This window comes from Leuciscus leuciscus (assembly GCF_965113295.1).
Source record: "Leuciscus leuciscus genome assembly, chromosome: 4".
NCBI classification, from domain to species: Eukaryota; Metazoa; Chordata; class Actinopteri; order Cypriniformes; family Leuciscidae; genus Leuciscus; species Leuciscus leuciscus.
This window is the reverse complement of record NC_138728.1, coordinates 20736496-20808584: the sequence shown is the minus strand read 5'-3', so window position 1 is coordinate 20808584 and position 72089 is coordinate 20736496. Positions and strand designations below refer to the sequence as shown.

The 72089-nt window shown below is 42.1% G+C and overlaps 2 protein-coding genes across 5 annotated transcripts; one reads left to right on the top strand and one right to left on the bottom strand.

The window, feature by feature from the left end:
• Positions 1–23703: 23703 nt before the first annotated feature.
• On the top strand, positions 23704–53091 carry b4galnt3a (beta-1,4-N-acetyl-galactosaminyl transferase 3a). 3 transcript variants are annotated; one of them, XM_082167389.1, is made up of 21 exons: positions 23704–23888; positions 36216–36301; positions 36461–36496; positions 37625–37714; positions 37797–37887; positions 37984–38084; positions 38845–38912; positions 39013–39088; positions 39180–39246; positions 40139–40282; positions 40368–40474; positions 41306–41406; positions 41527–41588; positions 42065–42242; positions 43662–43811; positions 50136–50356; positions 51073–51226; positions 51328–51400; positions 51505–51658; positions 51837–51963; positions 52689–53091. In XM_082167389.1, exons 1-21 carry the CDS (start codon positions 23714–23716, stop codon positions 52789–52791), a joined length of 2364 nt encoding a protein of 787 aa, XP_082023515.1. In that variant the 5' UTR covers positions 23704–23713; the 3' UTR covers positions 52792–53091. The 3 variants fall into 3 exon arrangements, with proteins under 3 accessions (XP_082023515.1, XP_082023516.1, XP_082023517.1); XM_082167390.1 differs by lacking the exon at positions 36461–36496; XM_082167391.1 differs by lacking the exon at positions 43662–43811.
• Positions 53092–57149: 4058 nt separating this feature from the next.
• Positions 57150–63527, bottom strand: tnni1d (troponin I, skeletal, slow d). 2 transcript variants are annotated; one of them, XM_082167458.1, is made up of 8 exons: positions 63443–63527; positions 63298–63329; positions 62682–62720; positions 62547–62588; positions 62337–62468; positions 62142–62231; positions 58164–58346; positions 57150–57887 (listed from the first exon to the last, which is right to left on the bottom strand). In XM_082167458.1, exons 3-8 carry the CDS (start codon positions 62691–62693, stop codon positions 57801–57803), a joined length of 546 nt encoding a protein of 181 aa, XP_082023584.1. In that variant the 5' UTR covers positions 62694–62720; positions 63298–63329; positions 63443–63527; the 3' UTR covers positions 57150–57800. The 2 variants fall into 2 exon arrangements, with proteins under 2 accessions (XP_082023584.1, XP_082023585.1); XM_082167459.1 differs by having other exon boundaries at positions 62682–62717; positions 63443–63500.
• Between the last annotated feature and the right edge of the window lie 8562 nt (positions 63528–72089).

The following is a 72089-nucleotide window of genomic DNA, read 5'->3' as shown; positions in this document are numbered from 1 at the left end:
TGAATACAATCAAACCTCATTATCATTGTAATGGGACCAGACCTTTTGTTTGTAAAGACGTTTGAAAAGGTGAATGTTTTGACATTGCTTAAATTCAAGCCCCAAATTATTCCACAAAGTAACCCCACATACAGACATAGAAAAACTCCTCCTGGTGGAACCCGCCATTGGGACCACAAAGTTCCCAAATCCTCTCAAATTGTACGACTGCTCTTTGGGAGAAAACATGTTTTGAACGTTCACAGGTAATAAATAGTGATATGCTTTAAACATGAACTGTGCATTATATAATTTTACGAGATCCTGCATTTTTAATAACTTTGATTTAAGAAAGAGAGGATTTGTGTGTTCAAAATAGGCAGACTTGTGTATAATTCGTACAGCCCTTTTCTGTAGCAAAAAAAGTGATTGTATTACATTTTTGTAATTATTGCCCCATACCTCTACACAGTAGATTAGATATGGCTGTATTAAAGAACAATACAAGGTATGGAGTGCGTTTTGATCAAGGATATGTTTAACTCTACTAATTATAGCAAGGCTTTTGGAGACTTTAGTAGTTATATGTCTGATGTGGGCATTCCAACTTAACTTATGGTCTATCGTTACACCTAAAATTTTTATTTCCTGAACATTTTCAATTGGAACTCCATCTATCTCAACCAGTTTCTGTGAAACGGCTTGATACTTTCCAAAAAACATCACTTTAGATTTATCTAGGTTTAAGGATAATTTGTTACTTTCCATCCATTTTTTAAATTTACTTAGTTCTTTGTTTATAACGCTAATAAGTCGCTCCAAACTGACGTTACTATAGAAAATGTTTGTATCGTCAGCAAACAATACACATTTAACCAACTGAGAAACCTTAAAAATATCATTAATATACAAATTAAACAATTTGGGGCCCAGTACTGACCCCTGGGGGACACCACAAGCAATGTCAAGACATCCAGAAGAAAGCTCACACATTTGGACATACTGTACTCTGTCGCTCAAATAAATTTTCAACCATTTCCCAGCCACCCCCCGTATTCCATATCGTTCTAATTTCTTAAGTAGTATATCATGGTTGATGGTGTCAAACGCTTTTTTGAGATCAATAAAAATTCCTATTGCATGTTTTTTATTTGTTAATGCCTTCGATATTTCTTCTGTAGCATCAATTATGGCCATTGAAGTGGATCTATTGGGTCTGAACCCATATTGTCCTTCATTAATTAGCTTTTGCTTATGTATGAAATTTTCTAACCGTTTGTCAAAAACCTTTTCAAGGATTTTTGAAAATTGGGGAAGGAGTGAAATGGGTCTGTAATTAGTAAAGTGATTCCTATTTCCATTTTTGAACAATGGTATGATCTTAGCAATTTTCATTTTTCTTGGCACACAGCCGTTTTTAAGCGACAGGTTACAGATATGTGTTAGAGGCTTTATAATGCTTTTAATTATCTTTTTTATTAGTACCATATTGATTGAGTGACAGTCTGTGGATAACTTGTTTTTTGATTTTTGCACAATATTCATTATTTCACACTCACTGACAGAAGAGAGGAAAATAGTATGGTCGTTTCTTTCAAAGTTCAGCTCCAATTCTTGATTTGGAATTTTGGCTGCTAAATCAGGGCCAACATTTACAAAAAAATTATTGAAATCATTTACTAATTTATTCATGTCATAATTTTCTCCATTAGAATCAACAAAATATTCCGGGTAATCCGTTTTATTAAATCCTTGCTTAATGATACTATTTAATACTGCCCAGGTTCTTTTTATGTTAGATTTATTAGCTAGTAATAGTTTTTCATAATATTGTTTTTTCGCCATTCTCATTATAGCTGTCAATTTATTTTTGTACAGTTTATATCTATCCTCAGCTTCTTTGGTTTTTGATTTAACAAACAATTTATAAAGGTTATTTTTCTTCTTACATGCATTCAGCAGGCCTTTGGAAATCCAAGGGCATTTTAGATTTCTTTTCGGTTTACTAAATACTCTGATGGGACAGTGCTTATTGTACAAGGAAGTAAATATTTCTATAAAATTATTGTATGCCACATCAGTCTGCATCTCTCCATAAATAGTGTTCCAATCTTGTGACCTTAATTCTTCATTAAACCCATTAATAGCTTCATCAGTTTGTACTCGTCTATAATTCACATTGCAGGTTATATTACGTTTACTAACATTGCAGTCATATATAGTAAAGACTGGTAAATGGTCGGTGATATCACAGATCAATAGACCATTAACAGTATTGTTTAAAAAGTTGTTAGTAAAGATGTTATCAATTAAAGTTGCACTGCGAGAGGTGATCCTACTGGGCTTTGTGATTGATGGAAATAAGGACATACTGTACATCCTATCAACAAATTCACAGGTAGGTTTGTGTTTGTTTGAGTTCAAAAGGTCAATATTGAAATCCCCACATAAAAATAAGGGCTTGTTTGTAACTTCAGAAAACAGTTTCACCATGCAATTATTGAATAAGTCTATACTTGATCCAGGTGACCTATAGACACAACTTATGATAATATTCTTTTGCTTTTCATTTTTTAGTTCAATAGTTACACATTCCATCACATTATCAAGTGCTATTGACAAACTATTTACTACTGAAAACTGCATTGTTTTGTGGACGTACAATGCTACACCACCACCTGTTTTGTTTTGTCTATTGATGTAGTTGAGGTCATAATCATTTATTTCGAAGTTGATTCCTTTGTCATCATTAAACCAAGTTTCGGATATTGCTATGACACTAAAAGGATGAACAAATGACTCTAGATAATCGCGTATTTCACTGAAATTGGAGTACATACTTCGACTATTAAAATGGATAATAGACAGTTTACCCTTTGTAATCAAGTTAGTATTATACTGTGCATTAGTATAATACTTGCAATTAATATTAGCAAAAGAAAGAAAATTATTGTCCGGGTCAATGTCTGTCTCTGTGTCATGATTATTGTATTCTGTATATCTAAACATATTCAGGTCCAGCAGTTGGAGTTCATGGATTCTCTGCAATAGTTCAGTATTATTGTCCTTTGGATTGGACATACTGTAGTTATCATAGTTCAACTAAGTCAGAGGTTACCTTGATGTATTCACGTCGGAATATGCGTTGACTCTTTACGTTCATTGATACGTATGAAAAAGTTATTGAATTCTTCTGCAACTTGAGCAGTGATGATGTTTCACCCATTCTAAGTTCATATTTATTTTGGGTGGCGGTACCCTTTGGATTTAGTAGGCTGTTTAGATGCTACTAAATAATTTTGCCATTCCCTTTGGCCTCTGATAGAGCTTGAATGTAATAATTTGATTTGGACATTCTGAGTTCTCTAACGACTTGGTTACGTAGACCTTTAAATAGTTTCAAATCAATGTCCCTTCGAGTCTTGATAAAAAATTTCAGGGCATGGTCCCTCTTTTTCATAAATTTTCTAATATTAGCATTCATCAATGGTCGCTTTTTAATGAATTTATCCATAATACACCCAATAGTGGACATAAGCACAGCAGTCGTTTACTTGGTCATATTTTTGGAGCTCATCCCAGTTAACACCCTTTAGCTCGGTCTCAAATTCAGTCCGTTTTTTTCGAGTTGAAATGAATTCCAGTTTTGATTTATAAACTTAGTCCGTCTTTTCTTTGTCAAATTTCTTGCAATTAAAGTCATATTATGGTCAGATAGATCAGTGACTAAATTAAATGTTTTTATGATTCTGTCAGGTTTGTTTGTGAAAATGAAATCTATCAGTGTTTGAGTATTCCTGGTGGTACGTGTAGGGGCTTCAATCATTTGACTGAAGTCATGTTTGGATATGAGATTTGTAAAAAAAAATCTCAGAAGAGAAGCACCTCGCTGTTGTGCTTAAAGTTTTTAAACAGGGCATCCATTTTTTCGAATAATGTTGCAGTGCACGACGAGGGAGGTTTATATCACTAAAATATAAAATTGCATTTTTTGCGACAATATTACATTAATACATAAACATTCAGTACATATATCAGCAGTTGGATAAATTTCCTTTGCATTAAATGAGTCCTTAATATATATCAGTACACCCCCACCCCTGCCCACAGTTCTGTCCTTTCTAAAACATGGATATCCCAGAACATCAATTATGCTGGTTGGAATTTTATCATGTAGCCATGTTTCACTAATACAGAGAAAATCGATATTGGACTCAGACAACACTATCCTGATTTCATCTCTCTTGGGAAATAAGCTTCGGATGTTTAAATGACCTCCCAAAATTCCTTTAGGTTTTACCGTAGGATTCCAAACATGATAAACAGTTTGAAAGAATAGAGTCTATCTCTGTTTGGTCAGTGCTTGTATTTGGAGTGGTCTTACTTTGGCGAGGACAGCAGTTCTTCGCCAGCCAGCACCGTGAGCTGAAAGGCCCAGGGCCCTAACCCAGTTTGTTTTCCATCGCCGTCCCGGCCTCCGTCAACCCCTCAACCACGCAGGCTGGTATCACTGCCTGCTCTGTTGTTCTCACAACGTCGTGGAGCTGTGTGTTCAGATCCCCGTGCCAGGCCCCGTCCTCGTTTCATTTTTTTTGATTAACTGTGAAATGATTACATTATAAAATATATAAACTAATATAAACCTATACAAATTTAAGTGTTTTTAATTGCGATTAATCACAAAAAAAAAAAAAAATTTGATTAATCAAGTAAAAAAAATGTTATCGATTGACAGCAAATATATATGTGCTGTCAATCGATTAATTTTTTACTCGGGGCGTATGAGCAATTTTGAACCTGGGGGGGGAACAGTAAATGCTAGGGGGGGTTCAGGGGAAATTCCCCTGAATTATTATTATTTAATTTTTTTTAATATATATATATATATATATATATATATATATATATATATATATATATATATATATATATATATATATATATATATATATATATATATAAGCACTTAAATGCTCATTTCTAATGACTTTTGGGAACAGACTGTACTACTTAGTTTGGTTGTAAGAGGGTATATGCAGTGACAGACTGGGTAGATTATAAAAACAGAGAGAAGCAATCTAATATAACTACAACCAAGTGACTACATACCATGACCTGTACAAAACCATACTTTATTTAATAAAGAACAAATAAATGAAAACACAACATTTAGAAGATGATCGGGCTGGGACAGAGCCTTGTGATAAAGAGGTTGGGGCAGAGCCTGGTGATAAAGAGGTTGGGGGAGAGCCTGGCAATGGAGAGAGGCTGAGGCAGACTGATGGAGAGAGGCTGAGGCAGAGCCTGGTGATGGATGGAGACTGAGGCAGTGATGGAGAGAGACTGAGGCAGAGCCTGTTGATGGAGAGAGGCTGAGACAGAGCCTGGGGATGCATTGAGGTTGAGGCAGTGATGGAGAGAGACTGAGGCAGAGCCAGGTGATGGACAGAAAGAGCATGTTGACTTAATTGAAGGTCCCAAAAACATGCCGCCTTTGATCGTTTGCAGAGATGAACTGCTCGCAAATTCTTGCTCTATCTAGACGATCCAACTTGTTCTGATGGATGTGACAGATTGCAGTGCTGTTTAGACGGGTCTGTGACATTGTGCTCCTTAGCCAGGTCTTCAGTCTTCTTAGGGAACTGAAACTTCTTTCTGCTTCTGCAGAGGAAGAAGGAACAACCAAAAGCAGCCTCACCAATGTCTCTACCTGGCTGAAGAGACTGCGGACCTCTGGCAGCAGATTTTTTTTGTATGTTGGTAGCCTCAAGAGTGGTACTATAGTCGAACTGAAGCTTGAACATTGGCAGCTGTACCTCCAGTGAATGCCAATCTATCCCTGGATATTGGCTGACAACATCTTGCATCTTTCCAGTCAGGAGCACTCTCTCTAATTCATCCAGGACTTGCAGGCTACTCTGTTCAAAGCGCTTGGTTAGTTGCATGTCCACAGTATCCAGCATTTTGAAGAAGTCAATGCGGTAATGCTCTTCAGTGGTTGCTGGGACAAATGCTGTTGCATTTCCTGTGAAGCGCTTGGGTGGCTTTCTGACATGCGGCATCTGGATAGGTTCAATACCTGTGCTGGTGACTAGCTCAGTGGCCCTTGTGTGTATGTGGTGAAACATTTCATCTGACCTCTTTGCCTTCAGAGTTGACTTCACGCAGTCCACAGCTGCCGTCATGCCCATGACAGTTCCTGTTGACGTCTGTAGGGAGTAATTCAGAAACTCTAATTCTCAAATCACTTCACAAGCTAGAAGAAGCCCAAGCACCGTGGTCCCCTTTTGGAATCGCTCCAAAAGCCCCCTAGCTGTGATTGTTGTTTCAGAGTAACCAGATGAAGCCATCTCCTCCAGACTGAGCAGCACTGCCTCATACTGCCCAAGAACAGCTCGAATAGGTCATCCTGACAACCCACCTGGTAAGGCATAAGGGCTTCAGTGTTTTGATGTTCCCATGTTCTGATTTGGCAATCTCTTTAAAGACCGTTTTAAACTTGCCTGACTGGTTGAAGAGGGTTCCAAGCTTGTGGACCAATGACAGTGCATCCATAACCACACAGGATGAACTGCAGGCAGCCTGTGTTACAAGATTGACGCAATGTGGGCCACAATGGGCATAGAGGGCAAGAGGCTGAATCTCCTTGATTTCGGCCTGCACTCCACCAGTCTTGCCAGACATGTTTGCAGCTCCATCGTACGTTTGCCCACGGAGACCAGATAGCGGCAAATTCATTCTCTGGAGGGCATCAATGGAAACCCTAGCCAGATTTTCCCCTGTGGTCGAAGACACTTCATAAAGACCGACAAACTCTTCATGAGGTATTAGATTATGGTCCACATACCGGATGCAGATTGACTCCTGCTCTACCCCTGCAACATCTTGGGTGCCATCCATGATGATGGAGTATTGGAGTGTCGGCAAGTTCCGCACAGCAGATGCTATCTCCCGCACAATGTTTAAAGACAGGATATGCAAAATCTCATTTTGAATTTGAGGGCTGAGAAAATTCGACCTCCTCTCTATCCAACTGGAGCTGCCTGAAATTTCCCTCACTGTTTTCATGACCGCGAATAGCAGTACCTTGTCTAGCAAGAAACTGCAATGAGCAAACAATTGTTAGCAGATGAGACCTTGCCTGCTGTTGCTGAAGAGCCTTTGCTGATGATAACTGTGTGTCTATTGATTTTGCATGATGTGTGTGTGTTGTTATGGCCACTTTGTGTGCTTGAGACATTTCATGTGATTAAAATTTTTCTATTGCTTTTTTCCAGTTTTGGAATCCTGTTGATACAAATGACTGATCTACACTTTTAGCAAGGGGACTTGTCTGATTTTTAAATGCTTTCATGCAATAGAAACAGAGTATACCTCTTACATCAGGACAGTAGTGTAGCCATGTGTGGTTCTTGTACCATCTATCCTGGAAACTAAGTGTCTTGTTTGCAAGCTGCTGCTGAATGATACATCCTGCCTCAGGTTATATGGCCTTTGATGCTCTGTCTGGCTGACCTGCTCTGAAACCCTGGCCTCTCTCCAATTCTGGCTGCTCTATAGAATGTACACAAAATAAAACAAATCAAACTCTATAAATTGTTATCATAAAAAGCCACTTTACTTAGAAAGGTAATCTTTGCATGTAGGGCCCTTTGATTTCCGAAATGCAGTAAACGCAATGCAGTAAGGCGGAAATAATAAAAATGGAATCAGCTGTTAAATGTGGAATATCGCAGAATCTGCCAAAATTGGAATTTGAAAAAAATAAATGGATTTCAAAGGGCCCTATGTAGCTTATCATTATAAAGCTTCAGAGATAACCTCATTTTACATTCAAATGTATATAATCATAAGAACAACTAGTTAAATTAGCTGGACACAGTACCAATGTATTCTGTTATCCTACACAAATGAGCATTCTGTCATATTCCCATTACCTGTGTCTCACTTGGCCCTAACTTTCCCTGTTCTGTGGTCTCTTCATCTCCTATCTAGAAAAGTAACATGTTTGAGGACACAGAACTCATTTTACATTCAAATATATATAATCATAAGAACAACTAGTTAAATTAGCTGGACACAGTACCAATGTATTCTGTTATCCTACACAAATGAGCATTCTGTATTCCCATTACCTGTTTTTCACTTGGGTCTAACTCTCCCTTGTTCTGTGGTCTCTTCATCTCCTGTCTAGGAAATTTCAATGCAAACTCTGATGACATGCCGTTGGCCTAATTTTACTGATCTAAAGTGCTTTTACTATGTGAATTTTAGAATATACTGTATGTAGCTATCCATACAACTTACAAGCTCGTTCTCCTCTGTCCTCTTCCTCTTAAAGTACTGTAGGATGCTCATCTCTGTGTGAACATTTTGACTAATGTTACTTCTACATAGTTTATGGACATGTATCAATGGCACATTCACACATTCTTGACTGTTCATCAGCTTTGATAGCATATAGCTAGTTAGCTAATTTGCCTGTTTTACACAACATAAAATTAGATAGTTTGCTTCTAAGTAGGCTATATTTGACAGTTTCAAAATACAACAAAACTGATGATCAAACTGAAAACCAGCAATCTGCCATTTCATCGGCTGAATTAGCCTACTCCTACCTCAAATACAAAGTGAGTCTCTGAATGCTGTCGTTGTTCTGTTGTAACGTCAACCGTCCACCAGTGTTGCCAGATCCAGCCGATGAATTCCAGCCCAAAAACTGTTCAAAAACCGCCCAAAATATGGTATCAGTATTTATTTCAGTATTTTAACTTCCACGTTTCCTTTCCTACGTTACGTTACATTTACATACAAGAAATAAACACCGGCTGCCGAAGCATACATACATAAACCGTTTTAGGTGCATTAGCGCCACCTCCTGGACTGGAGTGTTGCTGCCCTCCTTATAAATAAATGACGCAATCAAAACTGTATTTTTGCTAGTCGATTTTATTTCATCCAGTGACATGATGGGTTCTCTTACGAGAGGTACTCTCGTACTGCGTAAGTCTTACGCTAGGGGAAAATCTCTTTTCCGCGAGATACTGAAGCCAAAAAATTATCCTTAATTTTGAAATAATGTAAAACGCGTTGCGGCAGCATGCAGACATAGGCGAGACGGCTTGCGCGCCTATTGGCTGCCCTGCGGCAACAGCAGCAGCCTATCGATAAGGCCCTATCGTGACGTCAGTACCAATGGGGGCGCTTCGCGCCCAATACGTCACGTCCCGCCGAAACGGGCGTGGCCTGGGGCTATAAATATAGCATCGAAAGGCTAGCTTACCGATTTTTCATCTCTTCAGCGGAGCTCACGCATCGCTGGATCCAGAGAGAAGAAGCCGCGCCGTGGAAAAAGCCTTTCAGCGGGACGAGCACGGTACCTGGAGTCGCTGGCCGCGCCGCCTTCAACCGCCGTTCATGCTACGCTATCCGGCGTCATATCCTTTTCACTGCTAGTGTGTGTTCGCCGCCGCGACTCACACTCCTTCACAAAAAGAGCAGAGCGTCTTTTTTAAGATGTCTCGTCCATCCTGTGGCTCGTGCCGAGCCCCACTCAGCGACGGGGACCGCCATGTTATCTGCGTTTCCTGCCTGGGTGAAGGACATGCAGCTCTAGCGCTCGCCGACGGCGGATGCCCTCACTGCGAGCTTATGCCTATGGCGACTCTGAGGACTCGCATGGCAACCTTCCACGAGCCTGCACTTCCCGCTGTGACGCCGCGCCGTAAGAAGCGCCGTGCTCAGCGGATCCCTGAGCCTCCTCCCACCGAGAGAAGCTCGCCGGTTCGCCTGCCAGCTTCGCCGTCTGCTTCACTCGAGTCTCTCACTCCCGGACAGTGGCCGCCGTTGGCCGCCGCTTCCGCCGGAGATGACAAAGAAGAAGCGGCAGTTTTCGAGGAGGACAACTGCTCTATCCTGGCGTCAGACAGCGAGGATTGGGCGAGCTCTGTGGACCTCGCCCCTTCTTCTGCCCGCGAGTCGTCAGGAAAACGGGCCAGTATTGAAGCTGAGCTGATGCGTCTGCTCACACAGGCCACAGAGAGCCTCGGCCTCGAGTGGTCCGCGCCCGCCGAGCCTACACGCAACCGTCTGGACGGTTGTTTCCTGCAAGGGGACCGCGTTTCTACGCCCTCAAGACCCGCCCCGTTTCTTCCTGAGCTTCATGAAGAACTGGCAAAGTCTTGGAGCGCCCCTTTCTCAGCCAGGCTGCGCTCCTCTGCTTCAGCGGCATTCTCCGTGGTGGACGGTGCTAAAGACAGAGGATACCTCGCTCTTCCTCTGGTGGAGGAGGCAGTAGCAGCCCATCTTTGCCCGCCCTCTGCTGGACGGCGGACTAAGACGGCGCTACCATCAAAAGCCTGCCGCGCTACATCTACCCTGCACAGTCGCGCTTACACCGCCGCTGGGCAGGCTGCATCAGCGCTACACACTATGGCCACTCTCCAGATCTTCCAAGCTAACCTTCTCCGAAAGCTGGACGAGGAAGGCACGGAAGCAGTCAACGTGGCGGATTTAAGGAGCGCTACGGACCTCGCTCTCCGCGCTACAAAATCCGCTGCACAGGCCATAGGGCGGAGCATGGCCTCTCTCACCGTTGCTGAGAGACACCTCTGGCTGACGCTTTCAGAAATGCCGGACTCGGAGCGCTCTGTGTTCCTCGACGCCCCCGTTTCTGCTACTGGCCTCTTCGGATCGTCCGTCAAGGATTTCGCAGACAGATTCGCCGAGGTACAAAAGACGTCGCAGGCCATGAAGCACTTTTTGCCAAAGCGCTCTAGCTCCGCATCAGGCCGCTCTAAACAGCCGTCTGCTCGCAGCTCGCAGCCGCCGCCCCCCGCCGCCGCCTCACAGCGTCGACAGGCCCGGGACCAGAGACCGCGCTCTCGCTCTGCCGGCCGCCGCCCCCCTCCGCGTGGGTCTCGGCCGAAGATTGAGATAAAGCCCGAGGCCTCAAAGTCTTCCTAGCCAGCTTAGGAAAACGACGGTGTTTAAGTCCCGCTGCGGCCGGGCTTCCACCAAAACTTCTTGCTCGTTCAGTTCCATTACATGCGACTGTTCCAGTGTACTCTGCAGTAAACAAGTCGGTTACACTACCCGCTTGCCTGTACACAAACGCCGTTTTTACGGCGACCCAGATAAATCCTGTAAAGAGTGTATTTTCTGGTATTCCGGCCACGGCCGACGGTGTTATGAGTGTAGTAAAAATGCCCAGTGCCCATTCCTACACACAGACACAGCCCGCCCCACAGGGCTCGCGCACATAAAATCGACTCATGTCGATTGCGCACAGAATGTAGTGAGCGTGCCCACATCCCAGTGCCCACAAACACTACACACTGCATGTCTCTCGGTTTCTGTAAAAACGAAACCAACACACATACAGCCGACTCAGGTCGACGGTGTTTTCAGTGCAAATGTGCCCGCTGTCCTGCGCCCACATTCACTCACAGACATGACGAATCCCTCGGTTTCCCCCACGCTCGCCGTCTCTCAGCTACCCGCCATGAGAGAGCCGAGCGCGGGCGAACCGCCCGCTGTGATCAGCACACTCCCCGCCTCGAGCGCTGCAAATGCGGTGTCTATAATACAGCATACCGAAGCTCCCCGGCTGCCACTATGTCACGGCCAGAGCTCCGATCTCATTCAACCCTTAGCTATGCATGCAAATGCGTGGGCAAAGCTTCCCGGTGTATCAGAATGGGTGCTGAACATTATAGAAAGAGGCTATTCGCTACAGTTCGCTCGACGTCCCCGCCGTTGTGCGGCGCGAATCGAAACCACGGTAGAAAAGGAAGTAGCAAACGTACTTCGTGCCGAAATTGCGAAACTGTTGAGCAAAGGGGCAATAGAGCCTTTATCTCAAGCTCAGAGCGAAGGGGGGCTATACAGCTGATATTTTCTGGTTCCGAAAAAAGACGGGGGTCTCAGACCCATTCTAGATCTAAGACAACTGAACGAAGCGCTTTCAAAACGCCGGTTCAGAATGCTCACAACCAAGAAAATCCTCGCGCAAATTCGCCACGGGGACTGGTTTGTGTCAATAGATCTGAAAGACGCGTATTTCCAAATACAAATAGCGTCACGTCACAGGCAATTTTTGAGATTCGCCTTCGAGGGCCAGGCTTATCAATACACAGTCCTACCGTTTGGCCTGTCCCTAGCACCCCGTACATTCACGATGTGCATGGACGCAGCCCTCGCTCCCCTGAAACTTCTGGGAATGCGAGTTTTGAACTACTTGGACGATTGGCTGGTTCTAGCTCAGTCACATACAGAGCTCATAGAACACAGAACCATTTTACTCGAACATCTCGAGAATCTGGGTCTCGAAGTCAATTGGGCGAAAAGTTCACTGTCTCCCAGTCAGAGAATATCTTTTCTGGGCACAGAACTGGACTCGCTGTCAATGACAGCTCAAATATCGCTACAGCGCAGATTGACTATTCAGCGCATGACAGAAACCTTCCGCCGCGGCACTATAGTCCCGCTAAAGAAGTTTCAAAGGATGCTCGGTCTCATGGCAGCAGCATCTACAGTTCTCCAGCTGGGTCTGCTTCGCATGCGCCCACTGCAGTTCTGGCTACAAGCGCGAGTACCGCGTCGAGCGTGGACTTCAGGTCTCTTTCGCCTCAAGGTCGATCAAAAATGCGTCTCAGCACTGATACCCTGGAGAGCGACCGACTGGTACCAGTCAGGTGTAAGCCTGGGGACTTCCTCGAGTGTGAAGGTGGTGTCTACGGACGCCTCCACCTCGGGATGGGGAGCACTGCTCGAGGGCAGACCGTTTTTCGGCCAGTGGTCAGAACGGGAAAAGCTTCTGCACATAAACTGCCTGGAAATGATGGCAGTCGACAACGCGCTGAGGCGCTTTCGTCCCCAAATAGCAGGACACCACGTCTTGGTCCGCTCGGACAACATGTCAGTGGTAGCCTACATAAATCGCCAGGGAGGCATCACATCCCGAAACCTGTACAGGTTAGCGAAACGCCTCCTGGTATGGGCTCAGCACAATTTGCGCTCGCTCAGAGCAGCGCATGTGCCTGGCCACCTGAATGTGGGACCAGACAGACTGTCCAGGAACAATGTTCCAGCAGGAGAATGGTCACTGCATCCGCAGACAGTCCAACTGCTGTGGCAGACATTCGGCAGAGCGAAGATAGACCTGTTTGCGTCTCAAGAAAACGCTCACTGCCCGGAATTTTTCTCCAAGAGCAGGGATGCGCTGGCCCACGTCTGGCCCCGCTGCCCGCTCTATGCTTTTCCCCCCGTCGCGCTCCTACCTCAGGTATTAGAGCGGATCAGGGAAAGCAGATGCTCAGTGCTACTGGTGGCTCCGTTCTGGAAGAACCAGGCTTGGTTCCCAGTTCTTATGCAGCTGACGAGCGCTGCCCCGTGGCCAATACCAGTGAGGAGGGACCTCCTCTCTCAAGCCAGGGGCTCGATCTGGCATCCTCGCCCGGAGCTTTGGTCCCTACATGCGTGGGCCATCAACGGGTACCCTCTGATCTCCCAGAGGGAGTGTTAAACACGATCATGCAGGCTAGAGCTCCCTCTACGAGACGGCTCTATTCCTCAAAATGGTCAGTGTTCTCCAGCTGGTGCACAGCACGCGGCTTTTCACCCCTGGACTGTGGAGTGACGGAGGTTCTCTCCTTCCTACAAGAGCTACTGGATGAAGGCAGAGCCCCATCCACGCTCAAAGTCTATGTGGCGGCTATAGCAGCGTTTTCTAAACCAACGCTTGGTCAGTCACTGGGAAGGAACGATCTGGTCATTCGGTTCCTTAGAGGAGCTAAGAGGTTAAATCCTCCCAGACCTCCCTCAGTCCCCATATGGGACCTTTCTACGGTCTTGGAGGCCATGAAGGGTGCCCCATTTGAGCCAATCCAATCAATAGATATCAAACACTTGTCTTTCAAAACAGTGTTTCTTCTGGCTCTCGCTTCAGTAAAGCGCATAGGGGACTTACAAGCGCTCTCAGTGAGCGCGACGTGTATGGAGTTTGGGCCAAATGACTCGAAAGTCATACTCAAACCGAGGCACGGGTACGTCCCTAAATCCCTCAACACACCGTTCAGGGCCCAGGTGATTTCCCTGTCTGCCCTGCCGGTCTCTAACGAGGAGAAGGACGCCAGCTTCCTTTGCCCGGTCAGGGCGTTAAGGGCTTATGTGTCCCGCACGTCTGTTTTCAGACAGACGGAGCAGCTCTTTGTTTCACTCTACGGACGTTCTAAGGGACTCGCCGTGTCGAAACAGAGTCTATCCAGATGGATAGTCGATGCTATAGCGCTGGCTTACACCTCTAAGGGCTTGCAGTGCCCATTAGGTGTCAGAGCGCACTCCACGAGAGGCGTGGCCTCGTCGTGGGCTTGGTCTAGGGGGATTGCCTTGCAAGATATCTGTATGGCGGCAGGCTGGGCCTCCCCGTCTACATTTATAAGGTTTTATAACCTAGAGGTTCCCGCTCTGCAAGCTAAGCTGCTTTCGGTCTAAAAATCGGTACTGTCTGCCCCGAATGTGTCCGGCCCAGAATACCGAAATGGCTTGAGCAACGCTCATTTATAGATCGCGCAGCTTTATGGGCAGTGTGTAAGACCCACTATATTCATCAGTCCAGGCCGGGGTCGCCCTGACTGAATAAAATACCATCACTATAACTGTTTCTTATAGGATGCTACATTATTATAGGAATGATGCTATTCTAGCCACTCTTCCTGGGCTCTCTGTGAGTCACTTATGATCATGTACTATATGAGCCCGGGCACTTGCCCTTGGGACTTTGGTGCTGGATCTTAGCATGCACGGCGTTTTACACTGTTTCCCCTAGCGTAAGACTTACGCAGTACGAGAGTACCTCTCGTAAGAGAACGTACTCGGTTACTAACGTAACCTCGGTTCTCTCTAGAGAGGAAACGAGTACTGCGTATCTTGCCGTGCCTGCGCGCGCTCCGGTTCGCTCCGGCGATGAAAAACCGGTAAGCTAGCCTTTCGATGCTATATTTATAGCCCCAGGCCACGCCCGTTTCGGCGGGACGATAGGGCCTTATCGATAGGCTGCTGCAGTTGCCGCAGGGCAGCCAATAGGCGCGCAAGCCGTCTCGCCTATGTCTGCATGCTGCCGCAACGCGTTTTACATTATTTCAAAATTAAGGATAATTTTTTGGCTTCAGTATCTCGCGGAAAATAGATTTTCCCCTAGCGTAAGACTTACGCAGTACTCGTTTCCTCTCTAGAGAGAACCGAGGTTACGTTAGTAGCCGAGTACATTTTAACTTCATTCAGGAGATTTTGGGTAACTGCACAACTGACAAATGACTTTGAGCGCACCGCCAACGGTGTGTGTGTGTAGCCATAGCGACAAAACGACCAACTTTCGGACCCTGCACTTAAGCGTATAATTTCGTTTAAAAAAATTTAATTATGTATTTAAAAGTTGCAGAATGGATTCATTTGGAGAAATATGACCTTACATTGGGAAATAGTGGGGGGGACAAAACTTAGATTTTGAAACGTATATAATATCCGTGGTTAGTCATGGGTCGTGTATGGCATTAAAAAAAAAAAAAAAAAAAAAAAAAAAGGCATTAAAAAGCATTAAATTTAATTTGAAGATATAGTATATATCGTTTTACGTATTGTATGTATTTCCCACAAAATAATTGTCAATAAAAAATGTACAGCTATCGAAATATATATTTTTAAACTACAATAACAGCTTTAAAATGGCAATTTTTAAAGGTGCATTGTATAATATTTAGGAGGATCTGTTGACAGAAATGCAATTCACAATTCACATTTTCAGTGGTGTATAAAGATCTTACTTAATTAACCATTATGCTTTTATTACTTTAGAATTCTATCTACATACACAGCGGGTCCCCTTACATTGAAATGCGCTGACATGTTTCTACAGTAGCCCTAAATGGACAAACGTGTTTCGTTACTATGTTGTTCTTTGTGCAAGGAAGCTAGATACAGTCAGCGAATACAACACTGACACAATGATGAACAAGTAACAACAATATTCGCAATAACATATCGTTTTACTGAATAATAAAGTAAACATCTTTGTAAAGAAACCTCATTGCTTAACTGGCTACTCTGCTGTCTCAGACAACAACATCTTTCCTGTCGGCCACCGTAACTTCTGTTGGTTGCAATTCGTAACCTCACCACTAGATGCTGCTAAAAATCACACACTGCACCTTTAAATCACCATTACTAATTAAACTCTTCTCTCTTATCTACATGTTTGTTAAATGAAACTTCTTTTTTTTTTTTTTTTTTTTTTTTTTTTTTACCTTTAACTACTATTAAACTATTATTTTACCTAACTCTTGCACTTGTATTTCCTTCAGAAAATGCCAGTCTTGTTTAAAGTGTTTATAAGTTAATGGTTCAAAAGTTATCACCAACTGTAGCACCTTTTTTTTTTATTTTTTTTTTTATGTAAATTGTTAGTATTAAATGGTTTTGTATTAAATACTAACACCTGTAAATTGTTAGTATTAAAGGAATCCCTTCCCAGTGAAGATGTTGGTTCCAAGTAGGGCTGCACAATATTGGGAAAAAATGACAATGCGATATTTTATTTGTCTGCGATATATGTTACAATATTTCACCAGATGACTTGAATAGCACTATTTGGAAAGAATGAATCATTCTAGAATGACTAGGGTGATTTTGTAATGGAGTAAATCTGCATAGAAAGTAATAAATAAATTACAAGCATAGATAAATACAATAGAACAAAGATATAAATGAAATAAACAGTGCTTTATTTTATTTTTTTAGGTAAATCTAACTTTATTCAGGTTATTCAGACACTGTCATCCTTTTTTTGCCCTCTTTTTTTTTTTTTTTTTTTTTACTGTGATTTTACCACTGGATTTCATAGCTTTGTAAGATAAAATCCTTCTTTGCTAGACCTGATCATTATTTTGGTATATAATCATATCAGTATCAAAAGGTAGAATAAAAAAGTAGCATTAAAAAGTTTATTTTGACTAATAGTCTAATTTTCTACCATATATTTATTTCCTACTATGGAAGTCAATGGGACCAGAAACTGTCTGGTTACTGACATTCTTCTAAATATCTTCCTTTCTGTTCAGCAGAAGAAAGAAATTCATACAGGTTTGAAACAACATGAGGGTGAGTATATGATGACAGAATTTTCATTTTAAAGTGGAGTATCCCTTTAAATTTTCTATCTAAATCTAAAACAAATTTCAAGAGAAATATTTACATTTCTGTACTATTTCTGTGTTAGCCATCCATCCATCCATCCATCTTCTACCGCTTATCCGGGGCCGGGTCGCGGGGGCAGCAGTCTAAGCAGGGATGCCCAGACTTCCCTCTCCCTAGACACTTCCTCCAGCTCTTCCGGGGGGACACCGAGGCGTTCCCAGGCCAGCCGGGAGACATAGTCTCTCCAGCGTGTCCTAGGTCTTCCCCGGGGTCTCCTCCCGGTGGGACATGCCCGGAACACCTTCCCGGGAAGGCGTCCAGGAGGCATCCGGAAAAGATGCCCGAGCCACCTCAACTGACCCCTCTCGATGTGGAGGAGCAGCGGCTCTACTCTGAGCTCCTCCCGAGTGACCGAGCTTCTCACCCTATCTCTAAGGGATCGCCCAGCCACCCTACGGAGAAAGCTCATTTCGGCCGCTTGTATCCGGGATCTTGTCCTTTCGGTCATGACCCACAGCTCATGACCATAGGTGAGAGTAGGAACGTAGATTGACTGGTAAATCGAGAGCTTCGCCTTGCGGCTCAGCTCCTTCTTTACCACGACAGACCGGTACAGGGACCGCATTACTGCAGAAGCTGCACCGATCCGCCTGTCAATCTCCCGTTCCATCCTTCCCTCACTCGTGAACAAGACCCCAAGATACTTGAACTCCTCCACTTGAGGCAGGAACTCTCCACCAACCTGAAGCGAGCAAGCCACCCTTTTCCGACTGAGAACCATGGCCTCGGACTTGGAGGTGCTGATTTTCATCCCAGCCGCTTCACACTCGGCTGCAAACCGTCCCAGTGCATGCTGGAGGTCCTGGTCTGATGAGGCCAACACGACAACATCATCCGCAAAGAGCAGAGATGAAATCGTGTGGTCCCCAAACCCGACCCCCTCCGGCCCCTGGCTGCGCCTAGAAATTCTGTCCATAAAAATTATGAACAGAACCGGCGACAAAGGGCAGCCCTGCCGGAGTCCAACACGCACCGGGAACAAGTCTGACTTACTGCTGGCAATACGAACCAAGCTCCTGCTCCGGTCGTACAGGGACCGGATAGCCCTTAGCAAAGGGCCCCGGACCCCATACTCCCGGAGCACCCTCCACAGGCCGCCGCGAGGGACACAGTCGAATGCCTTCTCCAAATCCACAAAGCACATGTAGATTGGTTGGGCAAACTCCCATGAGCCCTCCAGCACCCTGTAGAGGGTATAGAGCTGGTCCAGTGTTCCACGACCGGGACGAAAACCACACTGTTCCTCCTGAATCCGAGGTTCTACTATCGGCCGGATTCTCCTCTCCAGTACCCTGGCATAGACTTTTCCAGGGAGGCTGAGAAGTGTGATCCCCCTATAGTTGGAGCACACCCTCCGATTCCCCTTCTTGAAAAGAGGGACCACCACCCCGGTCTGCCAGTCCAAAGGTACTGTCCCCAACCGCCACGCGATGTTGCAGAGGCGTGTCAGCCAAGACAGCCCCACAACATCCAGAGACTTGAGGTACTCAGGGCGGATCTCATCCACCCCCGGTGCCTTGCCACCGAGGAGTTTCTTGACTACCTCGGTGACTTCAGCTTGGGTGATGGACGAGTCCGCCTCCGAGCCCTCAGCCTCTGCTTCCTCAATGGAAGACGTGACGGCGGGATTCCTTCCACCGTCCGGTATTCGGGTATTCCTTCCACCGTCCGGTGATATCCCCAGTCGAGGTCAACAGCTGCCCACCTCCACTGTAAACAGCGTTGGTAGGGCACTGCTTCCCCCTCCTGAGGCGCCGGACGGTTTGCCAGAATCTCTTCGAGGCCGACCGATAGTCCTTCTCCATGGCCTCACCGAACTCCTCCCAGGCCCGAGTTTTTGCCTCCGCAACCACCCGGGCTGCAGTCCGCTTGGCCCGTCGGTACCCATCAGCTGCCTCAGGAGTCCCACAAGCCAGCCAGGCCCGATAGGACTCCTTCTTCAGCTTGACGGCATCCCTTACTTCCGGTGTCCACCACCGGGTTCGGGGATTGCCGCCTCGACAGGCACCGGAGACCTTACGGCCACAGCTCCGAGTGGTCGCGTTGACAATGGAGGTGGAGAACATGGTCCACTCGTACTCAATATCTCCAGACTCCCTCGGGATCTGGTCGAAGCTCTGCCGGAGGTGGGAGTTGAAGATCTCTCTGACAGGAGATTCGGCCAAACGTTCCCAACAGACCCTCACAGTACGTTTGGGTCTGCCGAGTCTGTCCAGCTTCCTCCCCCGCCATCGGATCCAACTCACCACCAGGTGGTGATCAGTTGACAGCTCCGCCCCTCTCTTCGCCCGAGTGTCTAAGACATACGGCCGGAGGTCGGATGAAACAACCACAAAGTCGATCATCGACCTCCGGCCTAGGGTGTCCTGGTGCCATGTGCACTGATGGACACCCTTATGCTTGAACATGGTGTTCGTTATGGACAAGCTGTAACTAGCACAGAAGTCCAATAACAGAACACCACTTGGGTTCAGATCAGGGGGGCCGTTCCTCCCAATCACGCCCCTCCAGGTGTCACTGTCGCTGCCCACGTGGGCGTTGAAGTCCCCCAGTAAAACGATGGAGTCCCCAGTCGGAGCACTTTCCAGCACCCCTCCGAGAGACTCCAAGAAGGCCGGGTACTCTGCACTGCCGTTCGGCCCGTAAGCACAAACGACAGTGAGAGACCTATCCCCGACCCGAAGGCGTAGGGAAGCGACCCTCTCGTTCACCGGGGTGAACTCCAACACATGGCGGCTGAGCTGGGGGGCTATAAGCAAACCCACACCAGCCCGCCGCCTCTCACCATGGGCAACTCCAGAGTGGTGAAGAGTCCATCCTCTCTCGAGGAGTGTGGTTCCAGAGCCCAAGCCGTGCGTAGAGGTGATCCCAACTATCTCTAGTCGGAATCTCTGAACCTCACACACAAGCTCAGGCTCCTTCCCCGCCAGAGAGGTGACATTCCATGTCCCTAGAGCTAGATTCCGCGTCCAGGGATCGGATTGTCTAGGCTCCCGCCTTCGACTGCCGCCCGATCCACTTAGCACCGGCCCCTTACGGTCCCTCCTGCAGGTGGTGGGTCCACGGGAGGGTGGCCCCACGTCACTCCTTCGGGCTGAGCCCGGCCGGACCCCATGGGGGGAGGCCCGACCACCAGGCGCTCGCATACGAGCCCCGACCCCGGGCCTGGCTCCAGGGTGGGGCCCCGGCTGCGCCATACCGGGCGACGTCACGGTCCTCCTTTTTTTGGGCATCATAAGGGGTTTTGAACCGCTCTTAGTCTGACCCGTCGCCTAGGACCTGTTTGCCTTGGGAGACCCTACCAGGGGCATATAGCCCCAGACAACATAGCTCCTAGGTTCATTCGGGTACTCAAACCCCTCCACCACGGTAAGGTGGCAGTTCAAGGAGGGGCCATTATAAGCCATATAAACCATTGTACATTATGTTAGCCATTATGAAAATGTAAAGTGTGTGTGTGTGTGGTGTGTGTGTGTGTGTGTATAGGCTATGTGTGTGTTGTGGCACAGTGATGAACAGTGATGAAAAATGGCACATTATGACAAAAAGGTTGCCGACCCCTGCTCTATATAGTCTCTCTGCTGAAGTCACGGTTCTGTTGAGCTCCAGTCAAACCTTCTGTGACTATACGAAGGTTCTTCCTCATTGAGGCATGATAGCTCGGGTAGTGGCCATAGGGAGTACTGTCACTGACAGTCTAGTGTGTGACTAGAAGGGGTAAGTCGTTTTGGCATTTCTGCTTTAAACTGCCATTATTGTGCTATAGTCTCAGACATAGTTTTGGCATGCACTCACCTCAGCATGGCGGCGCTGGTATTTCATTCCCCATAAGCATCTCAGGGGACAGTGCTAGTTCCCTTTCGAAAGGGAATGTCTCAGGTTATGACTTCCAGAGACGATATTAAAGTATTCCGATTATTATAGGGGATATGTTCAGCCGCTAGTTATTTTTAATAACAATAGTCAAGTCAAGTCAAGTCACCTTCATTCATATACCGCTTTTAACAATATGAATTGTTTCAAAGCAGCTTCACAGTGATAATAGGAAAATACACACAGATTTTGGCTTTACAGCAGCTCTAGGATAAAGTTATTGTCCAGCTAAAGTTAGTTTGGATTGATTGACTGATTGATTTCACTTCCGTTGCGAAGATCATTAGTTATTAACTTAGGGTCCGCTAACACGACACCGTTCTAACAGAAAAACCTCAACACGCTCCGGCCGCCCATCCGCACAAAACAGTGCCTGGTGGCTCGAGACGTTTCGGTTTCGAGAACGTCTCGGTTACTAAGGCTAGCTTACGCTATGGGAAAACTCCTTTTCTCGAGAATATTGAAGCCAAATCTTTAAAACGCAGTGCAGCTGTACAGCATACACAGATGAGCGGCGAGCGCAGTCATTGGCTGTGCTGCGGCAACTGCACAAACCTATAGCGAGGCGGCTCAGACGCGCGATCAGACAAATCAGGACGCTTCACGCCCTGGCGCATCAGAACCCGCCAGAATGGGCGTGGCTTATGGCTTTATAAGCACCCATTCTTTGCCAAGGACCTCAGGTTTAATCGACTGAAGCGATCCCCTGATCAAAGCACAGAGCACGGCGGGTTCCAAGTCAAGGAAAGCTGCCCTGTCTGCCTCCATGTCCGTCAAATTCAGCCAGAGGTGCCGCTCAAGCACCGTCAGGTTTGCCATGCTTCAACCGATCGACTGAGCAGAATATTTTGTGGCTCGCAGGGCCTGGTCTGTGGCGCTGCGCAGGTCCCTGAAAGCCTCCGGTTCAGGTCCAGACTCATCCATTGAGCGGAGAAGTTTGGCCTGAAACACCTGGAGGACAGCCATGGTGTGAAGCGCCGAAGCAGCTTGGCCAGTGGTGAAAGTGGTGCGGCAAGGCTTCGATGGATGTGACGCTTTGGCATTCCATCCTGTAGCGGTAGGTGGTTAGAGGTGAGCGGCCACCGCCTCCTTGAGGGGAGGAATCGTCTCGTAGCCTTTTTCCATCACGCCATCCACAGAGGAGAGTGTCAAGGAGAAGGAAGGCTTTAAGTGAGCTGAGTGCGGTGCTTTCCACGACTTGGCCAGCTTGTCGTGCACTTCTGGGAAGAAGGGAACCACTCATCCAGCCTGCTGCGCTTGGGCTCCTCGGGGGAAGACCACTCAAACCCGAGGTCTTCGACGGCCCTGGTCAGCACGTGGAGAAACTCTGCATCAGAGCCCATTCTTGCGCTGGTTTGTGTTGACGGTGCGGGGCTGGAAACAAAGCCTGCCCACTCGTCGCAGTCGGATGCAGCGATGGAAAGGCTGTCATCCTTCTCTTCATCCTCGTCCGATGCCCCAGAAGAGACGAGATCTGCCGCTCGCAGAGAGGGGCGCTGATCCGCCTGCGTAAACAAGACTGGCAAGAGGGTTTCCTCAGGAGAGAGCGAGGCACGCGGGGACTGGGCCGGCGTGTGCTCGCTCGTCTCTGTCTGCTCTGGCATCCTTTGTGAACGCAAAGGGAGAGAGAGAGCGGGAAGCACAGGATCGGCGGCGGCGAAAATGGCCAGTTGAGCCCGCAGGGTGGAGGGATCCATCACGTTGCACTTAGGGCAGTCGCCCTTGGCGAGTGCAGCTTCCACGTGGTCACGGCCCAGACAGGAAGCGCAGAGGATGTGAGGGTCTCCACTTATGAGAGGGCCTCTGCACGAGGCGCATTTAGAGCAAGGCATTTGAAACAACGCCTGGAAATTCTCTTTTATAAAAGTGTGACGCAGCGGCGAAAAAGGATATGGCACGCCGGATGGCACAGCAGAACAGCGGGCTGAAGATCTGCGATGCAGCTGCTTATTCCGCTGAAGGCTCTTCAACGGCGGCGAGAAGGCTTTTATCCGGAGATCAGCGAAGTGGTGATTTCGCTGAAGGAGATAAAATCTGAGGTCCTTGGCAAAGAATGGGTGCCATAAGCCACGCCCATTCTGGCGGGCCGCAGCACAGCCAATGACTGCGCTCGCTGCTCATCTGTGTATGCTGTACAGCTGCACTGCGTTTTAAAGATTTGGCTTCAAAATTCTCGAGAACCTCTGCGCAAACATTGACACGCTAATAACTACAATAACGACAATAACTAATCAAACTTGCAAAAACAAAGTTGCTAAAAATGTTCCGAAAAAAACTCATCTCAATGATACTAAAATAACTGATTTTATATAATCGGATAATTATAGGTCTATATTTAGAAAACTAGTTTTTAGTTATATTATATAAACTATATTTAGTTTACTAGAATCTAATATGTTTATTCAGTGACAAGCTTTTACAGATGAGAACAAGAAATGGGAATTCTCAAAGGACAAGAGATCAGCATTCACCCCAAGTCATTCAGCTAGGAAATTTTATATTTCCATGACAACAGGGCATTTGACTAACCTTCGTGACAAGACATTACACCTATCTTGTTAAGCTGGTTTTTTGTGTGTGACTGACAGTGTAAGTAAGTATAGCATAATACATGCTGTGCATCATACCAGGCTCAGTGCCTAGCAAAATGTTTGCTGTGAGAGCTTTTAACCACCGCAAGACTATGCTATATTCATTTAATCTACTCATTATATGTATTGTAATTTATGTTTTCATATCCTTGAGAGCAAATCATGTGGATGCAAGAGAAAAAAAATTGCCTGCTGGTGAGTCACCTTTATTTTATTATTTAGGCTGGATTAATTTATGTAATTTTTGGCTGATTTTTTAATGCTTTTTAGTTTTTCTTAAACATTAATTGTATAATACTCTAAGTCTAAGTGATTTATTTATGTAATGGAGTTCAAGTCCTAAGATCAGTTTGAAAGCAAGAAACTAGGAGGAATATAATTGATTTGTTCCAACAGCTAATCATAAAATGTCAGATCCATACATGAATTACTGTACGAGGCTATGTAAGTAAGGTGTAATGTTTTATTAGGTTTGCCATGTTCAGCTACTCCACTCTTTATTGATCTATAAAGCCTATTCAGTTGTCTTTCCGGTTTCAGAGATTCCAAGTGAAAAAAAAGTCACAACTTGACTTTTGAAAAAAATATTAGAGGGAAGGTTGCAGGTTATCATTTAATCAGTTTAAGAACATATGGAATATAGTGCAAAAGTAGCCTATGGAAAAGAACAGACAAAATAAAAAAATAGAACAAAATATTTTGTTGATGTTCCTGTTGTTCTGGTAGACAGTATCACTCTCTGATCTCACATGTGTAAAATCTCAAGGAATGCACAAACTGATGGACTGTACTTTCCGTTCATCAGAAAAATTTACACTAGGGGGCATTTACACTACACCTTTTTCAACTTAAAATGGAAAACTTTATGCGTTTTGGGTGTTTATTTACACGACAACTGCGTTTTGGGGTGTAAAAAACACGTGAGCCACTGACATCAAGAACTACTATAGCCTGCAGCAGCATCATACAGCATTTTTAGTCGTTTTGGTGGATCCGCGCGAACATGGATCGTTTTGACTTTATCGTCTGTCTGTATCATCTTTTCAGTTTTTAGTAGCCTACATCGCTGTCATGTAAACATACTCTGAAGTTTTTTTTTTTATTAAACTGTAAAATTAACATTCAGAAAAGATTAAGGTTAGAGTTTTGGTGAGGAAAATGTATTACGCTTGGTTGAGTTAAGAGGAAAAAAATTATTATTATTAAATAGGGTCTGATCCACTGCAAGAAGAGAGATCTGTCCGTCTTGCCTGCACTTTTTTCACTCCTCCCCTCACTGCAGCCGCCTACTCTCGCTGCAGTCGAGCGCAGATGGGCTGCATTCCAGTCCAAAATTGTCATGCCCTTCACTCGCTAACTTCCCTCTGTCTCGTTTACTCGGATGTACGTCATTGCTTACGATGCACGAGTGCCCACTACTGGTGGAAACTGCAATGGGCTGAATTGGAACGTCCTAAGCCCTTGATCACTTGTAATCAGCTATAGAGTTGATTTATTATTTACATTGTTTCCCTTTAAGAATTTGTTTAATGCAGCATCCAAATGTATATAGGTGTGTTTGGGTTGTTTTAAATAAAAAATATATATAATTAATATATCATAGAGTTGTTTGTTGTGGTGGTGATTAGACGAGATTTGTGGTGACGTCACAATCGTACTGCATTGTGGGACGTATAGGTTCCTGAAGTGTACATATGAAGTAGACTCGCTCCCTCTGTCAAAATCGAGGGAGCGAGAGTCTGTCCATATAAACTTCCCTCGTCCACTTCACGAAGTGGAATGCACTTCAAAATGGCGGCAGGGATTCCCCCGAGGGGAAGTGCTTAGGGAAGTTTGCAAGTGCGTGTCTAAAAGTGGACTGGAACACAGCCCAGCTCTCCACCGACTGTGCTGATCAAAAGCATGATGGGAAACGACTTGCTGACAACACAGCTTAATGCTCATTGGTTTAAACAACCATGATGTATTGTTCTCTTTTAAACTGTTTGATTTTAAAACTCTGATCTCATGTTTTTATGTGTAGAAATTATGTGTTAGTATTCCCAAACTCTCTGACAGTGTGATCTAAGGGTTATTTGATTGTTGTCATATTTATAAAAATATAAATATAAAACATGTCTGTAATTAAAGTAAAATGATTGATAAACACGTCTTTGGTATGTAATTAAATGGGTGTCTTGTTCATTATAATTATTTTCAGATAAAAGCAACAGAACTTAAATTACATCCAGTTTATTAGCAACACTGTGCACGAGCGTGAATCCCGCTATATTCATCTTTGATCTCACAGGTGTCAGATCCACTGCGAGAAGAGAGAACTGTCCGGCTTGCCTGCACTTTTTTCACTCCTCCCCTCACTGCAGGCGCCTACTCTCGCATACATTTCAGGCGAGTCTAGGCGCAAATCAAACAAGCCTAGATGGGCACGACTGCAGAATTCAACACGTCTGCCTTGCGCTCGCGAGAGTTTTTTGACATACGTCAGCATGACATCAGAGCAGACGGACCGCACTAGGACACATTTCTAACCGGCATTCATCTCGCGGTGATCACCGGTGATCGGTTCTGCGCAGATTTTGCTCATCTCAAACAAGCCTATTCTGAAACCACGTACAACCCTATTTTTTGTATGACCATCACCAGCCGTCGCTATTGGGGTGAAAGGTGGTGACAATTATATACAAAATCCAGAAATTATACTATAAAGCCCCCTGTTGTATGAATAATTTTAATATTTATATTAGTTGTATGCCTGAGATTTAAATGAAAACCACAAAAACATGCAATTAGTTTTTTTTCCAAATATCTGATTCTCTTACCTCCCTAAAAATGGTTTAGTCTGATCTAAAGTATTTATTAATAGGCTTGTTCGACTTCATGCAGCTCTACGCAGACCGATCGGCGGCTGACTTGAAGCCGTGCATGCCAGTTAGAAATTTTGTCCGACTTGATACAGCGCCGATGCCACGTGACTGTGACGTATGCCATCAAAGTACAGCAAGAGCGATTCGAGAGTAGCCAGAGAACTCAGCCAGCGCAGCTTCTCAAGAGCGGCTGCACGAGCTCTGATGACGAAACAGCTGTTCCACGATTGGCCGGATTCATCGCATGACAACGATCACGTGTGTTTCGTGTTTATTCGAACACCTTTAGTTACACCTAAAGCTCACAAATCAGTTTTTTTATAACCGGAAACATTCTTTTCATGTAGTTGCGATGTTATATTGTGCCATGTTTATCAAATTAAAACTGATTAAAAAATTTAGACTCCATTCAATCGACCGAATGATTACTGTTATGATTGAGATGACAGAGGCAGATCCAAGTGCAACAATTTATTAGACTCAGTCAAAGATTAGATTCAGCATCAACAGATTCAGGGTTAAACAGAGGCATATCGAGAACCAGGCTGGAGATCATGGGCAGGCTGCAGGCAAACGGAATCCAGAAACAGACAGAGGGTCACTAGGCAGGCTGCGACAATCAGAGAGATTCAGCAAGGCAAGAGTCAAGACACAGGAAGGCAAGGAAAACCAGGAACGCTCAGACATGCACACTGTTGATTTAAAAATCTTGCTTTCCCCTGTTGTTTAATTTCATGGAAACAGACACCAGTGATTTTGCAAAGAGATCTCTTATTTAATTGGGTTATAAAACATAGGAGGAAGAGACAATGGACCAAGCTAAGGTCTAATTCAGCTTCTCAGTCACCTTCTTTACATTTCCGTCTCTTCCTGATTTTCGGACAAACAGGGCTTGGTTTTTATATCCCTGACCAAGGAAAAAACTACATCACCATAGGAACACATACATTCAGCAGAAACCAACATATGGTTTCCATTAACGTTGGAATGTATTCCCCTTATGCTATGCATATACATTTCAGTCCAGCAGCACACTCAAGTCCAAAGTCTCCCAAAGTCTCTCCCACATATTCACAAAATACAATGAGTACAAATAATTATGAATGTATATAAAAAGTATAAAAGAGATACATAATACTACTGATTATGAATATTAATAAAAAGTAATAATAATACTAAAAACAACAGTAAATGATGAAATTTGAGTCTTCAGTCCCTCCTCTGGAACTACGTCAGTCAGTTCCACACCAATACTCCATCAGTGGCCACCTAATGAAGTGATAGTGAAGGAAGTACAAACAGACCAAGACCTAGACATAGAGACAGAAGAATAGAAACAGAAAAGAAAACAAAAGAACAAAAAAAAACGAACAAAGAACAAAACAACAAGAACCCCAACCCATGTCATGTCCCCGTATACTGTGTTTTTTAACGTCTATGTGTAAGCATTTAAAAATGAACCCCAATCATCTAAGAAAAGAAAAACTAATAAGTCTTCTGCCAGTGCCTTGACTCGTTAATTACTTAACTCCTCAAGTTCCTGGCCAAAACAACAAACTAAAATAAACGTTGATGTTAAAGGATCCTATCCCTTGGGGTAGAAAATCAGTAAGCGGGTGTTCATTGTTTGTGAGGTTGTGTTTTGTATGTAGTGTAGAATGTGTAAAATCTTCTATTTCACACCGAATTTCCCGTTCCCGGTTCTATCCATTTGGTTAGTAATAACCAATTTAACAGGTTTGGTACTTTTCTTCCTAGTGACACATATGATGATATTTATTGCTAACAGAATCACCAAGACTACTACCATAGTCAAAACTATCCATTCTGACCATGACAGATTTCCTGGAATTTCCGTTAATTTTGTCTCAGACATCAATTTAGCTATTCCATTCGCTACGATGACATGACCCATTGCTTGAATTCCCTCCTCTTGGGCTGCCTTAACACTTCCTTTAACTCTCTTAACCATTTCAAAGAGTTCATAATTCCTCTCCTCCACCAAATCATTATTCCACCACTGTGCCTCTAACTGCAACAATTGCACATGTGGAACATGAATTCCACCCAAATAAAGAGGATAGAGAATCTCAACGCAAAATGGATCAGGAGGAATTGGACATAACTTCCCTCCGTATATCATATTTTCACTTATTCCATCATGTAATATGCACCACTGTGCTTCTGACACCTGCCATGCACCTGTGGCTTGATCTAAAGGAACTACTTCCCAAACTGCAGATCCATTAAGAGATAAACTAAACATTGTAGAGCATGAGCAAATTACCCACTCATGTTCCTCAACACAACAGTCTGTGGTAGAAATCATTGGTGTATCACCTTCAGCCCAATATCCATTCTTTCCTAATCTAATTACTGAATTTCCTTGTCTAACCCCCATTGATTGGAATTGTCTAACTGTCATAATATTACGTTTCCCATATTGAGGCCATACCATAAACAAGGGTAATGTTCCAGAACCTGACAACAAATTTTCATTAATGACAATTTTAATTAATGGAACATGTTTAGCAGAAGTCAAATTAAGTTGATTACCGAAAACCACTAACACAGATTCCACTATTCGCTCAGGAATTTGACCCATTCGAATAACTTGAATATCCTCTACCATTTGATCCTTCAAATTTTGAGCCAGAAATAAACACGCTGCACGATGCGTCTCAAAATTAGATGACTTTGTTAATGCATCTGCCAATTCCTTCGCTGCGTTATTAAGATGCTGACCCGCTGCTATAATATGTAGAGAACCTTGAAGAGCCTCAGTGAGTCCTTTCCCAGTCATTGTTCCCACCCACTGAGTATATTTGCTTAATTGATTCATTTGAGCAGTATTACTAATTGAATTGACAGAACCAAATACCCCGGCTATATCTCCCCATATACTTCGAGATTTACGATTTCGACTTCTCAGAGGATGTTTAGAGGTATAATATTTAATTTCTTTTTCTAACCAACTCCGTATTTGTGTGAAATTTCCACAATAGGACTGATCAAAAACAGTAAGAAGAGATATCAAGTTATAATTAATGCGTTGTCGCACCATATGGGCTTCATTTATCAAGGTTTTGGTTTCTTTTGCTAACAAGATACCATGAGCTGGTGCCTTAGTCGTATTTGGGCAAGTATTAGCTTTGTTTGTCTTTTCCGCAGAAAGATAAAAACACCGTCCAATTTCCCCAGTTTCTAGTTCAGTCTCACAATATTCATTTGCATCTTCCGAATGCCAAACTCTTATGTAATTTCCCTTGAATCTGGTTGTCCCTGAGGTAGTATCCCTTAGAAACCCCTCACATGGCAACACTATGGGATAGATACAGCCTTGGGCTAGTGAATCCCATATTGTAAGCATGTGGGTCCGATTCAAAATGAAGTTCATTTCCACATTAGTAGATGTTATGAGGTCTAACCCCACAATTTCACATTGTTCTTTTGAACAAATTTCTCGTCTTTGAGCACTACCAGAATACCCCCCATCTTTCACTGGCCAAATTATTCTGCTTTTGTAACATTGATGATGAAAGTTACATCCACCATAGATGCCCTCACGATATTTATCAAGGTCTTTATCATTACGTGGCACCCAATCCCATAATCCCCATTTGGAAATAAAGGGAAGAGTAAAACGTTGGCCTGATTTCAGAGTTGCATTCCGAGTGATTCCTTGAACTCGAGGAGTCCATAAAGCCTGGCTTCCTTGGTAAATGCCAAGTAAAATGAAAAATAAGCATACCATTGTTGCTGGGTATCGAGAATAACTTGCAACCATCTCTAATCAATGTCAATGGAAATGATCCCTGAAATGGAAGCAGAGAAATAATTAAACATCACTTCTTTATTCCCAATCTTTAAAGCTAATGGATGAACAGTGCTCAGTATCAGGCCATAAGCCGTCATTATCATTTTGTTCATTCACTAAGCAAGGTTTAACTTGTGACCAATGATACCATCTATCTGTTCCTACACCCTTCCCTTTAAGGCAAACACTTGTATCGGTTGTTAAGAGTATCTCATATGGTCCCTCCCATCTAGGCTCTAAACCTTTCCTAGCAATGCGTTTGACCATAACAAAACTGCCTAACTCAGGAATGTGTGGAATATCAGTAGTGGTATGTTTTTCATCCCATTGCTGTTGAGCTTCTCGCACTTTCTTATTATTGTCTTTGGTAGCTTTGTCCAGCATTGTGAGATAATGTCGTAACTTCTCTTGGAACAAAGTAGAATCTCCTCCTGTTCCCGCAGGTGGCGGAGCATCAAGAGGTAGAATCATTGCTCCTCCAGTCATCAGTTACACATAATTCCCTCAATGGGCTGACGAACTTGTGCTTCTGTCCACGTCTTCCCTTGAGAGGTTTCATCATGGTTTTGCAAACTGACTTGTTTAAATGATGGACCTTGACCTTCTGCTCCACCTCCTTTAGCCCAACAATCTTTTATTGAGTGACCACGCTTTCCACAGTTGCTGCAAATCTTCAACCACTTCTCTGTGTTTATGTTGTATTGAACTGTCGCCACTCCTCTTCGATTTGGCTTGTTTCCTTCTTCATTGTTTGATCTCATAGCCATCTCTAAGCGCCCAGCCCATTGCAAGATGTGATCATATGTCTCACCTGGATTAACTCCAAGTGATAAAGCTTGTTGGTATTTTGTACTAAGTCCATCCACAAGTGTGTCAGTGAACTGTACATCATCTCTGTCCGGTTGTTTCTTAGCACAGAGAGCCCATCTCTCGTAAGCATTCCACTTACGCAGAGCATATTCATCTGGAGATTCATCATCCTTTTGCTTAATCAATGTCACTAATGTGAAAGGAATTTTTCCACTGCCCAAGATTTCTTGGATTTCTTTTCGAAACACATCTAATGCTTGCCAAAGACCCAGGGGTCGCCCCTGGTCATCAACCCACAAATTTATCCATTGGGCTGTGGTTATCGAAGCTGGCAAGCGTTCCCATCTGTCTCTTGGGATTTTAGCTTTCACAATGGTGTGTATGTCTTTTAATGTCATTTGATGTGCTTCAACCAGAGAATCTAATTCTCGCCAAAACTCCGTGTTTGGATCTTGTCTCTTCAGAGGAGGCAAGGCTGTGAGAATGGCTTGACGTTCTCCTGGTGTGAATGGTCTCTCTTCTGTCATCATTTCAGATTGTAAGTCTTCCCTTTTAATAACAGGTGAAGAAAATTCAGGACCGATCTTGTCAACTGTGATCATGTCGTCATCTCTTGTCTCATCATCCCAGTCAGATCCATAATTACGAGCTGGTGTACATCGCAACATGTCTCTGTTTGGCTGGGCTGATTTAGATCTTGTTATTACTGGAGCTGCTTGTGCAGATGCAATGTACATCTTGTCAACTGGACCTCCATTTGATCTCGAAGGTTGAGACTGTGTCACAGGTTTAGATGAACTTGTATATTGTTCAGGCAAAGCTGGATAGATTGGTTTATAAGGAGGAGGCGTTACTGTGGTTGCGGATTTCGCTGGTAGTTGTGAATATTTTCTTTCCGCTTCAGTTATTATATTTGTCCAATCTGGATCAAACGAATCATCATTGGTTGTATTTTCTCCATCTGAACATTTAATAGACATGATTTTGTTCAACTTATTAAATGCTTCAATTTGAGGCTTCATTGCTTCAGCAAGTGGAACTGGACCGCCATTTATATCACAACAAATTCCACCTTGCTTTACAATCCAATGAGCTGCCAGTATTGGAAATGCTTGTGATTTTATCTTGTCTTTTTGAGACTCGAACCAGTGTAACTGTGCATCCATATTTGCATTTATGTCAAGTCCTTTTTTCAAAAGCTTAGCTTGTTTCTTGTTCTTTCTTTCAAGGTACCAAGCTGAAATTGTTCTGCTGTTACAGTCACTTTCTGCCATCTTGCAAAGTTACTTTGTGCTGCTCAGAACAGCAGGGATGTGTGTGTCTGTGAGTGTGTTTCTCTAAGGGTGGGGCTATGGTACTCTGCTTCTCTCTCGCTCTCTCTCTGTATATTATGTGTGTGCGCTCAGAACTGCAAGCCTATGTATATGTGTGTATGCATATGTGCATGTATGTATGTGTGTGTGTGTGTGTCAGAGGCTACCCTTCTTCTCTCTCTCTCTCTCCCTTCTCCAAACTACAGTATGTGTGTGCATGAAGGTATGGAGCAAATTCTGAAGGGAGGGGCTGCCTCACTCTTTCTCCCTTTACAGAACAAAAGAAAATTTTATAGAAAAGTTAACTTCAATGTTTTTCAGTATTTTGTTTAGGTTCCAGTTAACTCAAAACATTTTTTTTATTATTTTTTTTAATATTTGTGGATTTTCTCTCAGATTAATTTCTTGTTTTCTTTTTCCTTTTTTTTTCTTTCTTCAAGCTTACTCTGATCAGTATCCTCAAAATATTTGAACAGCTTTACGGTCAAAGTTGGAATGCACGCGATCCTAACTATTTTAACTCGTATTACTCCAGTGTATTAACGTGCTTTAGAGTTTTACCTGCCATCGTTTTAAACAGACTCGCCACACTTTAACCACTCATGTCAATCGAGCTTTGCTTGTGTTTCACCTCCTCGCCTCGAGTACGAATCTTCCGTGTGTTGGATATATTTTAGAGATTACTCTGCCATCGTTTTAAACAGTCTCGCCATATTATCCAACCACCAATCAGTGACAACCAGCAAATAATAGTTTTACCGTCTTACAGCTAATTCTCCCAAATTTTTGACTAGATGGTCTTTTTTCTAAAAAAGATCCTTCTCAATCCCAGCATATCAAATAACTTTAGAGGTTTACTTTTCAGAGAACTTAAATAAGCCAAATTAAATTGAATTATTTTATTTTTTTATTATACTATGTTTTATATTCTTTGGCAAAACCACAGGCTCCTTAAACAACACAGTTCTTTTTAGCAGTTACAGTCATTGTCTCTAATCATCAGGCAGACTTAGAACTTTTATATAAAGGAAAAAGTCTTACCTTGAGACATTATTTCTGGATATACTATCTTGTTCTTCGTGACGCCAAATTGTTGATTTAAAAATCTTGCTTTCCCCTGTTGTTTAATTTCATGGAAACAGACACCAGTGATTTTGCAAAGAGATCTATTTAATTGGGTTATAAAACATAGGAGGAAGAGACAATGGACCAAGCTAAGGTCTAATTCAGCTTCTCAGTCACCTTCTTTACATTTCCGTCTCTTCCTGATTTTCGGACAAACAGGGCTTGGTTTTTATATCCCTGACCAAGGAAAAAACTACATCACCATAGGAACACATACATTCAGCAGAAACCAACATATGGTTTCCATTAACGTTGGAATGTATTCCCCTTATGCTATGCATATACATTTCAGTCCAGCAGCACACTCAAGTCCAAAGTCTCCCAAAGTCTCTCCCACATATTCACAAAATACAATGAGTACAAATAATTATGAATGTATATAAAAAGTATAAAAGAGATACATAATACTACTGATTATGAATATTAATAAAAAGTAATAATAATACTAAAAACAACAGTAAATGATGAAATTTGAGTCTTCAACACAGTGAAACAATACTGCACAAAGAGATGCCAGGTTAACAAGCCAGATATAGGTTCACTGATCAGAGTTAAATCAGAACAGGTGATAGTCAATCAGCAGTCAACAATGCATACTAGGAAGCAAGTACGCGAGTCCATAAACATACAAAAGGGGGCGCTGAAACTTGAGTGAGGATAATCCAGAAGGGCTGGCTACCGTCACATAGCCGCCAAACAAACATAATCCAAACATAATCCAAACAAACCCCCCCCCATCCCAGGGAGGGTCAGGCAGTTCAGGAAGCCAGGGAGGATCAGGCAGTTCGGGGATCCCCAACAGATCCGGACGGACACAGAGACAAGGTAACACCGCAGGTACGGGGAACCAAGGTGGAGCGGAAAGCAAATGGGACCGAGGTGAAGCCGAAAGATCGAAGGACCGAGGTGGAGTCTGAGGCTCAGGGGACAGAGGCAAGGGCGGGGAATCCACAGGTCAGGGCGATGCTGAGGACTGGACACCCTGAGGCGAATGCACAGCGACACAAACGGGCAGCTGAGGATGAGCAGAGGGGTGGACAGGGCTCAGCAGCAGAACAGGCGAGCAAAATGAGTCCAATAGAGGCGAGAGAGGGAGTGTGGGTGGAAGCGCCAAAAGCTCACCCCTGGCAGTGTAGGATCCATTCAACACGGCTGAGCTGGCTTCGTCCGACTCGGCAGGGCTTGACTCATTTGACTCGGCAGGGCTTGACTCATTTGACTCGGCAGGGCTTGACTCATTTGACTCGGCAGGGCTTGACTCATTTGACTCGGCAGGGCTTGACTCATTTGACTCGGCAGGGCTTGACTCATTTGACTCGGCAGGGCTTGACTCATTTGACTCGGCAGGGCTTGACTCATTTGACTCGGCCGGGCTTGACTCAGCAGGACTTGACTCGGCAGGGCTTGACTCATTTGACTCGGCAGGGCTTGACTCAGCATCAATAGATTCAGCATCAACAGATTCAGGGTAAAACAAAGGCATGTCGAGAACCAGGCTGGAGATCAAGGGCGGGCTGCAGGCAAACGGAATCCAAAAACAGGCAGAGGGTCACTAGGCAGGCTGCAGACAATCAGAGAGATTCAGCAAGGCAAGAGTCAGGACACAGGTAGGCAAGGAAAACCAGGAACGCTCAGACATGCACACAACAGTGAAACAATACTGCACACCGAGATGCCAGGTTAACAAGCCAGATATAGGTTCACTGATCAGAGTTAAATCAGAACAGGTGATAGTCAATCAGCAGTCAACAATGCATACTAGGAAGCAAGTACGCGAGTCCATAAACATACAAAAGGGGGCGCTGAAACTTGAGTGAGGATAATCCAGAAGGGCTGGCTACCGTCACAATTACGTAGTCAAAATTCAAAAGTCTTTTTACACCATTGTTAATAGAGTTAAAAAAAATTTACACGAGTCACGACGCATTGCATTATGCACCTGACCTGCCGGCTGATGATGTATTTATTACATCAAGAAAACACGAATACAACAGCTTTATTTAACAATATTAACAGTTCCATATTATCTTTTTTTTTTTATAAAACAATAAATTATTTTTTTTTTTAAATTTTTTAACCATTCTTGTCAATTTCCAAATGTTTACTTTTTGATTTATGAATTATAACAGACTGATGGGGAAAAAAAATATTATTTTGCTGTTACTTTTTTTAGAATTGGTTTTATTATTATTTAACAATTTCTTGCTTTTTGTTAGTTTTTATTAGTTGTTTTTAAAATTATGTTGTGTTAACTTTTAAAATAAAGGTTTTACAACAACATCACCATCTTCTGTTATATGTGGGCCTGCATGCTCATCTACTGTACAGTATATGATATTGGTGAAGGGTGATGGGGGCCCACATCAATATTTTTTCAGGGGGCCCCAAATCCTCTAGCTACGGCCCTGGCCATCACGTAAAGGTTTAAATCCTTAGGCTGGGGCCGTGCAAAATAATTAAAAGTTCTCTCTTGAACTGCAAGGGTTAGGGTTAGGGAGTAAAATGCCACCATCAATTGTGAATCCAGTATGCAAACCATTCAAACGTTGATGCATTTGCAAACTTTTACTTTGTATATTTTTGAATCCTCAAGGTCCTGCAAAAACAAATGTGAACCAAGATATCTACAAAAGGGAAGCACCTCTAGAAAATGAACCTCCTGAGGCACAGGGGATGCTGGTAAGATTGTTAACATTGTCATTAGCATGTTGAGATTTGTCATCATCACGATTTATGTAATATATCTGAACAAGAGTCAAGACAATTTTTGTCCCATTTCCCTGATTTAAAATAAATATTTTCTTTTTCCTGTGACTTTCCTAAACATAAAATAAAAAGACTGCTGATGACCAACAGCCAATCAAAACACATCAGGTGTGTATAAGATTACTTTTATTAAAGGTATAGCGGAGGATCTTTCCAAATTTTAGATAAGACCACTTTTGAAAAGTTTGATTGATTCACCAGAATGATTGACAATTAGGAGGACCAATAGTTTAGACTACCCACCAGGAAGTAAAACACCCTCCGCTATACCTTTAAGTTAAATGTGATTTAAATTTGAAAAACAGAATTCTGAATAATTTTCATATTCTGTAAAGTTTTGAAAAACATTATCTTGACAAAGTAAGCATCCACAAGATGGTGACTGACACATTTTTTAATTACAAAACAACTTTGTATAAAACCCCCCAGTATCATTTTGTACAAAGCAATTAGTTGTTATATCTGATTAATTGCATATAACGCTGTCCTTTTTGGAGTAAAAAAATCATACATTTTACTATTATTTATTTTGAAAGTTAATTAGGGTTATGGGGTGTAAAAAGTGCTCTGTTGTAATTGTGCATTGTAAATAAACTAAATAAGCATGTAAAAAAAAAAGGTAAATAAAAGTAAAAACTAACTCAGACTTAAAGATTAGATGCAGAAATATCTCATATTGCAAAAAAACAAATGTAATTTACAATACAAGTCTGCAGCAAAATATGATGTTTGCAATTGGTGGGAGGTTTGAGTCATCTCAGTGAATCGATCCTTTTTAACCAGTTAAATGAAAAGATTCATTTAAATTGGTTCACTGACCCACTATAGGTACTAGAATCTAGAGAAAATGTTCAAGCATTAAACAATATACAAAAAGTTCCCCCAAAATTTAAATTAAAATAAGATTCATATATTATTATTATTTTATATATTATTATATTAAATGCTCAAAACAATCAACATGTAAATATGTCAACACTCCCAATTTTCTGCTAAATGAAAATGTAGAAAACAAGCATCTTTCTCATAATTACAGCAGAAATACTGGAGGAAACCTCTCTTACATTGTGTTGGACTATGGAGATAATGGAGTCAAAAAGATTAAGAACCACTTAGATCCTTTATTTTTAAGAGTGATACATATACTCATAGATTGCAACAATTGCATTATATTGGTGCCTATTCACGACAACAGTTTGATTGCTTTTTTATGGTGCATTTTTATCTTCCCCTCAGGGTCGAGTGAATATGCACGTTTTTGAAGACTGTTGCGGCGGATCCCTTGATCAACTTAGGAATAACCTGCTCTATCCCCTATTTCCCAATGTTAGTTCTACACACATTTAGTTGTATCCTATTAACAATGATAGTCTCAGTGTATAATATAATATCATTGTGTTTTGTAAAGGTGCGTACTACGGTAAGCAGACTTGCTGTGTCCCCTCAATGGAGCAATTATGGTCTGAGAATCTTTGGCTACCTTCATCCTTCAGAAACTGGTAGGTCCAGCATGAAAATATTGTTTTTGTATATTGAATGTAATTATACACATATAGAGAAAATAAACAAATACACTGATATTTTTCTGTTTATAGAAGAATTTATTTTTGCTGTCGCCTCTGATGATAACTCGGAATTCTGGCTCAGTTTAGACGAAAGTCCAGAAAACATCCAACTTCTCGCTTATGTTGGTGAGGTAATTTCTGGTGTGAATGATTCAAGTGGGTGAGAGATTCAAGTGCGTGAGTGGGTGAGATTTACTATGGAACTGAATATAAAATTATGCAATGTATCACACTAGTGGAAGAAGATTCTGTTTTTACTCACCCTGATGTCATTCCAAACCCGTGGAACAAAATATGAGACTTTTTGATGAAGTTTCAAAAATACACAACTTGCTTGTTGCACGCACACATATTATGTCGAAATAACGAGATATTATGTTGAAATAACATTATTAATAATAATAAATCTTTAACAATATTTGATTGAATGCTGAATGTTGTGCTTGTTCAATTTAATAAAAGTAATACTTTAATTGTGATAATTAAAATAATTGAATATTAAATATTAAGTGGACAATTTTTGCTAATTTATTAATAATATTATATATACTGTATATATCTAGTGCCCCCTCAGCACCTGCGTTATCTGGCGCGAGTATATCTGAGTATCCTGTCAAGAGTATTGTCTAGAGAAAGTCCTGATTCTATATACTGTTTGTTTATCGTCTAGTTATCTGTCAAGTCATAATCTAGTTTAGTCACTTCTTGTCCTGTCCATGTTTTGCCCCATTGTGGGTTTTGTTTTCCCTTTTTGTCTACAATAAACGTTGTTCAAGTGCATACGGTCTGCATGAGGGGTTCATCTCCTCCACCCCTCATAACAATATACAGATATAAAATGTGACTTGAGTGTCTAATTATTATTGTGGCATGTTTCTGTTCACGAATCAGACAGGAAATGAATGGACTGCTCCAGGCGAGTATTGGAAATTTGCATCCCAGATATCCAAACCTCTCTTGTACGGCATATTTATTTTTGCATTTTTTGATATTTCAAAACAATTATCAAAAAAAATATTTTTAGAACCCAACTGATGCCAGTCTATCTTTCTTCCCTAGGTTAGTGAAAGACATGAAATATTTTTTTGAAGTTGTTTTAAAACAGAATACCGGAATTGATCATCTGGAAATTGCGGTATGTACTGTTTGTATGTGTTACAAAAAAAGTTTAGCTTAACTTAACATGGCACATTTTGTTGATCTCAGTTTCTGTTTTTCTTCTGCAGTGGAGGTTAAACCATGACAATGGCACTTTTTCTGTAATAACCTCTGAGTTTTTATCATTATATGAAGGTATGTTTGTCGCAAAATTACAAAATTATGAGCCTGATGACAGAAATGTTCAGAGTTTTGCAAAATGTTGTTGATGTGATGTTATGTGCTTCAGAACACAAATGAAGATATTTTAATGAACTAACCTTTAAAGGAACACTCCACCGTTTTTTGAAATAGGGCTTATTCACCTTCTTTCCTACATTTAGATAGGTGGGCAAATGCATTTTTGTCTCAGTGCATGCATTGTTTTAGTTTGACAGGGTTGGCGCTAGCTTAGCTTAGCATAATGAATGGAATCCTTTGTTGCCAGCTAGCATGTCCTGAGTAAAAGTGATATAAAAAATAAAAAAAACCCACCTAATTACTTCTTGTGGCCTGCGTATTCACAACAAGTACAAATAGCGATGCAGATTAACACTAGGCGATTTCCTATGCAGATTTTGACTTGAGACTATATTAGGGGGAAGCACAGGCGAAGCACTGCCACTTGGGCGCAGAGATATCACGCCCAAGTAGCAGTGCTTCGCCAGTGCTTCCCCCTAATATAGTCCTTAATATATAAGTCAATATCTGCCTAGGAAATCGCCTAGTGTTAATCTGCATCGCTATTTGTACTTGTTGTGAATACGCAGGCCACAAGAAGTAATTAGGTAGGTTTTTTTTTATATCACTTTTATTCAGGACATGCTAGCTGGCAACAAAGGATTCCATTCATTATGCTAAGCTAAGCTCACGCCGACCCTGTCAAACTAAAACAATGCATGCACTGAGACAAAAATGCATTTGCCCACCTATCTAAATGTGGGAAAGAAGGTGAATAAGCCCTATTTAAAAAAACGGTGGAGTGTTCCTTTAATATATTTTTTCCTTATAAAAATCATGAAAACATGTACACTCATTTCTTTGTCAGATGAATCTTCCCTACAAATGGGAGATATTGAGCACATACCTCAAACAAAAGCAAGTTACGATAGACTCCTCGAGTCGATTCCCTCGTCACCTCATCCTGTGGGAGAAAAGATCAGAGAAGACCCACGGGATCACATCTATAAATGTCAGCATTATCTCCAATTTACATGGAAATTTGAAGATTACAATTGCCTGAATGACATTTTAACTGTTCTCATTCTGTTAACCAGACAAAATGCTAGATGAATCCTACCTGAAAGACTTGTTTCCCGAATGCCATTACAAACCAAGTTATGTATTCACTAAACAGATTGAACGATATCAAGGCGTATATTTGGTGAGTTACACATTTTTAAGCTCTTATTCTAACAAAAACTTCTCCGTTTCTTTTATAACCACTGATTTTTGCTGATCATTTGGCAACTGTATAACAACTGTATCAGACATCTAAAATTTAACGCCAAGTTTTTTGTTTTGTTATCTATCTGTGGGTGATGTCGGAGGGTTCTAGAGTACAACCAGGCCTCTATATGTAAATATATATGAGAGCCTAACAACTTAGCAAACTACCCTACCGTCTAGCCGAGCTCTAGGAGTAGAAGCCTCAGTATGACGACTTGTAAGGAGGCTCACAGAGAGCCTACAACTCACAAAAGCTATCCTAGCGGAGCTCTGGGGAGCGGAGGCCTAAGATAACTCTCTCGAGGATGCCTTACAACATCCTAGCCAAGGAGGCTCACAGAGAGTCTAACAACTTAGCTCTAGAAGCGGAGGACTCAACTCTCTAAATCGAGGGGAGACCTAACTACGTCCCATGCTCAGGACATTGTCCTAGCAGAAAACACTGTCCTAGCAGAGTTATGGGAAGCGGCGGTCTCAGTGAAATGACTCTCCCTAGCGAGAGGAGTCCTAGCTATGTGCGGAGTAGAAAGGAGGATCACTGATATGTTAGTTTGGTTTTTGTTCTGTTCCTGTGTTTCCAGTCATTCATTGTTCGTTTCCATGGATTAGTTACACGACTGTTTCTTGTCTGATTCATCATCTAGCCCTGTGTATTTAATGTTGTAATTAAATTGTATACATTGTGACAACTTGCCACTCTAAAGAGACAGATCCTATAAATAGTCAGGATAGTTAATATATTTGGCCCTGTTTCTTGTTCTTATAGATACATTTTTCTTCAGTGTACCCAAATGACTACACAAGGCAAACTCATGATCTCAATGATGAGATGTGCTTTTACACGCAAGATCCATCATTTCAGGCAGAGTATGAAGCATACAGTATTGCTTGATATTGTCTTGTTCTGTAGGCTTCACATTAGTTAACCAGTTTTACCTGCATTTCTTGTTTGTAACAAACTGTATGCTACTTGTACTACTTTTTTAGTAAAGGACTTGCTGCTTACCTGACTGAGGTTGAAGATCCTGATGTACAAAAGATAGATACAGGTAAAACTATTATTCCGATATAAGGGAATACATTTAAACCGTTTTTTATCAATAGCTGTATTAGTATCAGTGATAATGGCCTTTATGTTGTCATTTGTAGGCAAGGCAAGGCAAGGCAAAATGTGTGATTAATCAAGGTTTTTTTTTCATCGATTGACATAGAGATAGATATAGAGATAGATATAGAGATAGATAGATAGATAGATAGATATAGAGATAGATAGATAGATAGATGATAGATAGATAGATAGATAGATAGATAGATAGATAGATAGATAGATAGATAGATAGATAGATAGATAGATAGATAGATAGATAGATAGATAGATAGATAGATAGATAGATAGATATACCCGTGGTTAGTCATGGGTCGTGTAAGGCATTACAAATGTAAAAAAAAAAAGGCATTAAAAAGCATTACATTTAATTTGAAGATACCTGCAGAAACCCTGTCTAAAACATTCTACAAAACTCAGGTGAAGGTCCTTTTTGGCAGCGTGTCTATGACGTGAAACCCCTCAATCCTGCTTCAAAGCAAACTACTGTTGTGGCAAATTCCTGCAGAACAGCTGGAAACATTGTGATGTCCCAAGATCATGCCATGCACATCGTTAGAGCCTTTTTGAAAGCACTGCATTCAAGAGAAGAGACACGGTAAGTTTGTCCAGTTTTTACCTCTTTCAACCTTCCTCACTCAAGAAAAGCCTAAAAGGGGGGTGGAGGTGGGGGAGGGATATTTCAATTTTCAATCAAGAATTTAACTTTTCTTTATTTAGAACATTCATTTGTTTTGAATATCAACATTTGAAATGTAAATCACATTTCTCATGCCTTAACTTGACAAGACACATCCTTTTGTGTTGTTGTTGTTGTTGTTGTTTTACTAAAGGCCATTGCACACTGAGTCCGAAATTCGCATCCGAAATTTTCGCACGTAAAAAAAAAAATTCAACCTCACTTTGTCAATCACGCTTGCACACTGTCTACGAAAAATTCGGATCGGGTTCGATTTTCTGCGTTTTTCGCATCCACAGCCAGTGTTTTGAGAGTTTTTTTGACAATTCAGAGCCACCGTACAAGCGAACGACAAAATCCAGAATGGCGTCTGACAAGTTGATACGCTTCGTCTCGCAGCACAAAGTACTGTATGAAAAACAAAAACGTGTGCGCGCGTGTGTGTGTGTGTGTCCATACCTTACTTAGACAAACTGCCAGTCTCTGTTCAGGATCGATTGGTTCACGGAAATTGGTGGTGGTCTTTTTAATATGTGGCTCCAGTATCGCTAGCAAAGCATCAAACTGTTCCACTGACATTCTGAGGTAAATTTTTAATCGCTCGGGATAATTTCGCAACTCATTTATAAGGAGGTGAAACTCTCCTTCCTCTCGGCGCAATCTCAGGATTGGATGGACCCAATATTTCCTCTTTCTTTCTTCTCTTTTTAAGAAGAAAGAGGGCAACAAAATCATCCTCACTGCTTGACGAATCCATTTTGTATTTTTTTGCGTTTTTTTCCGCAAAGGTTTAACGTTAATAAATACGCATCGGACTCAGTGTGCAAGGTTTCTGTGCGTGACGAATTTTAAGGCTGACGAACACGAAAAAACGCATACGAAAATTTCGGACTCAGTGTGCAATGGCCTTAAGATCCGCTGGGTGTGTTTGATCTTTTTTTATATATATATCTTTTTTTTATATATTTTATTGAAGGAAGAACAAAGTGACGTATCACATACAGAAAGAGTTTAACAATACTCCTTGTTTTAAAAAAAAAATTCCCCTTTCCCACAACCCACCCACTGAACAGGAATAATAATAATAATAATACAATATAAACAATGTATATAAAATAAATATCGAAGTTCTTATGTTACAAACAGTGAGAAAAAACATTGTTAGCCAACTGTGTCGGATTACGTCATCCGATCCAATGTGCACAGGCCTTTTGATATAAAAAATTTGTTCTAGTTTGGGGGAAGAGTTACATCCTTTTCAAAATAAGAAATCATTGGGGTCCATACAGATAAAAAACGTTTGGTGGATCCTCTAAGAGAATATTTTATTCTCTCCAGTTTCAAAAACAGCATCACATCACTAAGCCAGAGTGAAACTAAGGGTGGTTTACTTGACTTCCAATCAAGCAATATTCTTCTACGAGCCAAAAATAAATGCAAAAGCGCATGCGTCTTGACACTTTTTGGACATGACCACATCTTGTTCAGGTACTCCAAAGACAGCCATCTCAAAACTAGGCCTGATATCCTTAACATATGCCTCAGACAAAATTTTTAATATAGTTGTCCAGTAATCGAGCAGTCCGGGACAAGTCCAAAACATATGAGCAAAGTCTGCTTTAGCAGAGCGACAACGCTCACATGCATCAGCCACATTTGCATATATCTTAGACAGCCTAACCTTGCTGTAATGAAGTCTGTGGAGGACCTTGAACTGGATTAAACCCAAGCGAGTACAGGAGGTTGTTCCATTCACTCTAGCTAAGGCATTATTCCAGGTTTCCTCTGATATGTCCACTGCCAAATCCTTTGTCCATTCTGCACGGATTTTATCTAGATTAATATTTTTTATTGACATTAAAGTATTATATACATTAGAAATTACTCCCTTCAAATGTAAGGGAATGTTTAAAATTGCATCCAATCCTGTACTGGGAGGAATGGATGGATATGTGGGACAAAGATTTTGAATTAGAGGACGAACCTGAAAATATCTAAACAGGTGTGAACTTGGCAGATTATATTTTGAGGAGAGGCTGGAAAAAGAGGTGAAAAAAATCATCAATGAAAAGATCACTAAATTTGACAAGACCTGTCTGTTGCCACTGACTGAAGACTGAGTCCAATTGAGCTGGAAGGAATAGGTGATTCTTGCATATAGGGCTGGCTATGAGGAAGTCCTTGAAACCAAAACATTGTCTAAATTGAAACCAAATCTTGAGAGTATTTGCGACGACTGGGTATTTGCGACGACTGGGCATTGAGTATACATAGAAATACAAAGGGGCAATTTTGATAAAGCTAAAGCAGGAAGGGATGATGAGGTACAGGAGTTTGCCTCTGAAATACACCAGGCATCTTTGGGGTTCTGAAGCCAATAAAGTACTTTCGAGATATTTGCGGCCCAATAATAATACCTGAAATTAGTGTGGCGATGGGAGAGCTTTAGATGGTTACGGGCACGCTCTCAAATACTGAACTATAATGAATCACGACTACGCCACCCCAGCATTAACCCAGCTGGGGAAATACCCCTAAGAAAAAGGGCACACCAGTTCGTTTCTCCCTCCCACAATCACAAGACACTGAGACGTGAATATGTACGAAAATATATACAATTCTTTATTTAATGGGCATAAATAATTTAAAACAGGGTATTTAGAATCAGTCAAACAATGGGGCTGGACGGCCAGACCACTACTTTGTATATGAGCAACACAGTTCAATCAATAAACAGACATGTCAACTCTCGTGACGGAGCTGGGGTGTACCATTAGCTAGGCAGGCTGAGCAGTAGGCCTCGAATCAGCCTACAAGGAGTACACCGTGCCCAAAACTTCCACAGCACACATACACTTGTGGAATCCACTACAAGAAAACCTCTTCCGCACACTCAAAGGAGAACTTCTGTTCATCATACACAGGATGGCTAGCCTGCCCGCTTTTGGATCACCCCTGCTCCTGTAAAAAGAGGAGAATATAAATACAGCCTATAAGAAAACAGCATTAATTGTTAATACTGCCCGCAATGGGCAATTAACGCCCAATAAACGCACAGAACCAATGGACCGTTGCTTACTGACAATAAGGGCTAAGAACACAAAAACAAAATAAATCAATTATATCCAAATCAAACCATACCAAATATTACAATAAAAGAAAGAAAACAAACCAAAAACAAGCAGCTGTACTCAAAACAGCTGCACACAAAACAGTTGTCAGAAACAGTTAACAAAACAAAATAGAAACAAACAAAAGGAAACCAAAATGAAAACGAGGCAACTGCAACCAAAACTTCTAGAAGCAAAACAGCAGCGTCGAGGCCAAACCACGTTGCGATCAAACGCCCACTTTAATGGCCGATCAGCAGGACTTCCGTTCAAATATCCGGCAGACCATTCCCTCATCCCATTCACGCGCAGGAGAGCAGCAGTCACTCACAGCACGCTGTGTTATACGTGCGATCGACTCTTTTATAAACTGGAACTACAGCAGCGATGTAGAGGAAAACCACCCGAGCAGTACCTCCGAACAGACACCAGCTCACGCACCGAGCGGTAGAGTGGCAGTTACTCACAGCACGCCGGGTTGTACGTGCGATCGGTTCTCTTCTCTACCCTGAAACTATAGCAGCAATGTGCAGAGAAAACCCTCCAGTAGTACAATCCGGACCTCCAAACAGACACCAGCTCACACACAGAGCAATCGAGCACCGGCAACCAGGACACCGAGATGAATGCAAAGATGACGCAATCTCCTACCACTCTGGGGATGCCCTTCATAATTCCTTCCTAATCCTAGGTGGTTTTCCACCCCATATAAATGATGAAATAAGTCTGTCTAAATTCTGAAAAAAGGATTTTGTTAAAAATATTGGGAATGCATTGAAACAAGTACAAGAATCTTGGTAAAATGTTCATTTTTACACACTTAATTCTACCTGCAAGAGAGAGAAATAGCAAATTCCATTTTGAGGTCTAAGTTTAAAGCTGCCGTCGGCACATTTTTTTTGATCATATTCAGTGTAATCGACACTATAATCCGACAGAAAAACATAAATAAGGTGGTTTTAGAAAAAAAACCGAGCTTCTAACTCCACCTGGAGCGTGTTATTTGTTTTGCAAAAATCCAGCGCTCCCGCTTCATCCGGTCCAATCAGCGCAGGGGGTTGTGAGATCTGACTGTCAATCACAGGTCGTGCACACGCCACAGATCCCCCCTCACTCGCGCACGTTAATATCACATGCACACCACGCCTGAAGTTCGCCTGGAGATTGCATGAAGCGTGATGGCGGAGAGAAAATCTACTAACAAGCTTCCAATTCCTCGGTTATTGCTATTTATGGATAGATTAGCCAGGGCAGCCTACCTCCGAGTCCATGGTGTTGATAGATATGGAAAGCCAAACTGTTCACAATTCGCGTGCTTTTGACCGCCGTATCAATATTAAAACGGCGTCTTCATAACGCCGGTAGGCGTTAAATAAACGCCGTCAGGCGATAAGTTAACGTCACACGCCGCCACGCGTTAAAATAACGCCACTCGCCGATAGATGTTAAATTGACGCCACACGCCACTCAAAATGCAGATGTATGAGCTCATCTATATGGCCCCTCCTCTACTGAGTTTGAGGACTCTACGGCAAGTCGGAGAGGACAATCTAGTTTGGAAGAGCGCGAAAATGGCTAGGAGAGGATTTGTTTTGCGGTGTAAACACACTATAAATGACTGCACTCGCCTTTTACTCTGTGATAATCCAGGGGCTGATGTCTTTCAGTCATCATTAAATAGGTAAAGATTTCTGTAAAGATAATATATTAGCATTAACGTACGTCGGGTGGTTGTAAGTGTAAAGAATGTGCAATGCAATTCTATGACCAATTGTGCTGGTAACGTTACTGTACATAATATGTAAGGGATAAAGTATAGAGAGGCGGTCGTTATAGCGAATAACAAGCCCGACAGGCTTATTACATGGCTACCTACAAAATAATTAATTAATTTGACACAAATTATTGATTTAAAAAGGAGTTTATTGCTTTAAAAACGGTTGTATTGCTTCCGCCAAAGAAAATAGTCCGTTCCGCGTCCATAGCAATGGGCTGTTTTGTTCGCAGCGGTCTGTTATCAAGAAATAACAGACCGCATTCTACATTGGAATTCAGCCAAGCCACGTAATAACATTGTTTATTACATGGCTTGGCTGAATTCCAATGTAGAATGCGGTCTGTTATTTCTGTTATTCTACATTGGAATTCAGCCAAGCCATGTAATAAACAATGTTATTACGTGGCTTGGCTGAATTCCAATGTAGAATGCGGTCTGTTATTTCTTGATAACAGACCGCTGCGAACAAAACAGCCCATTGCTATGGACGCGGAACGGACTATTTTCTTTGGCGGAAGCAATACAACCGTTTTTAAAGCAATAAACTCCTTTTTAAATCAATAATTTGTGTCAAATTAATTAATTATTTTGTAGGTAGCCATGTAATAAGCCTGTCGGGCTTGTTATTCGCTATAACGACCGCCTCTCTATACTTTATCCCTTACATATTATGTACAGTAACGTTACCAGCACAATTGGTCATAGAATTGCATTGCACATTCTTTACACTTACAACCACCCGACGTACGTTAATGCTAATATATTATCTTTACAGAAATCTTTACCTATTTAATGATGACTGAAAGACATCAGCCCCTGGATTATCAGAGAGTAAAAGGCGAGTGCAGTCATTTATAGTGTGTTTACACCGCAAAACAAATCCTCTCCTAGCCATTTTCGCGCTCTTCCAAACTAGATTGTCCTCTCCGACTTGCCGTAGAGTCCTCAAACTCAGTAGAGGAGGGGCCATATAGATGAGCTCATACATCTGCATTTTGAGTGGCGTGTGGCGTCAATTTAACATCTATCGGCGAGTGGCGTTATTTTAACGCGTGGCGGCGTGTGACGTTAACTTATCGCCTGACGGCGTTTATTTAACGCCTACCGGCGTTATGAAGACGCCGTTTTAATATTGATACGGCGGTCAAAAGCACGCGAATTGTGAACAGTTTGGCTTTCCATAGATAGATGCTGAAGAGACGGACGCGTTCACAGAAAATCAGGTACACACGCACAGTGACGCACTGACGAGCACGACCTCGATGGGAGGGTGCTCGCTGGTAGTGGGGAGGGGCATGAGAGTTGTAAACATTCAAAATTTTGGCTAATCGACCCAATCTGCCAGACTTGCCGACAGCAGCTTTAACTTGTCAATTAGAGGAACAAAGTTCTCTTTGTAAAGGTTAGGGAATCCCTGTGTGATGTTTATACCTAAATATCTAAAACCCATTATAGACAACTGAAAAGGTATATCGGTATTCGAATTCTGGAGGCCCTTACTGTTTATGGGGAAACAAACGCTTTTTGAAAAATTCAGTTTATAGCCTGAGAAAGTTCCAAATTTTTTCAAAATTGTAACTACCTGTGGAATACCTAAGATCGGATCTGAAAGATACAACAGCATATCATCGGCATATAAGGATACTCTATGTTCTATGCCCCTACAGCTGATGCCAGTGAAATACTGTGAATGTCTTAATGCTATAGATACGGGCTCGATGGCTAAAGTAAAAAGTAAAGGGCTAAGAGGGCAACCTTGTCTTGTACCCCGTGATAGGGGAAAATACTTTGAACATACTCTATTTGTAATTACAGATGCTTTAGGGGAAAAATAAAATAACTTAATCAATGAGAGAAGAGATGTACCAAATCCAAATCTTTCCAGCACAAAGAATAAATATTTATAAATACAAAGAAAAGAAAAAAAAGAGACTAGCTTATTAATAAAGCTCACATCATCCCAGTTAGGCGCATATACATTAACTAATACGACAGGAACATTATATAATATCCCAGAGACTATAACATATCTTCCCTGAGGATCTGCTATAGAAGCAGAGGCAGTCAATTGAATGCTTTTGTGTATCAAAATGGCAGTTCCCCGTGCCTTAGAGTTAAAGTTAGAGTGGAAAACTTGCCCCACCCATGGTTTCCTAATTCTGAGATGATCGACAATGCGTAAGTGGGTTTCCTGTAAATATATTATTTCAGATTTTAATTTTAAGTATGCAAAAATTCTGCCTCTTTTGATTGGGCTATTTGGGCCTTTGACATTCCAGCTAACAAATCTAACTAGTACTTTGCTTCTGTTTAGAGTTGCTCATTTCGCTTTCTGGACTAGGTGTGGTTCTTATGTTATATTGCAAAGCAATTAGATTAGAAAAAGAAGACGCATAAGTATGTTTAAAAGTAGTGTGGTTAGGAGGTCCTCGCCTCTGCTGCCCTCTCTTACATCGCCAAACCGGAAGTCCCCCACAAGACACATCTTACCCCCAAAGTGTGGCAAGTTTTTTTTAAATTATTATTTTTGTACGGCTATATGTTCTTGACCAGGGGTTCCCAACCACATTCCTGGAGAAGCACTGCAAGTTTTTCATGTCTCCTTTGTCTGACACCCATTTCAGGTTCAGGAGTATCCAGAACGTTGGGGCGGGTTGGGGCGGGTTGGGGCGGGGCGGGGCGGGGCGGGGCGGGTTATGGAGGTGGGGCTGGGGACTCTGTCTAGTCCCTGTTATAGACAACTAAAGCATAATTTAAGTGACAGTTTACCTCAGTTTACCTTGACAGTTTAAAAGTGGCCATTTCAGCCACACCCAGAATGAGGCCCTTTTTATTGTTCAAACATAACTACACACAAAGTAGGTGTGTCCAGTCCACATACTTTTGGAGTTATGCAAATTTTTTTATGTTTTTATATTTTCACAGTGGTTACTCCCTGTTGCGTGTGGTGAATGTTGTAAGGCGTGAAGATAATCTGGGCAGTCGTTATCTGGTGGAACTGGAACTTGTGGGCCCACATAGTCAGAAAGTTCTTGTTTCACGTTACGTTTATGCACAAGCTGAGGATTCATCGAAACAAATGTTTCTCTGCAGTCCAAAAGCATTCAACTGGAACCCATCTGCTACTGTTCATGTAATTGTGGCAGGTGAAACTAATCAGATGTATCAATATCTGTCTTTTAACTGTATTGCAAGTCTTGTTGGAATTACAGTACTTACAAAATTACAAATTCAATATTCAACTAGGAGCAATTCATGTCTCTTAAAAGCCAAATACACAATTATAATAATGCATTAAGATTAAGCTATATCAAGCAGTAAAATAAGTGGAAATTCAATAACTGAATGAAAAACAATAAAATAAAATAAAATAAAATTGCTGTATACCTTATCTACCCTCGAAGGGTGCATTAAGGGTTTCCTTTAGGTACTAATAAACAGGAGTAAATTCTGTTCATTCTATGTGAAATTTCGTTTCCAAAAACACCTCTCTGAAATAAGTCATGTAATGAACTTACTGTGTAATTACCTTGTAACTACAATAATGACAACAATGTGAAAGTTTCTTCCAAGTCAAAAATTCTTGTTACATTTTTTTTCCGATGGTCCACCTTAGGCATTCTACTTACCATAAGTACCTTTGCAACTACATGTCAACTAACTCTCAGAGGATGAGTAGATTGTTAGTAGACTGTTAGGTTAGGGTCAGGTGTTAAGGTTTGGATTAGTAGAATAAGTTGACGTAGTTAAAAAGTTGCTTATAGTCAGTAGAATGTCTGTTAGGGGAGCATCAAAATAAAGCGTTAGCAAATTTGTATGTGTTCAAATACTGTGTTTTCAAGCTTCATTTGTCTCCAAACAGTGAAAAATCAGGCCAGATGGATCATACAGTTTATCAGGGAAATGGAAAAAGTGTACAGAGCAACTGGGGACAAAAACTTTAATGTAATAATTATAGACTACAACAGCTCTGACATGGATATTGAGAAAAGACTCAAAAAGGCAAAATTACCAAGGTAAAACACATTGTTTAAAACTTTTTTTGTACATATGAGTGTGTTTTTCAGTGCCCATATCAATGGCTAATTGTGTCAACATTCACACTTCAAATATACAGTTACAAGTTTAAGAGGATGGCGGGTAATTTTCAAAGAACAGGTGGCCTTCAAGCTGGAATAGATCTTGTTGAAGTAGGTAACCTAATTTTAACAATCAAAGCTCTTCATGTTTCCGATGTCAAGCTACTTTTATTGGAAGAATGAATGGAAAGTTCATTTTGGTCCTTCCTCCTCAGGATGAGCACAGTATTTTGTTCCTGTGTGATCTGCACCTCTACTATCCTGTGAATATAATAAACAGTATACGAAAACACTGTATTGAGGGAAAGATGGTTTATGCTCCAGTGGTGTTGAGGTTGGATTGTGATGCTTCACCAAGAGTCCCAAATGGTACCGGTACTCTTTAAAGTGGCTCTTATGCCAAACCAAAACCTAAGATTATCTAAAACATTAACACTATACTTTTCCTGCTTTGCTGGCAAATCTTCTAACAATGCTACTGTACTCTTTATTTGTTTTTCAATATGACATTGTTTGAGTAAGCTCAAATATCTCTGCTCTTCCATAGGTCTTTGGGAGGTTGCTGGTTATGGTTTGATGGGAATCTACAAGTCAGACATGGACCGTATTGGTGGCATGAACACCATAGAATTCACAGACACATGGGGGGGTGAAGACTGGGAGTTATTAGACAGGTAATGAAAGCCTATTGTCTTTGAAATTATCAAAACATTCCTAGTGTTTCGTTGATTACACCTGTGCACTCAGTAATATTTCGCTAATTGAACGAGTTTGTCAGTTAAAGAAATTATAGAACTTTTGATATATATTATTTCAGTGATGAACAACCACATGAGATGAATAATCAGTCTTCCAGGAAAAGCTGTTTTATTCTACAAGGAGTTGGCACCACCATTTTGAAATCACATGACTAACCATGTCATACAATTGCTTGTTACTAGTATTTCTACTATTTCTAATATAATAATAATAATAATAATAATAATATGTTTACTTTATATAAACAGATTTAAACAGTGCTCAAGGCACGTTACAAAGCACAAACAAAAGTACTGAAACAAGCAAACAAGTGTATAACAAAAACAAACAATGCAAATACTAAATACACAAGTGTCAATAACATGCAAAAACTTCTTGACTATCGTAGTATACGACTGTGAGACTGATGTGTGTGTACTGAAAAACAAGAAACAACAAAACAAACAACAAACAGCTTCACTAGGAAGCTAATAAACTAAACAGGCAATAAACATCCATCCATGCCATAGGTGTTACTGCGACAAAAACATTTTTTGTTTTAAATTACTGAGTGCACCTATAATTTAAAAATAAATAAATAAATAGATAGATAAATATTATCCTAAAATATATCTTTAAACCTCTTATTTTTCTCTTTTAGAATCTTAGGCAATGGGTTAGAGGTGGAACGACTCCACCTGAGAAATTTTTTCCACCATTTCCACTCCAAACGTGGAATGTGGGTAAACAATAATCCAGGATAAATACGAATGATTCTTTTTTTATCCAAAACCAGTTAAGCGCAAACCTCGTCCCACAGCCGGTATCATTGGTAAACTCAATCATGCAGTCACCTGTCAATAAATGCTCAGACTTCATGGATTCAACTCAGAGCTCAGAAAAATCATGGATTAATCGATCAAGACCAAAAGTATAATGCTATATCAGGATGTGGAACCAATGCATACTAGAAGTGTATTTTAGAGGTTAGTATTTGTTTCCGCATTATGTAGGCATTGAGCAATGTGATTGACATGACAAGGAAATCTTTAGAACTGGTTTTGGGTGGGATTTGTGCTGATTTTGGGGAGGGGAATGCACACATACAGTAGCTCTGATGGCATGTTTTACAAGCAGAATGGGACTTTTAAATGAAGTTGTAAGTTTACTTTGAGTTTCAATGTTTTATACTGTTTTATAATCTATTGATTTAATATAATACAATTTTGTGTACATTTTGGGATAAAATGTTTTGGTTTGTGTATTATATCTGTAGGTTTAAGTTTTTTGTATTTGATCAATTGTTTAACATATAAGTTTGACATGGATAGACATGAATAAGTTTACTGAACTAAAGATATTTAAAGTGAAGGCCCTAAGTTAGACATGATTAAGTTTACTAACATTTACACAGAGCAAGTTTTTCCAGTCCACTGTGCTTTCAATGTGAACCCGCTAGCAGGGACGCGGGAAGTGGGGGTGCTGGGGGTGCTGCAGCACCCCCTGTTTTCACAGAATTGTAAATGCAATGCATATGTTAGTTCATTAAAATGTATTCATTTTTAGCATTTAGTCATTTATTTGTAATAAACACTTTAAGTGGGCTATTTAAAAATTGTTATATATGTTAAATTATGTTTTTAAAACATAAGCGCAGAGTGTAGGTGTGTGTGTGTGTGTGTCGAAAGAATTTGTCCGCAGCTGCAAAAAAACAAAACAAAACAAAAAAACAGTCAAAAACCCCACTGTTAGTGTTTTGTAAGGAACAGGCAAATATGTAAAATATAGCAGGAGACATTTTAATTGTTTACTAATAAAACAGTTTTTTTTTTTTATGTCAGTGTGGGCTATAGCCACGAAGTTGACGAATCGCGATCTTCGCAGCGCCAGAGAGAAATGCACATTTCATACGAATTAGGCCTACATAAGCAGCGCAGTCTGTTTTCTTTCGTTTTGAATTGTTCTGCTTAAAAGTAGACATTTCAAGCTATCTATGTCTCAGGTCTGTGATGCGATAGGCTACCTTATAGGCCTACGCTGAGTTTCGGTTCATTATGAGACGAGCTCCAGGTTCGCCAGCGCCTCCGTGTCCTGATAATCTATTTTCTAATAGCCTTCTTATTTATTAAAACCAGACAATTTTTTTGATGAAACATCGATTAAAATTAAGATACAATTAATACAAAACGAAATTAAATTTAAAGACAGGCTTTGTGCTTTCAGTTTGAGGTCTCTGTGAAAGTTTTAAAACATTCGTTTAGTGCCGCTTTAGAGCGCTCACGTCCGTAGCTGAGAACTGTCTGTAACATGTTTTTTTCTTTTTTTTTGTGAAATAAATTTCTAAAAAAATGCGACTTAGTCCAGTGCGACTTAAGCTATAGGCCTATATGTTTTTTCTTCCTCGTGACGCATTTTTTGACTGATATGCGACTCTGGAGCGACTTATAAAATAGGCTACGGTAAGTTATTTATTATTTTTGTGCAAATGTCCCATACAGTCCCATCCTTTAAGGATTAATTTATGTCCCGTTGACCGGTCCATTGCGTTACGAATAAAAGCAGAATCAATAAAGTAAAAAATGTGATGTGCCAACCCGATCTCACGGGAAAACGTACAAATTTTACAAAGTGGCTAATTCGTACGAATTCATACGACCTCACTCGTACGAATTAGTACGATTTTTGCAAAATCGTACATATTTTACGAATTGGCCAATTCGTATGAATTCATACGAATGACCTACCCCTGACCCCGCCCCTAAACCTACCCATCACGTGGGTTTAGACAAATCGTACAAATTCGTACGAGTGAGGTCGTACGAATTCGTACGAATTAGCCATCTTTTTATCATTCGTACGAATTCGTACGAATTGGTCGTGAGATAGCGTTGGATGTGCAGTCAGGTTTAAGTGTGTGCTATTTGAACAAGTGTTCTCACTGATACGTTTGTTGTGATACGCGGAGATTTGACGAGTTTTATAGTCTTGATATTGTTTCTCATTCAAAAGTGGTGACAGCTTGTTTATTCAGCTTGGTATGCACACTCAGAAGTTTTTTATTTATTTATTTATTTTTTATGTTTAGCTACTGGCCAAGTTTTTAAAGGAAGTCTTCTGCTCACAATGGCTGCATTTATTTGATTAAAAATACAATAAAAACAGTAACATTTTTATTACTGTCCAAAATGACAGGTTTAATGGTAATTCAGGCAAACAGACTATCATGTAGCAACACACACTAACCAAGATGGTGAACAGACAAGGAGTGACTGAAAAGGAAGAAATTATATAGGAACACAAACTAGGTAACGAGCAACACAGCTGAACAGAATTAACTCATAATGAGGTGATCATGGTAACTAAGAAATGGTGGGAATACAAACAAAGGCATGTGACGTGAAAATAAACTGAATGTCCATGATAACTGAAATAGAACAGAACAGACTGTGACAATTACAACTTAAAATAACTGCTTTCTATTTAATATTTTTCTAAATGTAAGTTATTCCTGTGATGATTCTTCAATAAATATGTCTTTACTGTCACTTTAATGCATCCTTACTGCAATGACCCCAAATTGTTGAATAGTAGTGTATATTTAATGTATGAAGACCCACAGTCTTTGTCTCTTGTGCCTTTGAGTTCACCGTGTGCTTCAATGTTCTTCAAGGGTAAGTGAGATTAGTTGCGATGAACAAATAGTCTAAAAATATAGTGTGAACCACTTTAGATGGTGCCAACTTTAGTCGCTACCCTCTCAACTTACTACTGAAGAATTTTAGTATCCAGTCGCAATTTAGTTACTTTAGCTCTAGCATTTAGTTTCTTTAGCTCTAGCATTAGTCAATCAGCCAATAACAAGTATTTTATTTCCATGTCTTATGCAAAAGACAAACTGCATTATATTTTTATCTCAGTGGCAATAACATGCAAACATGGACAATGCACACCTGTAAAGAAAAACAAGAAGTCAAGTCACATTTAGCACTTTATACAATACAGATTGTTTCAAAGCAGCTTTACAGTGAAAAACAGGACGATAATGATCAATGATGTGAACAGAATTCAAATCTGACAATTGTGGCGTTGTGTCAATAGCAAAAATGAAAATGACCCAAAAATGAAAATACCGAAGATGAACAAAAGTCTCACGGGTTTGGAACAACATGAGGGTGAGTAATTACTGACAGAATGTTTGGGTGAACTAACCCTTTAAACTGAATCTTTCATTGATCCAGATTGTCAGCAAACATACTTTAAATGTTCATCACTATTTGATACATGGGTTGGGTTAAAGACCCAAGAAGTGTCTGTTGTCAACACATTTTGTTTTGTCATTGTTTGTTTTTAGCATAAACCACGTCTGAAATTCCAGTGTTGCTATGGTGTCAGTGACCCATGTAGGTGACAACAGGAAAGCTTTCTTGTCCTGCATGCTTTAGGTTCCCAATGACGTGTGCACTTTTTAATGTTCATCTCTTCAAGGTTGAGTCAGATTAGATATGGGGTACAACAGAACTAAAAATACAGCATGAACTGTGCTGTACTGAAACAATAGGCCAGCTTGACCTCTTTATTTACTGCTGTCACCATGGAAGATGGCCCGTCGCCTAACCTGCTAGCTTAGCTGGTGTTATCAGCTTCACCATAGTGAAATATCATATTTAAGTCAGAAAGTAAGAATGGATAATGAATCATATCATATTGTAACTGACTGAACAAAACACATAATTATTTGTCATCTTTAAGCACCAGTTGTGTATCATTAATCATGGAGAAATACATTGAAGAGTACATCTAAAAAGTGTAAAGAAAGATGTTTTACTGTTCAAATAATAGTTACATTACATATTCCATTGTGTTTGCATTTCCATACATTTTAATGCTATTAAAAAATCTTGAACCTTTAGCAAAATTAGTTGAATACTGTGAATACTAAATTAATGGGGGGAAACGAGTTTAAGCCAATTCTGCAACTTTTATTGCCAAATTAAGACTTCAATGTGGCACACAAAAACACACATATATCCCAGTGTAACTTATACTGAGCTGTTATATATATATATATATATATATATATATATATATATATATATATATATATATATATATATATATATATATATATATTTATTTATTTATATATTTATTTATTTATATTTATATTCATCATGCATGCATTCATAATGAATGAAATTATGGCAGACTATAAAGAATATAGGATGCAGACAATAGGTCTCAAAAACACCAGAATATACAAAGGCATATTTCATGTCTCTATCAACTCTTTAGAGAAGGGATGTCAATCATATTTTTAATGGAAAATCATATTTTTAAAGCTTGCCCCATGTCATTGAATTGAATATAGCCATGTAAGCAGTCTTCTAAATTCTACTTTTCTGTTACACAGAAATAAGACCATAATTCGGGTTTGGATCAACATAACACAGTAAGCAATAGCTGTCATTTCACCATCTCAGTATAGACCAACTATAGACCCGATATAGTCCAGCTATGAGTAACCCACTTCTAGCCAAAATAACCTTGAATTTGGTATTTGGCCAAAATAACTTGCGATATGTATGATATTCCATCATATAAGCAAAGTCAACAGAGGTGTGTGGTTTAATTTCTTTGACATGTTTAATGTGTAGCCTGTGCATCTATTCTTGTGATATGGTTAGACCTCTATTACATTTTCACTGACATCCCAAATTCTGCCTTGTTTTAGCCGAGACTCTAGGGCTGTGTTTGGGCGGCTATTAGACATCTTTTAAGCATCAAACATCTTCTTTCTTCCCTCCATGCCAGACATGGCTTCCACATTCTTACGCCAGTCACCTACTTCACTGGTCAAGACCTATTTGACAGAAAGAAGCATTGGATTTTAATGGTAAAATTTGAAATGGTTAAATTCATGGCATTCAATATTTCCATAATGTGGAGATGAATTTAAGTATCTGTTACGACTGAGACTTTTTACAACAACAATAAAAAAGATTGAAATAAAAATACAATAATTTGGACTCTAGAAAACACAACATCAAAAAACATGTAAACAACATGACATTTGCTTAAAATCTAAAGTTATTCGTATTAGATAATTTTGGTATATGTTTTATGTTTATCGCCTTACCTTTTCTTGCTTTATATCCTCCTTCTTGACCGACTTCAGATTTGCACGGAGGTCCATGGAGCCTTTGTGTTTGGAGCCCAGCAAAGCCCTCATCATCTCATCAGCAGAGACACGCACCTTCCTCAGGGCGGGTTTCTTGAACTTCCCACCTAGATCCTGAACTTTCAGCTTAAGTTCATTGATCTAATCAAGGGAATACAAAATTTCCATTAACAAGGAGGCATAATACCTAGAGAATACTATCCCTTAGAACTCTGATTCCTCTCAATGGCAGTTCGTTGGTTGGTACACCCTCAGAAGTATGTAACCCACTGTCTGGACTTGTGATCACTTTTGTTTGTTTTTGTTTTCTTGCTCTATTTGGTGATTGTACGGCATCAGCAATTGGTATTCACACTATATCTGCTCTCACTCTGCGCTTCCTTGGATCTAAAGTGTTTATTGACCTTCACTGTCAGTCTCGCTTCTGTCCTGTAGGTCTTGACAGTCCTGTCAATTTTGTTAGTCTTTCATACTGTGTCTGGTCAGTCTGGTTTGATTCTCTGCTTTGTTCAAGTGTGCGTTTCTCAAAAGCATTGTCAGCCAATTACTGTAACAAGTTCCATTGTAAGCAACATATTTTAGGCCGAGCGTTGATAAATGGGACGGTCTAGCCTACAGAGGGCTGCTCTTGTCTAGCCTCTGTGACAGCTGCCATTGATGGGCAACAGTAACGTTTGTACTGGACTTTAAAAAGTTATATTCAACTGTCTGAAAGCAAAACTGGGTTCACAACCGGTCTAAATATGTTCCCCTTGGTCCATTTATGTACATAATAAAAAGTATAAACTATTTGTAATATTCTATCTTAGTAAGATATGCCATATGTTTTTGTGACATTTGTATGGTTAGATATTGCAGTATGTTAAAACCCAATACAGAGTATAAGTATTTACTTACAGTACATTGAGAAGTGTAATATGGGATTTCCTACCTAAAAAATCCTATCATCACCAGTACACAGTGGATGGGCCATGAATGATCCATCTGTTGTATCTTTCATAGCCCGGGAAACGAAGGACATTGGTAACACTTTACAATAAGGTTCATTAGTTAACATTAGTTAATGTATTAACTAACATGAACTAACAATGAGCAATACATTTGTTACAGTATTTATTCATCTTTGTTCATGTTGGTTAATAAAAATACAGCTGTTCATTGTTTGTTCATGTTAGTTCACAGAGCATTAACTAATGTTAACAAATACAGTCTTTGATTTTAATAACGTATTAGTAAATGTTGAAATTAATATTAACTTAAATTAATACATGCTGAAGAAGTATTGTTCATTCTTAGTTCATGTTACTAATGTTAACTAATGAACCTTATTGTAAAGTGTTACCGACGCATTTCGAGGCCGCATTTGAAGGAGCCTTTGAATTGGGACAGCCTTCGTCATGCCGGTATGACGCATTCAGTCTTTGAATGCAGCCTTCGAAGGATGCAGCCTCTGAATTGGGACACAGCTTATATCTTTCATTCCATATACAAATTTCATTCTACCTTATATCTTGTCAAGAGAATGAAAACGACATTTTTGAACACTATGCATGTGTGAATATGCTCTAGACTAGTTACTCTAAGGGAAACCTGGAGTATGTGGAGTATGAAATAAGAGGGAACAAGCAAAAGAATCAAACATCTATAAATAGAGCAAAACAACAGAGGACAAAAAAGGTAGTCCTCAGATGCCATGTTCACTTGCGTGATGATGGCATTAATGACAGTTCTATATTGTTGAACCAACGTGATTTGTACAACATATGTGCAAACAAGGATTCTGCAGGTTTGGAAACTATAAATGAGAAATGCACCCCTAGTTCCTGATTCTGACTGTTTCCTGGTTATTGACCCCTGCCTGTCACTGACTTTGATCCTGATTCACCCTCGGATTCTCTATCTGCTGTTTGTTCCAGGACTCCACGGACTGTTGATTAGTTTCCATTCAACATCACTCAGCTCTTGGCTCCAGGAGAAGACCCACCCTAAGTAAACATACCTGAACCAGTTAATCAAGGTCTTCATCTCACTAGAAAATTCCAAGTAAGTGTGTTGGAGCTTGCTTGAGACCCCTGCTGTACTGAATATACAAGAATGCTAGTAAAGCTTCCAGACTTAGGGGTAGCCAATCCTGCTTTTGGAGGATTGACATCATGCAAACTTTAGCTCCAACCTGCTCAAATAAACCTGCTTGAAAATATCTTGTCGAGGTCCTAAATACATTGATTAGCTGTTTCAGGTGTTTCTAATTAGGGTTGGAGCTAAACTGCAGGAAAGTGGCCTTCCAGGAGCAGGATGGACACCCCCGTTCCGCCTTTATGTTGTTTTAGTTTGGTTATTTAAGAAATTCATAATAAATAATAATAAAGCAAGATACCCTGTTGAAATATGTGAGATGTGTGGTTTATTTAAACTGCAAAGGTGAAGTATAAATTAAAATGATTGTGACAGATGTGAAGGGGGAGGAGAATTTATCCGTGCGTCACGTTTAGTCGATAAAACTCTTCCTCAAAGGATACACCCGTGTATCCTCGCTCATGACTCCTCTGGAAGCTTCCTCACTCCTCGATCATCGCCTCCTCGCGGTACAATTAGCGAACTGAGAAGTCCTTCAAGATGGCTGAGCTCGATTGGTTTCCGGGTCATAGGATGAGGACGGAGGAGCGAGGAAACGAGGAGGGATATTGAGAAGCACCCCAAGTAATCGCTTACTTATTAACTTCTTTCGATAGCTGATACAACTGTGGTTTTGGACTATATACTGACACCACTTGGTGTGGATGCAGAAACATGCACACGAAAGTGATTTATACGTAAGGTGGGTTAGCTAAATAAATAATTATTATTATTCTAATCTAAAAATAGCAGCATCATGAGGGGATGACCAGCCTTACATAAAATAAAAAAGTTTTGTCTAGGATACTGATATGTCTATACCAGTTGTCTATAATCCATTTTTCCTGGAGGACCACAGAAGTGTTTAGCACCTACTTATAGCACTCTAACACAATGTTTCCCAACCCTATTTCTGGAGATACCCCAAAAGTACACTTTTTTTAATGTTTCCCTTATCTGACACATCCATTTTAGGTCTTAGAGTTTCTGCTAATGAACTGTTGAGTTGATTTAGGTGTGTTTGATTTAGAAGAGTTTGAAAATGTGTAAAGTAAATGTGCCTCCATGAACAGAGTTTGGAAATACTGCTTTAATACACAATCCTGAACGTTTATAGCTCTCAAAGACTTTGATTAGCTGGTTCAGGTTTGTTTAATTAGAGATAAACTGTGCAGGTCTGCAGACCTCCTTGGAGATCTCTGGTCTGTAGAGAATAGTCAGGGGTGGGTAACTCTGGCCCTCAGGGTCCACTATCTTCATAAGTTCCCCTGATTTTAGTAATCCTCAAGACCTTGTTAAGCTGGTTCTGGTGTGTTTGATCTGGGTTGGAGTTAAACTCTGCATTACGGAAGACCTTGAAGACCAGAGTCCAGCCAACATCTCATGTTGGGGCCAATGTAGGCACGATATGGGCTTGAGGTATGGGCCTCAAATGTGTTTGTGATTCCGTGTTGGTCCTATCGTTTTTTTTTTATTATTATTATTTTTTATATAAGTAGGCTACTGTATTTTATTTATTTTTTCTAAACTGTTTTAATTATTCTTATTTCTTTTTCTTATTTTAATTTCTTCTATGTAAAGCACTTTGAATTGCCATTGTGTATGAAATGTGCTATATAAATAAACTTGCCTTGCCTTGCCTATCTGGGACCATATGGACTTTTTCAGATAGGGCTGGCATGGAACCCATGGACAAATCCATTTGGGGCCAATACCTCAAACCAATATCGTGCCTACATTGGCCTCACCATGAAATGTAGACTGGGAGTTGCCCACCCCGGGTATATACCGAATATATCTTATTTGTTGGTTTAGACTTACATCTTTGTTGTGCTTGATAACTTTATCCTCATAGCCGTACCTCTCCTCATCTACTACATCGATTTTTTTGTAGAGCTGCTTACACAGATTCTGAAGATGAATATAAAACATTAGTAAATACAACTGGTTTAAGAAATATTGAATGAAGCTAAACAGCATGTTTTGTCTTCAACTGACTCTGACTGAATGTATCACCTGTAACTCCTCCAGAGAGAGTCCAGATAACTGCAAAGGAGGGTGTTTTTCTGTGAGGTAGCGATTTTTCTCTTCATCCCTGTCCTGTTTCTCGTTTTCCAAATCCTCCATTGCTCTGTTAAGAAGCATTATCTGATTGAAGATGGAAGGAGGAGCTTTAATAACAATTTCACAACAAAGTAGGAAATAAGTTATGAAAATAAATCTAACCTTTAGAGAAAGTTTCCTTGATGCTGAAATCTTTGACTTCGGCTGTTAAAAAAGGTAAGGGAAATTAGGTATTGGTAGAACATTGATAAAATATTGATTGGCATGGCATGATTTTTTTAAATAATCAAGACGTACTTTGATGTCCATTTTTGGATTTCCAGGCCTTCGTATCTGCTATATGACAATATAAATTAAGCAACATAGTTCATATTTGAAAGCAAGCATATTGATTTGATATTTATGTAAATACTAAAAGCAATATATAACATTTATGTAAATATGGAAAATAGTATGGAAAACAAATGCTTACCTGCCTGCCGTTCCGTATCGTTTGTTAAGAAACAAAAAAGGGAAACAATCATCAGTATGCATTTAGTAAAGCATTTTGAGTAATCAAACTGTTTGACTGAAGTAATTCGAAACATTTATTGATCACTAAATAATGCACTTTTAGTGGCTTGTTCAATTTCTCAAGCACATGTGTACTGACAAATTAAGCTTATCATAATTTTTCTTTCATTTTTTTTTTCATAATTTTGTGTAAGGCTTGTGGTCACAAAATATCCATGTATATCTTTTTCCTTGTCAATATTGGAGGAAATCTTTGATAGGACCTCTGAAATATTCACTAAAATGAAAAATAAATGTGACTGGTAGCACCAGTATCACATACTTTACATGAAAAAGAATAAAATTCTTTACGTTAACATGCTAAATAATGAATATCCTTTGGGGAAAAAAAGACTTGTACTTACTCGCCCATTTTGACGTCTTGCTGAACAACTAAAAAAGAAATTCAAGAGATTTCAGATGAAACTTACAAAATAAGGAAAACAATAAACTGAAAATGTTCTCAAGACAAAGTCAACTCTTTAAAGTAAGCATGGATGCTGTACCTGGTATCTATCTGGTTGATGGCCACAGACAGAAGGCAGAACAACAGGGTGTTGAGACAAAGGGATTTTATAGTCCAGCCGCCACTGGCTGGCAGATATAGTTTCTGTCGCCAGGAATGCCTTGGCAGTGCTCTAGAAATGAAATTTCACCAACTGCAAAGCTGTAACAATACAGCAATACATAAGAATACATGATGACTTTTCTTTGAACTGGAATTGAGTTCATAAACCCACACACAATCAAACACAATATTGACTCCATTGATATTCATCATCCAGACACTGATATACCCTCTTAAAATAGTTCCTGATGGGTCGTGACCCAAAAATGGATCGCAGGTCTGTTCTCTGTGAACAGCAGGGCAAGCAATGTTAAATGCAAATGATAAACTGTAACACTATATGTTTATTTTTGACTTTAGTCAAAAATAGTTTTCTATATAATTTGATGCCTTCCCATATAAAATTTCTGTTATAAAAAGACAGTGAGTTCAATCAAACTCAGATCCATCTATCATTTGTTAATGTGCCTAATAGTAAATCAGTATGTAGTGCAGTGTTTTTGGTAAAAAAAATTAAAAAAATTGCCTTTGCATTTATGGTAATATTTTCCTTTTGTAAAATAATAGAGCAGTTTTGATACCGTGTGAATGTCACATTCTAAGTTGGTTTTCTCTTATTTAGTATTGATGTTTTTGGTTTTGTCTTCTTGTTCTAGTTTGATTGTCATTGCTAATTGGTTCTGTTCGGTCTGTTCCGTAACCTTGGTTCCCTATCGTCCGGTCACTACGACGTACGTCGTCTGGTGACGGACGAATAGGAATCTCGCTAGAGAGGCCAATCTACTTCGAGTGAAACTAAAACAAGCCAATACACATTGGCGTGCAATAATTTGCATTAGCTGTGCAGCCTCGCAGCGTGGGTATTTAACGAGCAGCTGGTGCAATTGCACTTCAGTTTTCTGCTTCGGAGCCAAGCACTTCGATGCGTCTAGTCAAGTCAAGTCAAGTCATCTTCATTTATATAGCACTTTTAACAATGTAGATTGTTTCAAAGCAGCTTTACAGAGATAAACGTATAATTTAAGGTAACAGAGATTGTTTTGGCTTTATAGCGGTTCTTTAATAAAGTTATTTTCTAGCTAAAGTTTGTTTTGATTGATTCGCTTCCGTCGCAACGATCATTTGTTATTAAATTAGGGGCCGCTAAGACGACACCATGCTCTCTACACAGACTTTAAACGCAAACCTGTGATAAACGCTGATGGCGTTCACATGTGCATTAAAAATTGGTTCTATAGTAATGTGCGTTTGGATATATGTGCGCAGGTTTGTAATTCCCTACAAACCAAGCCTAAACAAAGTACTGGGCTTTCCTTATAAATTTTTATACAGAATTCTTTTTTTTTTATCACTTCGGGGTAGGTACGCAAAACTAATTTCCCGAAAACGCTTTATCTGTAGAGTGGTAAAGGGATCCTCCATAGGGAGAGACTAGTTGGCACTTCAGCACTGCGTTGTTATCGGGTCCAGGCGAAGGTCGTTCGTCAGATCTGGATACGGCCTGGATCCGGCAGGCTGCGGGAAAACCTCGGGATAAATAAAGACACTAAAATTAGCGTAGATGCCATTCTTCTTATGATGTAAGGAGTACATCAGGATTTATGGGAAGTGTTCCCGGTTCCAGCTGACCTAATCTATGCAGCCTAACATTGAATTATAGAAGTCTATAATGTATTATGTGAATGCTAGGTCAAAGAGATGTGTCTTTAATCTTGCTTTGAACTGACAGAGTGTGTCTGCTTCCCGGACAATGGTAGGAAGACTGTTCCAAAGTTTTGGAGCTAAATAGGACAGCTCTGTCTACACAGAGTGATCAAAGAACAAGCTTTTCTGGACCTCTCCTTCCCGGTGCGGGTGTTACAACACAGCATAGTTTTTTTTTTCTTTTTTTTTTTTCTCTTTTTCTCTGTCTTTTTTGTTTTGGTATTGAGCAAATAAAAAAGCTGTTATAACAGCTGGTAAGGTGCGCCATCAGAGCGCTCAAAAGCTGTTTTTACAGCTGGTAAGACCTGCCAGCGAGAGAGAGAGAGACAGCGCACAGACAGGTGCACATTCCTGTCTGTGTTAGCAGTGACTGTTCTCCTGCGTGTTTCAGCACCAGTGAGAGAAGTCCCTAAAAGAGCTTACACAGATAGAACGTGTCTTTTTAAAGATGACTTTCTATCTGTGTGTTTCTGGATGCGGTCATTACCTGGGTTCACGGGATGGTCACAATCGCTGCCTCGTGTGTCTGGGCATTAAACACGCTGAGGCAGCTTTTGTGGATGAGTCATGTACCCATTGTGGGAAGATGACCATCGCAGAGCTGCGGTCGAGACTCACGTTCCTGCAAAGGGGCGGAGTCCCCGTGCCTCTGCCTCGATCCAGTCCTCCTCAGAGGGTTGCTTCGGGCAGTGACATGGGAGACCTGACGATTACGGTGAGCGCGTGCGTCTCCTTCGGGGAACCAACCCCCTAGGAGCCCTCACCCCTCTCATGCTCCGCAGCCAGTTGAGCCACCACTGGAGAAAGCTGGACCATCCTCGCGGTGTGTACCGGTTGTCTCCTTTGGGGCTCCCCGCGAAGATCAGATGTCGATCGCTGCATCGGAGGGTGGGTCAGACCTCTCCGCGGATGACGACTCGGCACCGCTACCTCGTTCGGGTGTGCCAGCGGTGCCTGAGACGGACCCGGAGATGATGGCCATGCTTTCCCGGGCCGCCAACGGGGTCGGGCTTGTGTGGAATCCTCCACCGTGTCCCGAACTCTCGAGGTTGGACGATTGGTATCTCGGGGTGGCGCGCACTGGTTCTCAGCAACCCACCCCAGTGCCTTTCTTCCCGGAAGTGCATGAGGAGCTTACGGGGACGTGGACGGCACCTTTTACTGCCAGAAACCATTCCGGTGGCTCCTCCTCCCTCACCACCCTTGATGGCGGGGCGGCTAAGGGATACACGCGTATCCCGCCAGTGGAACGGGCCGTTGCTATGCAACTGTGCCCTAACTCCACTTGGCGTGGAGAACCGTGTCTTCCTTCCCGGGCCTGTAAGTACTCGTCGGATTTAACCGGCAAGGCTTACAAGGCCTGTGGGGAAGCTGCCTCTGCCTTGCACGCCATGGCGTTGCTGCAGGTCCATCAAGCCAAGGCACTGAAGGACCTGCACGAGGGTGGTCACGATCCCCAAGTTCTCCAGGAACTTCGCATCGCGACGGACCTCGTGCTTCGTGCGACGAAGGTGACTGCACGGTCGGTGGGTCGTGCAATGTCCACCTTGGTGGTCCAAGAACGCCATCTCTGGCTGTGTCTGGCCGACATGAGGGAGACCAAAAAGCTCCGGTTCCTTAACTCCCCCGTGTCCCAGACCGGCCTCTTCGGCGATGTGGTCGAGAACTTTGCCCAGCAGTTCTCGGCTGTACAGAAGCAGACTGAGGCCATCAGACACATCCTGCCGCGATGGCCAGCTGCTGCCTCCACTCCTCCGCCTGCGGCTCCTCAGTCTGCTCGTCGCCGAGGGCGGCCTCCTGCATCTGCCCCTGCTCCCACGCTGCAGCAGCAGCATCCATCTAAACAGCACCGTGGAGCCAGTCGCAGGCAGGCCGCCCCGCCCGTCCAGGCCCCCGCCAAGAAAGGCGGCAAAGCCAGGAACAAGCGGCCCTAGGACGGGTGACCCATAGATGGAAGGGACTGCTCTCCAGGAGACGATGACCGCATCGCTCCATCCCCCGGAAGAGGGCCGGGTGGAAAATCTTCATTTTCCTTTTGTTTTTGTTCCGCCAATGGCCTCAAAACCAGCGGATCCCAAATTTTCAATAAAAGAGCAGTTTCTTCTGTCTCTGGGTCCGAAGAGGGCCCGGAGAGCAGTGGGAGGAGAGAATCCTCACCACTCTCATCCACCTCTTCTATCGCCAGCAGGCAGCAGTGTGCAGTTCGAGAACGCAACCAAGCCGCCTCCTGCACCTCCTGCCCCATGGAACCAGGTAAATGTTGCTCAGCACACTCAGACTCCGCTACGGGCCGCCTCCCAGAGAGAGCCTCCCGAGCCGAGTCCCTGTGTTCCACCTCGCTGCCCCACTCTGGGTACGCCTATGGTCCCTTTGGTCCCGCTTGCACGGTCTCTACGAGCCTAGTTAGTGCTCCCCAGTCCGTCTCGCTGGCTCATTCGGACCATCAGGCTCGGCTATGCGATTCAGTTCGCCCGGCGTCCCCCCAAGTTTCGGGCCATCCACTCCACTACAGTGAGAGCAGCTGATGCCCATGTCTTGAGCACGGAGATCGCAGTCCTACTGGCAAAGGATGCGATAGAGCCGGTCCCTCCAGCCGATATGAGGTCAGGGCACTACAGTCCCTACTTCATTGTACCCAAGAAAGGTGGTGGGTTACGACCGATCTTGGACCTGCGAGTTTTGAATCGGAGCCTTCACAAGCTACCGTTCAAAATGCTCACGCAGAAACACATTTTCGAATGCATCTGTCCCCAAGTGTCTCCCTGTCTCCCTGTGTCTTCACGAAAGTCACGGAGGGGGCCCTTGTTCCCATGAGAGAACAGGGCGTTCGCATTCTCAACTATCTCAACGACTGGCTCATACTAGCACACTCTCGAGATCAGTTATGCGAACACAGGGACCTCGTGCTCAGGCACCTCAGCCAGCTGGGCCTTCAGGTCAACTGGGAAAAGAGCAAACTAGCCCCTGTGCAGAGGATCTCTTTTCTCAGTATGGAGTTGGATTCGGTCGCACAGACAGCGCGCCTCACAGAGCAACGCGCTCAGTCGGTGCTGAACTGCTTGAACATGCTCAAAGGCAGGACGGCGGTCCCACTGAAATTCTTTCAGAGGCTCCTGGGGCATATGGCAGCAGCAGCAGCGGTAACTCCGCTCGGGCTGCTTCATATGAGACCGCTTCAGCACTGGCTTACGGCCGAGTCCTGAGATGGGCGTGGCATCATGGCACTCACCGGGTGGCAATCAGACCGGAGTACCGCCAGACCTTCAGTCCATGGTCAGACCCCTCGTTCCTCCAGGCTGGAGTCCCCTTGGAACAGGTGTCCAGGCAGGGGCAGGGCAGAGACGTACGGACAACACTGCGACCGTTGCGTACATCAACCGTCAAGGTGGTCTACGCTCCCATCGCATGTCGCAACTCGCCCGCCATCTCCTCCTCTGGAGTCAGAAGCATCTGAGGTCACTTCGAGCCATGTATGTCCCCGGTCTGCTCAACCGTGTGGCAGGCGAGCTGTCACGAGCTGTGCTCCCGGGAGAATGGTGTCTCCACCCCCAGGCGGTTCAGCTGATCTGGAGAGAGTTCGGGGAGGCTCAGGTAGACCTGTTTGCCTCCTCAGAGACCTCCCACTGCCAGTTGTTTTACTCCCTGACCGAGGGAACACTCGGCACGGACGCACTGGCACACAGCTGGCCCCGGGGCCTCCGCAAATATGCATTTCCCCCAGTGAGCCTACTTGCACAGACCCTGTGCAAAGTCAGGGAGGACGAGGAGCAGGTCCTTCTGGTGGCTCCCTATTGGCCCACCCGGACTTGGTTCCCAGAACTCATGCTTCTCGTGACAGTCCCTCCCTGGCCCATTCCTCTGAGGAAGGATCTTCTGACTCAGAGACGGGGCACCCTATGGCACCCGCGTCCGGACCTCTGGAAACTCCATGTCTGGTCCCTGGACGGGACGCGAAGGCTGTCTCCCTCCACCCTCAAAGTACATGCTGCCGCTATTTCTGCATATCATGACCACATAGATGGCAAAACAGTAGGAAAGCACGACCTGGTCGTCAGGTTCCTTAGGGGGGCAAGACGATTAAATCCTCCTCCCTCCATACCCTCTTGGGACCTTTCCCTGGTGCTTCGAGCACCTCAGGATGCTCCTTTTGAGCCTTTGCAGTCAGCAGACTTAAAGCTTCTCTCCTTGAAGACTTTGCTGCTGATTGCACTGGCCTCGATCAAGAGGGTAGGGGACCTGCAAGCATTTTCGGTCGACGAATCGTGCCTAGAGTTTGGGTTCCAAGGTTCCTACCACTCCCTTTAGAGATCAGGTAGTGAACCTGCAAGCGCTGCCCCTGGAGGAGGCAGACCCAGCCCTGGCTTTGCTCTGTCCCGTTCGCGCTCTGCGTATGTACGTGGACAGAACTCAAAGCGTCAGGACCTCAGACCAGCTCTTTGTCTGTTACGGAGGCCAGCAGAAGGGAAAGGCTGTCTCCAAGCAGAGGATGGCCCACTGGATAGTGGATGCCATCGCCTTGGCTTACCAAGCTCAAGGCGTGCCCTGCCCGCTCAGGTTGCATGCACACTCCATGAGAGGCATTGCATCCTCCTGGGCGCTGGCACGTGGCTCCTCGCTAACAGATATCTGTAGAGCTGTGGGCTGGGCGACACGTTCGCTAGATTCTATAGCCTACGTGTAGAGCCCGTGTCCTCCCGTGTTCTCACCCTAAATGGATAGAAGCACTGTCGGCTTGCTGCATCCTACTGTGCACCCTTATTGCTCCAGAGTCAAAACCTGTTGAGTCCTCCAAACACCCTCGGCCCGGACGTGGCGGAGCGTCCGGTGCCAGGCCTTTATCCGCTGAATCCTTGAGAACCAGGTCTAGGCTGGGTCCCATATGTGTGACCCTACGGGGATCCCATATGTGTATATTCTCCACGGCTGCTCCTAAACGGAAGCCCGTGTTCTTCCCTTGGGCTAAGTCACCCATTATTCATATGCAGTACAACCCTCAGGTTAGTCCATATGTCTATTCCCACATAACTCTCCTTAAGAATGTGGCTCCCGCAGCGTTCCCCTCCCTCAGTTCGGGCACGCTTTCCCAGTGTTATCCAATATCTCACTGTATGGGTTATCACAGAACAACAGTGACGGATACTCTCGGTGTAAGCCCTTCCTATCGTCCTTCCAGGCAAGAAGGTGTGGAGGCTTACACAGGGCGCTGGATGGGGTGCAGCAGCTGTGGCGCTTTGGTAGGGATTCCTATTCGTCCGTCACCAGACGACGTACGTCGTAGTGACCGGACAATAGGGAACGTCTCGGTTACATATGGTAACCCTCATTCCCTGAGGGAGGGAACGGAGACGTACGTCCTGTCGACACATCTGCTGCTACCCGCCGGAGCGACCAGCTTTTTCAGGCTTGGCTCCTCAGCAAAAAACTGAAATGCAATCGCACCAGCTGCTCATTAAATACCCGCGCTGCGAGGCTGCACAGCTGATGCAAATGATTGCACGCCAATGTGTATTGGCTTGTTTTAGTTTCACTCAAAGTAGATTGGCCTCTCTAGCGAGATTCCTATTCGTCCGTCACCAGACGACGGGAACGAGGGTTACCATATGTAACCGAGACGTTACACATTGTTTGATTCATTTAGTTCAGGTGTTTATCGTTTAGTTTGGCTTGTTGTCTCACTCTATTTATACCTTGAGTTTCTGTCTGTTAGTTTGTCAGTTCACATCAATGAGTGTGTGTTTGTGTTTTGTGTGTTTGTGCTTTGGTGTATTTCCTTGTGGATGAATTAAAGACTTTGTATGTGCTACTACTTTGCATGTTCCTACGGCACTATGGAAATTTTTGATGGCAGTACTGAAATTCTTTGGTTTCCAAAATAACCTCATAGCAACTCATGTTGGTTCTTGAGTACTGATTGCAAAAAGGAAACATGCGAAAAGCATGTGTGCTCTAGAAAGTTGTCACTGGTCAAACCCAACTCCAAGTCTTCATTGCAGATGGTCCTGCAAAGCCTCCCTCGCCTCCGCTGTCTACCTTGAACCTTGAAAAATGTCTGTTATAATATAAGTTTAACTGCAATATATATTTGGTTTACACTTTATTTGCAACTACGTGTCAACTAACTCTCATTAGAGTATTAGTAGACAGTTAGTGTTAATAGACATTAAGCTGACAGCCTACTAATACTTTAAGGCGAGACACGGCAGGCAAAAACATAGTTTTTTTTACTGGTCAATTTTGAGATTTTTGGATATTTGTCTTCAATAACATGTCTTCTTTCTGACTGTGGTTAAAAAAAGTCAGAAATACACATTTAGGTCTTTATTTTACTACACTTTGTCTGTTTGCGTCAGTAGATTTCGCATAAATTCAACAAAAGTTGTCGTTGTAAATCATCCCGCCGATCCGCGATCTCTGTCTGCTGTTTGTCATCACATGCACCGCTGGAAAGCTCTCTCTTCACTGTACAATGTCGGATCCAAATATGGTCATTTCCTTTTCCTTTTTCTCTCATACTCCAAGTTCGAAATCTCCACTTCAGTAGCACCTATATACACCAAACTTTCCAGTCTTGTACCTAGTTATATTATGAAGACATTTACAGAGGGATTTGTAAATATATTATTTCTAGCCTGATTTATTTAACATTTTATTCCAAAAAACATGGCTATTTTTAAGGCTATTGACAGTATATTCTGAGTTACAGGATAACAAAAGTAGATATCCATAAATCCCTCTGTAATTTTTTTCCCATCTAATATGTGAACACAATGAAAAAAATATCTTTTAACCTGGCTTTATCCAATACTCAAATTTCGTTTTTTAACATATATACAAATTAGCGCATATTTAATTAGATATTGCCTAATTTGCATATTTAAACA

What these genes read in the sequence shown, in the direction of transcription:
- b4galnt3a (XM_082167389.1), top strand. Translation starts at nt 23,714, where the DNA reads ATGCTGTGCATCATACCAGGCTCAGTGCCTAGCAAAATGTTTGCTGTG. An exon ending in TTCACCAAGAGTCCCAAATG is followed by an intron (nt 51,659 to 51,836) that starts GTACCGGTACTC and finishes GCTCTTCCATAG; the next exon opens with GTCTTTGGGAGGTTGCTGGT. An exon ending in GACTGGGAGTTATTAGACAG is followed by an intron (nt 51,964 to 52,688) that starts GTAATGAAAGCC and finishes TTTCTCTTTTAG; the next exon opens with AATCTTAGGCAATGGGTTAG.
- tnni1d (XM_082167458.1), bottom strand. An exon ending in TCTCTCTGGAGGAGTTACAG is followed by an intron (nt 62,232 to 62,336) that starts GTGATACATTCA and finishes ATTCATCTTCAG; the next exon opens with AATCTGTGTAAGCAGCTCTA. An exon ending in AGGATATAAAGCAAGAAAAG is followed by an intron (nt 57,888 to 58,163) that starts GTAAGGCGATAA and finishes TCTGTCAAATAG; the next exon opens with GTCTTGACCAGTGAAGTAGG.